General features: G+C 35.5%; 2 long non-coding RNA genes across 2 annotated transcripts; one reads left to right on the top strand and one right to left on the bottom strand.

The window, feature by feature from the left end:
• Positions 1-2,748: 2,748 nt before the first annotated feature.
• On the bottom strand, positions 2,749-9,571 carry LOC107971376 (uncharacterized). Its single transcript, XR_001714327.3, has 3 exons — positions 9,466-9,571; positions 4,268-4,427; positions 2,749-3,734 (listed from the first exon to the last, which is right to left on the bottom strand). It is a non-coding gene; the product is annotated as an uncharacterized LOC107971376 (long non-coding RNA).
• Positions 9,572-13,666: 4,095 nt separating this feature from the next.
• Positions 13,667-38,457, top strand: LOC107971609 (uncharacterized). The gene is made up of 5 exons (XR_001714524.4): positions 13,667-13,961; positions 17,983-18,050; positions 18,273-18,347; positions 34,614-34,642; positions 38,145-38,457. It is a non-coding gene; the product is annotated as an uncharacterized LOC107971609 (long non-coding RNA).
• The last annotated feature ends 33,632 nt before the right edge of the window (positions 38,458-72,089 follow it).

Consider the following 72,089-nt stretch of genomic DNA (forward strand, 5'->3'; position numbering starts at 1 on the left):
ATACCCGAGACTGGGCAATTTACAAAAGAAAGAGGTTTAATGGGACTCACAATTCCACATGGCTGGGGAAGCCTCACAATCATTGTGGAAGGCAAGGAGGAGCAAGTCACATATTAATCACATGGATGGTGGCAGGCAAAGAGATAGCTTGTGCAGGACAACTCTCATTTTTTAAAACCATAAGATCTGGTGAGACCCATTTACTATCGTAAGAACGGCACAAGAAAGACCTACCTCCATAATTTAATCTCCCACTAGGTCGCTCCCACAACATGTGGGAATTATGGGAGTTACAAGATGGGATTTAGGTGGGGACACAGAGCCAAACCATATCAGGTACCAAAAAAGTAACTTTTTCCTTGGGTGCTTTCTAACTTTGTAAATTCATTTCTTCAAAACCACTTTTTTCTCTCTTTACCAATATCAACTCATTGAACTAATACCAAAAGTGAAAACAACAAAGAAACAAAAACAAGTAAACAAACAAAAAAAAAGAAATAGATAAATTGGAACTGCTATGAATTAAATGTCTCCAAATTCAGGAGAGCTTTTAGCTTTTCTTGACAATTCTTGAAATTATTCTGCTCATTGGTTTTTTTCCCCAATATTCTCAATACTTTCTAAAATCTTAGCACTGCACCTCCAATCTGTCTCCATTCACTCTAAATAGACTACTTTCTTACAACTTTGTAGAAAATTGTGGACATTAACAGTGATCATCTATATTGCCCCACCCACATAGAAGAGGATATCCAAAATCAAATGGGAAAAATTAAAAATTTTTGCAGAAAAAAAATGGAGAAGCATCATATTTACCATCTAAAACTCTAATCCTGTCTCTCCACTTGGCCCTTCACCCCATGCCATCTGGGCTCATGAGAGTTCATTTCTTTGTTCCTGCCCATCTCTCATACGCTCAATACTTCCTAAGCCTACTTGAGAGCTTCCTGCCTTCACGGCCAAGGGTTACAAGCTCTATAAAAAGATTGCCCTCAGTTTGTGAAAGGTGGCATGAAAGGCTGGATTCCCAACCTCCCTTTCAGAAATCAACTCAAATGGAAGTAAACATTTTTTCAGATAAAATAATCAAGCAAAGAACTATCTAAAATTTGTCTATTCAACAGAGCAATACAATGTTGCCAGACTGTGTGAAAGAAAACTTGACCCGAGTCTTCAAGGCAGTGGCCAATATTTAGGAAATGTCATATTGTGGAGGGCTTGGGGCTGCAGTGGAGGGCAGAAGGATGGAGAACATTATACCATTTCTTGTGGAAATGACATAGTCACACATATCTTTGCTCTATTTTAGGTCTCTATCTTGATTTTACACCATTTCCTGTGGAAATGACATAATCACACATATCCTTGTTCTATTTCTGCTCTCTATCTTGATTTACTGGTATACCTGATTATTCCTGCTCAAAACTAAGGAGAAAAAATATGTTTTATTTTGTTTTCTTACAGATCTTCTTTCAACTCTTCCTGGAAAATGCACTCACCCTCACCATGTCCTTCTGTGAAATTTTTCCTTACCTTTCTCTAAATGCATTATTTGAATGTGAGTTGTTTTCTTCCTAAATATTCAACACCTCTATAGCCCACAATGAACCACACTTACTAGTTTGAGAAGACATAGCAAAATAGTAGATGAATAAACTTAAGAAAATAAAACAGTATTGTATTTACTAAAAACCTACTAAAATAAATTCCAGATAGCATAAATTTAGCAGGAAATTGTCTCAGATTTCCAAATAAGCAGATAATTCCTTTATTGAAATTGCTGTATGGCAAATAAAAATAAAGATCTGGAATATTTTTACAAAATCGCATTGTATTACATAGGGAACTATAAATAAAACCAGAAAAAGTCATAGAAGTGCTGGCATGCATTACATTAAAATAATAGCAGAATACATTCTTAAAATTATAATCATGAGGCCAGGCGCAGTGACTCACGCCTGTAATCCCAGCACTCTGGGAGGCCGAGGTGGGTGGACCACAAGGTCAAGAGATTGAGACCATCCTGGCTAACATGGTGAAACCCCGTCTCTACTGAAAATGCAAAAACTTAGCCGGGCGTGGTGGCGGGCACCTGTAGTCCCAGCTACTTGGGAGGCTGAGGCAGGAGAATGGTGTGAACCTGGGAGGCAGAGCTTGCAGTGAGCCAAGATTGTGCCACTGCACTCCAGCCTGGGCAACAGAGTGAGACTCCATGTCAGAAAAATAAATAAATAAAAATAAAAATTATAATCATGATGCATTATGTTCAAATCAGGATAACTTTTGATGCTTCATTTTAGGAATTATTTTATTAGAACACATCATATTAAGAGGTAAAAGGAAAAAGGCCTTCTCAACAGATGACATGCTATGATATTACACTCAATAATCTTTTCTCATAAAAATATGTGGTAAAATACAAATGCTGATAAAAAAATTCAACATGGCATAACTCCCATATTTTAAATGTAAATTCCAAGCTGAATGACTCAGAGTCCCACTGGGAGTTTATGTAAATGATGAGGAAGATTGTTGTGGTAATTCTTACATTATAAGTAATACAATGTAACAAGGAGAGGGACAAGAGACACATCAGAGTATTTCCCTTCTAAAGCATTACAAGCCTCATTATATGATGCAATAGGAAGTATGCAGCATCCCCAATAATGTCTTTGCCTACAAAATTGAAAACGAATCTAAATTTACATGTGTCTCCCAGAGGAACAAGTTAAACAACAGAACTGTTTTGAATTACTTGATTTATTGATAGGAATATATGTTGTATTTACAACCAGAGTTGTAAAAGACTCTTAGTACAGAGTCTTTAAAAGAAAATGGTAAATGCCTTCCTGATTGTGCCCATGACCTTGTAGGACCTCCCTGGTCACCGTCTCCATTCTCTCTTCTCTGCAGAAGTGGTTTGCTTTCATGTGTTTTCCCTGGTTACACTCTTGTATCAGGTTTTCCCCCTTATTCTCTTCTGTACCTTTGTATTAAAGCTTAATTTATAAAGTCTTTGCCCCTAGACCTTATATATTAAATTCCACCTGATTTTTTTGCTCCAGTTTTCTGGGCCAGCTCAATCACTTCTTTCTCTAGCCCCAGCATCCTACATCCAAGCCTACTCATATCTGAGACCCTGTCTACCCAGAAAGAGTTCAGGCACTTTTCTCACTTTAGACACCTTTTTTTTCTTTTATTTCTCCTAAAAGACAAACCCACACAAACAAGTTATTTTTTAAAAAATGTCCTCTTGAACACCTGAGTAGCAGTTGCCCTAGCCTTCTCCATCTAAGTCAGACATGGTTGCTTCTGTGCCTCCAGCCTTGCAGCCTTCCACAAGGTCACCTGCTGAAGTTGTCAGGAATGCCAGCACCTTCCAGAGATATTGCATACAGGCAAATCTGCAATTGAAGTGTGATCTGCCCCCTTGTAGGGCAAACTAGAAGTGCCAGAGAGTTAACAGTCAAGACACTTCTCACTCTGGGAGGGTGGGTGTCGGTGGCAGATTTATAGCCTCTCATAATGTGCCAATTTTTGAGGCAGTTCTTCACAGACCCACAGACATAAGGCATTGCCTTTTATACAAAAGAAGTGTCAGTATTCATGACATTCTCTTCTCATTTTCTAGTCTCTCAATCTACTGATGTCTGTCCTCTTCACCTTGTAGAACAGGATTTGATGGACTTATGCCAAGCTTCTTTCAGTGCTCCTGTTGAGCTCACCACTGTGCCCTGGCTCAAACAACACAGTCCTTATCACAGAGTAGGTAGAAATGTATTTCTAAAATTACCTCTGTCTCCATGAATCAGCAATGTTTCCTCTATGTTCTACATAACTGTCACTTATATCTCCCATCTCTCACACACACACCCATGCACACACATACAGGCATGCACATGCATACCCAAAATGCACAAACATTGATCTCACATGCTCTACCAGCCTCTTCCCTATCCCCTGCCCATTTCCTTCTCTTTTAAACTCATTATCCACATATAAATTACAGGGATCTGTCTGAATTACAAATCTGATGTCACCACACTTCTTTGAAAATCCTCTGTTCCCTGCCTAACAGCCTACAGGATGAAGTCTGTCTCCCTCATCTGCCTGTTGAAGATCTTAACACCGTCTTCCTCTCTTGCTCCCTTCTGTCCATTCTTGCTGTACATATCACTTTAGTGTTACCGAAACTTGACATGCTTCCTACTTCCTCCCACCAAGTCTTTCTGATTTGGTCCAATCTGTTTAGAATGAGCTATCTTACCTTTTATCCTTCCTTCCTTATGTTCTTCTTTCTATTACTCTAACTGGCTAAGTTCAGTTCAACCTTTAAAATTTAGCCAGTGATGGGAGGCCGAGGAGGGTGGATCACAAGGTCAGGAGATCGAGACCATCCTGGTTAAGACAGTGAAACCCCGTCTCTACTAAAAATACACACACACAAAAAAAAATTAGCCAGGTATGGTGGCGGGCACCTGTAGTCCCGGCTACTCGGGAGGCTGACGGGGGAGAATGGTGTGAACTCGGGAGGCGGAGCTTGCAGTAAGCAGAGACTGCGCCACTGTACTCCGGCCCGGGTGACAGAGCTAGACTCCATCTCAAAAAATAAAATAAAATAAAATAAAATAAAACAAATTTAGCCAGTTAATCCAGAGTACCTTGTCTACCTCTTTAATGAAAAGTATATTACATTTCATAAGAGTAATCTTTGGGAATTTATCTTTTTCACTATATTTTAAGTTTCTTGTAGACTGAGTTTCTGTTATATACTTTGTACAGCATGTGACAAATAGAGAGGCTTTTAAAATACTGCCAATAAACCAAACAAATAGCTTAATAAATGCATTAGAAATGAATTGATCATTGCAAAAAATTCCTAACATTTCTAAATCATAGCTTCCCCATATCGTAAAAGGTGCTATTAACAACTACTATACATAATTTTTTTAGTGGGATGAATCTTTGGAGAACTAGAATAGTATCTGGCTCATATAAGCAGATAATATTATTAGTTTCCGTGGCAGATTGTATTTTCCAACAATGGCCACTCCAATATATATCTCATCTTTCAAGCCCTCTGTCTTAGTCTGTTTTCTATTGCTTATAACAGAACACCTTAAACTGGGTAATTTATACGAAAAGGAATGTATTTCTTACAGTTAAGGAGACTAGGAATTCCAAAGTTGAGCACATCTAGAGAGAGCTTTTTTTGGTAAAAATTCTCTGCAGCATCTAAGACGGCACATGTCATTACATGGCAAGGGGGATGAGAGTGTTAACATGCTAACTCAGGTCTCTCTTTCTTTTCTTATAAAGCCACCAGTTCCTCTCTCATGATAACCTGTTAATTCACAGACCTGTTAATCATTAATCCATGAATGGATTGATCTATTCATGAGGGTAAAGCCCACACAATTTAAAGATCTCTTAAAGGTCACACCTCTCAATAATGCCTCGTGGACAATTAAGTCTCAACATGAGTTTTGGAGGGGATACTGAAACCATGGGACCTACTAAAACATGATGTTGACACTTGTCCATTAAGAGGTAGAATCTATGCTTGTAGGCAGGACATATGAAATTAGGTTATATAAAACATATGGCTTCTAGTTGTTGCCATACTGGAGAGATCACTTGGAAAGCCTATATAAAGAAAGAGAAAGATGCCCTCAGACTTTAGCTCTTCCGGCCCCGGTAGTTTGTGTATACCAACTGAGGTTACAGATGTTGTAAATCAGGGACATCTTTCCCTGATGTGGATACCTAAACACTTGACCCACAGAATCTGTGAACCTAATGAGTATTTGTTGTATGCTGCTAAGTTCTAGAGTAACTTATGAGCAAAGGTAAGGATCAATCTTACACAAAGTATATTTAAAAGCCATTTATCTGTGTTCTTTATATGCCTTAATAATGTTTGACCATAACATCAGAAAGACAAATCACTAGGACAACAGAGGCAGGATAGATTTATCAACTTATTTAATATTGTTTCCTTTATGCCTGTCAATTTTAGTCAAAAAGAAGCAAACAGAATTCCCAATTGAGATTCTATGGTACATAGTTAGAGCATAGAGCTCTAAAGTTCAAGACAAGTCACTGGTTTCAAACCCAAACTGGATGAGTTCATGCTTACCGTAGAGTCAAGTCACAGTAAGAAAAAAAATAAAGAAAAATATGGTGGTAGTGAAGATTGTTTCAATGTGAAAATTGTGGGAGGAGGCATAAAGTTTTCTTTGCAGAGTGACTTAGGAGTCAAATGTAATAGAAAAGAAAAAAACGGGACCGTGACTGCTTGGGAGAAAAGTAACAAAGAACTAATTAACCTGCACAATAAACACCACGTTTTGCATATAGGTGGACATGCAGATATAAAGAATTCTGTTACTAAATTTAAAATAAGCAATTTGTTTTCAACGTTATATAATCAAAAGTAATGAGCACAAAAAGTTTCCACATTTTTATCCTTAGTCTTCTCATTTTGGCTAAATGTTACTTGCAATATTTTTGAATTCTTTTAATATTTAATTGGAAGAGTGTTCTTTTCATTTTAGTTAAAAGTAGAAGCTAGGAAGGAACAGCAGAAAATTTCATTCCTTTAGTGTTATGAAAAGATATGCTATTATTATCTTCAAATCTGAGATGACATTCTGAGTTAATCCATGTCCTCATTTCATTCAACATTTCCTGACACTTAACGTATCCCAAACATGCTATGCACCAGGAATATTAAGATCACATAGAAAACTCACATTTTAATGTGGGGTAGGGGTGCAGTCAGGTAACCGTAAGGAAAAATGTGGCCAGTGTTAAAGTAAGAATTTATTCTTGCCTTTTTGCAGGAAGTATAAAATCTTCTACATGTTCATCTGTCTCTAACTGGCCTTTTATTTATTTTTTTATCTCAGGACACTTACATAAGGATGATCACAAATATATAATAGTGTCCTTTTGAACATTTATGGAGACAACATCCATTAGCTACTACTTATTTTCCTTTAGTTTCAAACTCACTCTTTTGTGATCTATGGTGCTGTGACTGAACTCTGCAAACTACATTCCCCAGACACCTTTGCCATCTGGCTTCCAGTTAATTTTTGTCAACAGAGGGCATAGAGGACTGGAAGGCAGGCAGGAAGAAGCAACTGTACTTTCTCTTCAGCATAGCATCAGCAGGGAGAGTTTCTCTCACTAGTAGAAGTTTGTTTCAGCCAACTACACTTCACCTAGCAGAGACAGTTGGTTGTAGATGTTAGCCTTTTTAAGAGTTCCTATAAAGAGTCTCATCAACAACCTATCCCTCACCCCCACTACTCCCAGCCAGGTACCAGCAACAGCCTTACAAAGCCCCATCAATAAAGGTTTGAGCCATATTTTACAAAAAAGGATTAGATACCTTATATAAAGTGTCTTCTGTTGAAATGCTTAATGTATTTTTTTGTTTCCCTTACCAAACCTTGGTGAAACTTGACACAAATGTATAGAAACAAACATAAAACTACAATAAATGTGCAAGTCTTTAAATGTAGCTTTTATTCTTTCTTTCCTGATTTTTTTACATCCTTCTACAGAAATTCATGAATTCATCGGTAAGGAGTGTTTTATTTCATGTGAGTGTGAATGTAATAATCAATTATATGAAATATACAAAATAGTTACACAGAATACCTTGCCATATATCTACTCTAATTTTGAGGTTTTTGAGGTTTTGAATCTCCCCCCCCCATTTTTCTCTATTTATGGCAGATAAGAAAATATTATATAGTAATTACTCAGGGATAATTTCCCCTATTATCTTTTAAATTATCTTCAGTAACACCACAAGAATAACATATTAAATGCATTAAATATATATATTTTTGAAAACCTGAGTTTATACTACAGAAGGAGAAAAAAGACATTTGGATGCATGCTGAGATGTAAAACTGAAATATACATATAAATTAAGTTATATTAAAATTGATACGATATAAATTTTATATATTATGTGTAAAATTTGATGCCTTGAAATCTCTAGATAAAGGGAACATATTGGAGGCATTTTCTCATTTTTATAACCTTATTAATTAGAACAGATTTGGAAAAATTTGACTCAAATCATGACAATCATGATTTATAATTTCCAACTATATACCATTTTATTTCTTTTACACACTCAGTTTAATTAACTGCTATCAAGCATTTTATAATTAGAGATTCAGCTGGATCACCTTCAATAACTAGATGAGACCTATTTGAAATTAACAGCATCCATTTTCCATTTAAATAGTGCTAAAATATCCAATCGAAAATTTCCTAAGGAAATTAAAATACTTTCTCATTACCTATCTGCATCATATAATTACATATCAAACCTCTTCTCTGAGATGGTAAGAATAAATTCTTCATCTGGTTCAGTTAAATATCACCAATTACAAAATACAGTTAAGTGACTCTCTAATTTCAATCCACAAAAATCACACTGGGTTGTTTATTAAACACATACATTTTTTGGGTTATTACCCAGCTACTGAATACAAATCTATGGGAGACAGGCAGAAATATCAACATTTTTAAGTAGCATATTAGTTATTTCTTGTACCAATAATCTATAAAACACATTTATACAAATAGTAGGGTAGTTTTGATTCTTTATATCTCTATTACTACAAAAGCAAAAATCGACTGGCTAAGACTAGCTGGGATACTAAAATAGGAACACATTTCTAATAAATTATTTGTAATTCAGTATTTAAAACATTAAAAAAATTAAAAAGCAAATTAAAATTGATATTTTATCACCGATTTTTCTCTTTAGTCTCATCTCTTTCAAAAATCATGTTTTCCAAAATAAGCTCTCTGACACTTCTGATCAAGAAAACACTATTCACAAAAATTGCTGTGGATTCTCACCTCCTTTATCCAGTCTTGGACTAAAACACAATAGGATCTTCTGTGGTTTCAAAAATCTACAATAGGCCTGGCGCGGTGGCTCTCGCCTGTAATCTCAGCACTTTGGGAGGCCGAGGCGGGTAGATAATGAGGTCAGGGGTTCAAGACCAGCCTGGCCAAGATGTTGAAACCTCTTCTCTACTAAAATTACAAAAAAATTAGCCAGGCTTGGTAGCGGGTGCCTAAAATCCCAGCTACTCGGGAGGCTGAGGCAGAGAATTGCTTGAACCCGGGAGGCGGAGGTTGCAGTGAGCCGAAATTGTGCCACTGCACTCCGGCCTGAGTGACAGAGCGAGACTCTGTCTCAAGAAAAAAAAAAAAAAAACTACAATATATTTAAATTTGTCCCCTAAATAAGATTCTATCTTAGAAATGGATTCTGAATTCATGTGAACTACTGAAAAAAATTCTGATTATATAATCCGTGGCTTCCAGAGTTCTAGCCTAAGGCACTACATTTATTAATGTTCTAATTCATTTGTGTGTTTGCTGAGGAGTAGGGTAGGTTTATCAGGGAGACACAGAACTCACAGAGCTGAAGTTTTCCTCCAAATTTCAGTTCTCTTACTGTGTGGTGGTCATTCTTAAATTCAGAGTATGTTGTTGATGATTGCCTGTCTGATCCTGCCTCTCACCTAGCTCCCTATTACTGCTTTGAATAATGTTAAAAATCTTTCTGATGTCATAATACTCTTTTTTGTACCTCTATTAACATACATACACACATTTTTAGCTGCAAGGATACCAGATCTTCCTTCCCAAACTCACTCATGTTGAAAAATAAGAGACTTTCTCACAACTAGAAAGCCAGAAAGGATTGGAATTTTACTCTTATTGTGACATATCTGATGTAGTTTAGCTCTGTGTCCCCACCCAAATCTCATCCAAATTGTAATTCCCATGTGTCAAGGGAAGGACCAGTAATCCCCATGTGTTGAGGGAGGGAGGTGGTTGGATCATGGGTGTGGTTTTCCCCATACTGTTCTCATGAGAGTGAGTAAGTTCTCAGGAGATCTCATGGTTTTATAAATGTTTGGAAGTTCCTCTTTTGCTCTTCTGTCTCCTGTCACCTTGTGAAAAAGCTGACTGCTTCCCCTTCCATTATGATTGTATGTTTCCTGAGGCATCCCCAGCCATGTGAACCTGTGAGTCAATTAAACCTCTTTTCTTTATAAATTACCCAGTCTCAGGTATTTCTTTATAGCAGTGTGAAAACAGACTAATACAACATCCCTCAGGTTATATAAAGGTATTATCAGTATCTCATCATAGACATTAAAATAGATGAAAAAGTAAATTTTTGTACAAAAGCAGTCATTGAAAGCCAATAGCCAGAAAACATCTAGAGCGACATAGTGCAGAAGCAAGAAAGATTGCACAGCTCCACAGGACCTCCATGTCTCACTATGCAGCATGCAACAAAACTGCTGCTGTGATAATAGGTAAGATAAACCTGTTCCTTCATCAAATAAACACAGTTGGTTGCTTCTGTGGTTCAAGATGTCAGACAACTCTTCTTTTCACTTCATAAAGATGTTTATTACCAATGACATTGGCTGATTAGAAGGCTAAGCCTCAGTTACTTGACAAATCTTAAGTGGAATGCAGTATTTTTGAGTAATATTGGATAAATGAAGTATTATTGTCAATTAAGCAACAGTTGTAGCTTATTTAATAGCATTTTCAGTGAATTCTCAAATTATTACTGAGGAAAATGTGACAGTGCTTCAAAGCAGTAGTAATTTATTCTCATTATGCTGCATTTATTATTAAAACCAACAGTGGACAGTGAATGACTAACTGATCCTTTTTTGGGAATATTACTTCCAAATGAACATTAACTTAAAGATTGGAATATGAATACACTATTGCTTTTACACTAGAGAGGTTACTCCTGGCCACTCTTTCAGCAGCAGTTAGCTTCAGGAATTCATGTCAGTGATATTAATCATCATTGGAGACATCTTCCCTTTTCATCAGGATTTCCTGTAGTGGGGGAGAGTGCTAGACTGAAATCTGAAGACAGGCAAAATAGCCTCAAATAGTGTCTCCTGGGGCTCCTAAGTGCTAAGAAGTCTCATTGGACATTGATAGTGCCAAAACAGACATATTTGGGGGGATCATCAAGTCAAAATTTTATATATTTTTATCTGTTTTTTGGAGATAGATGAAATATTTTACTAATTCGGTAGCAACTACGGAAAACAGGTCTTGCTCTGTTAACACCCACTGAGTACTAGTTGCTACTTTAATAATGCTTTTCATGAATGCTCAAATTATTAGTGAGGGAAATATGATAGTGCTTCAACACAGTACTAAAGGTATACCCTACTATACATAGGATATACATTTAGTAAAGAGATGTATAATCATTTTATAATAATATGCTCTAAGTATACTATTATACTTCCTTATACTAAAGAGATGAACAATCATTTTATAATAATATAGCCTGGCCAACATTTGTGAAGAGGCCTGTAACATTATTTCAGATTATTATCTTAAAAAAAAAGATTTCAAAAATGATTTTTTCTTCTGAAAAAACAAAAGCTGCTGTTCTTGGGCAGCGAAGCAGGGGAATCATGGTTATCTCCAGACAATTGTAGACAAGGATTCTTACACATATTTTTAAAAAAATAAGATTTGGAAGTCTTTCCTGATCTATTTATAAGAGAAAATGGAAGACAAATGATGGGGAACTGAGGGGAATGCACAAGAGAAAAACCTATGTTTGAAAGTCTGAGTTTGTCCCTATTCCAAATAAATGCATTGCCAAGAACCTTTAAGGATAATTTGCATCCGCTGCAAAAGAAATGTGATTATAGCTTGTATAATGATGGTTTTGATCACAGGTCCATTGGTCTAAAAATGTGCACTTTTACAAGGGGTCATATTTTCAGGTCTTTCACATGAAATTTGGATAATTATATGCATATAAGTAGCTTTCCTTGTCAAGTAGCCTAAAAAAATTGGTACACGTCCAAAGAATCTCAATACTGTGGCAACATTAACAGTTCTTTGTCTTTGCCCTTTCCAAAAATAGAGCCATTATTTTTAAAGTTTATATTACTTTTAAACTTTCCTTTGCTTATTTTGGGAAAATGTTGAGCAAATCCAACTGGCACTAGAGAACTTGTATATTAGATAACCATGTTTTATTTTTCTAATTTTAAAAATGTTCACATTTTAACCCTCTATAGTTAAGTAGCATCTTTTCCTTGTCTTTCCTTTTGCCTTCTTCTCTACTTCCTTCTTCATTTTGTCTTCCTTTTCTTTCTTATACAATCCCTCTATTCTTTCTTACTTATTTATTTCCCATCTGCATTCTCATGGGATTTTGGAGACTTTAAATAATCCAATGAATATAATATAAAAATCATTCATTGAGTTTATAAAAGGTAAAACAGAAAATTACATTTTATTTCAGAAAAATGAATTTGGGTCATAATATACAATATCACTATTATATTTGGAAAAAATGGTTCCAATACTCCTAATGGTTACAATGAAAATATATATAGTACTGTCTAGAAACATTTTTTCTTTAAATTTATGCAAAACTTTTCAATGAACAAATCTTTACTGAGTAGCTAATATGACCATGCCCAATGTTAGATGATTACTACATGGTGGGAAACAAGATACATATACATACATACATTACATCTCATGCAGCCTACAGTCTAGAAAGACTGGTTGACAATATATAAGTAAAGACACAAAGTTTTATTTATTGTATGATGTGGTCTGAAGGAAATAAGCAGCATGGCGTGAAAGAAAGGAAAAATTCAGAGTTTTTTTCTCTAAAGATGGAATATAAGCTGAAAATGGAAGGCTGAGACAGAGAAACCTCTGTAAACAGTAGCAGGGTTTATATTTCAAACAAAGCAACACACTTGAAGAAGGGAAAACCTGGGAATAGCACAAGAACTGAGAAAAAGCCAGTGTGACTGAAGTGTACTGAACAAGGTAGGCTGTGAGATGAGACGAGATTGCAGAGAAAGGCAAAAGCCAGCTTATGCCGTGCATCATAGGTCTGTAAGAGGTTTTAACTTTATTGTAAGTGATAAGTAAGATAGTAGATGATATTCATTTCGTTTATGTGTTTTAAATATTAATTTGGCCACTTTCTGGGGAATGAAATGAAGCAGAGCAAGAGTAGAAGCAGAAAAACTGATTATGAAACTATTGTTTCGATAGCTTGTTTGTACTTTGCTTGTAGCAGTGAAAGGGTAAAAACTAAAGGGATTTGGGATCTATTTTATAATGATATAAAAATAAATTTGTTGATAGTCTGATTATGAGGCACTAGGAAATGGTGAAAGTAAGGATGGGGCTTGATTACTAAAGTATATGGTGTTGCTTTTGCTTAGATGGAAGTGCATGGGATAAATTAATACAGTGATAGAAAAGAGGGATGGTGAGGAAAAGGGTGAGAAGAAAATAAAGAATTAAGTTGTGTAACTGTTAATTTTGAGAATGTTGTATCCATGTCAAGAATATTAAGGAGATAACTTGATATTTGGATTTGAAGCTAGGAGGGGTCTATGTCAGAGATTCTAATTTGAAATGACCAAAGGTGAAATACATGATGAGAAGAGGGCCTTGTACTGAGTCCTTAAGCACTTCAGCACTTAGACGGTGAATATGGATCTTTGGAAGACAATTGTAAAGATCAGCCAACAGGTGGGGAGAAATCAGGATTCTACAGTGTCATGGAAACAAAGACAGAGAATGTTTCAAGACAGAAGGTGCAACTGACAGTTGAATACAGATGAGAGTTTGAGTCCACTGGAATTGTCCCTAAACATTTGGGTTTTGGTAACACTGATAAGTGGAATTTCATTGAAGTGTAGCCAAATGGCAGTAGATTAAAATGTGAATAAGAGAAAAAAGTGGAGTGAAGTGTATGAAGACACATCTTTTGAGAAGTTTGACTATAAAGAATAGCAGATAAATAGAATGTGACAGCTTAAAAAAGTTCTCTCATCCTCTTTCCAAAAGATATTTGAAAGACTAAATTTTAGGTATGTAAGTACAGTGATATCCAGAGTACATTTTCTTAAGATAGTAACATAATTTTATTATTGCGCAGCTACAGCTAACTTATTTTATTTTTACTGACATATTTATATGCAATAAACATAACCTACACTTAAAATGTAGATAATGTAGAAAACATTCTAGAATCAGGCTTAAATTTTTGTAATTATATAAAATCATCTAGCCACCAACATAATGAAAATATCAAATAGTTTTATCACCCTAAGAAGTTGACTTATGCTTCGTTGCAATCAATCCCTTCTCCAGTATTCAACTACAGACAACCACTAATCTGTTTCTGTCACTGTAGTTTGTCTTGAAAGTCACATAATGGAACCATGTAGCATGTGTCACTTGTGTTTGACTTCTTTCACTTGGCATAATATTTTTGAGTACCATCCATGCTGTTGCATGTATTAATCCTCTCCTCTCCTCTCCTCTCCTCTCTTCTTTTTTGAGATGGAGTCTTGCTCCATTGCCCAGGCTGGAGTGCAATGGTGCGATCTTGGCTCACTGCAACCTCCGCCTCCCGGGTTCAAGCGATTCTCCTGCCTCAGCCTCCCAAGTAGCTGGGATTACAGGTGCCTGCCACCATGCTTGGCTAATTTTTGTATTTTTTAGTAGAGAAGAGGTTTCTCATGTTGGTCAGGCTGGTCTTGAACCCCTGACCTCAGGTGAACCACCTGCCTTGGCCTCCCAAAGTCCTGGGATTACAGGCATGAGCCACCACGCCCGGACCAATATTTTGTTATTTTTCTATTGCTAGTTACCATAGCATTGTATGAGTGTCTCAAAATTTGTTTATTCACTAGATGATGTATATTGGGTTGTTTTAGCTAGTATAAATCACTAACATTCAGTGTACAAGTCTTTCTGTATGCCTTTGTGTTTATTTTTCATGAGTTGGTACTCAAAAATGAAATTTCTGAGTTGTATGATAAGTGCATATAAAACCTCATGAGATAGTGCCATAATGTTTTCCACAGTGGCTGTTCAATTTTTCATTTATTCTAGCAATGTCTCTGAAGTTAGAGTTGCTCCACATACTAACCAAAACTTCGTATGTGGTCTGTCATTTTTTGTTTTAGCTTTTCTTATATGTGTTTAGTGATAATGATTTGCATTTGTTTTACTAGTGAATATTCTTTTGAGAAGTATCAGGTCACATTTTTGCCTATGTGTAACTTTAAAAAATTTTTTATTTTGTCTTATTTTTGATTTACTACAAGGAACCAAGGGGTTCTTGGATAAATGGCTGATTCCACGGCTGGAAAAAGGAAAATATAAGATGGGCCTGAAGCAAATAAAGATGTGCTTTAAAAAACAGAAAGATAAGATAGGGGAATGTTAAAGGCATGTAAGAATCAATTTGGAAGAACTCACAACGGCTAGTCTGGAAAAATTTGAACAAACAAAATTAACAGGACAGTCATAGATTATAACCCAATGTACATAAGAAAAAAATATAAGTTCACAATGATACAAACAATTGAATAAAAAAATTGGAGAAGTAGTAAAGATTATTTGCAGAAATATTTCAGCTACTATGTGTAGATAGTCCCGCAACCAATAATTGAGAAATAGAAAGTCTACATCCAAGCATCATTTTCATTAGTTTATTTAACAAACATATATCGAATAAATGTCTTATATTGTGTACCAAGAAAACAAAGATTAAAAAGGTATAGTCCTTGACTTCATCAGGGAGATGCTTGTTTTTTTTTTATAGATTTTATTTCATATGTGTTGTTCATCTTTATGCCTTCTATTATACATAAAGTAACTAAAGGCTAGGAAAAAATTTCAGTCATTTTTATATGCTATATAAAATTTTAGTGTAAAGTTGTGCATGTTTTCTCAACAAGTATTTGATTATTTTTCACATAAAAATGAGGAATAAACAGAAAACAAGATGATTTATCTCACAACTCTCATCTTATTTTTTATATGATTTAAGAAGCAACATATGAATGCTGAGTCATGGCAGAGTCCTAACATATGCTGTCTTGAATGGGATTTCTGCCAAGCAATGCGATACAAAACTATTCTTATTTAACATTTCCAGTAAGATTTTGAAATATAAAATTTATTACATATCAGCACTCTATAATGACCATAACATTGTAAACATCGATTTATTGCTCTTTAAAAACTTTTCATAAACATGATGTTTCACTGGCATTTGCTCATCACTTTTATCATATACTCAGAAATGACAGAGTCAGATCCAAGACTAGATGTATAATATTCTATTATCTTTAGTTAAAATGTTCTACATTTGACTGAATGCTGGAGCTAAATTTTAATCTTCAATTAGTTTTAACAACTGTAACACATTTGAGGGAGTATTTCACTAAATCTATTATTGATCTCTTCTTGGGAGTTGCTGTGATGGCATTTTAAAGGTTGATTTTCTATTTTTGTCTTTATGCTTAAAATTGATGTGTAAATAATATAATAATCTCTAAAATTCGTCTTTAAAAAGAAAAGATTTCCTAAGCTTTTCTATTAGTACACTTCTGTGTTTAAATTCACTATATTCGGCCAATTATGTAAGTAAACCATTCTGTTGTATTTATATTTTTTATTTCTCATTGCAATTATATTGTTTTAATTCAATATACCAATATTTGTTTTTCCTCTTTTAGGATGGGCGCAGCACCAACTTAGTTTAAAATCTAAATTAATGAAAGACCATACAAATCTATTTATCTTAAACTAGTATAAACTGTATCTCTGATAAGTAGATGATAGCAGAGTATTTCACTTGTGTGTGTGTATGTTACGTGCATGTGTGTGTATTTTTCATATTCTTTAAGAACGTTTCTCATTATGCCTTTTTTAAGACTGTTTTCAGTGTGGAGTTGTAGCTGCAGACAGAAAGCAAAAGCATTTTTATTTACCTGCTGTTTATCCACTTCTAAGAGTACCTCTTTCACCAAGATTTTAAAAAACTTGTTTCTTTTCTTAAAAAATTAAATGTTGCAAGCTTTAAAATGATATTTATTTCAGGAGTGATTGGAAAGCCTTTTATATATTTGATTTTGTTGCCTTAAATTGAAGAATAACCTGCTAATAATTTTGCACTTATATTCTATCAAAAAAATGAGCTGTCATATTGTTTCTAGCATTTGTGTTCTTGCACTCTTATGCCTATAACACTTGGCAACATCTACTTCTTTTTGCATTTTCATCTAATATAAGCAGCATCACCTCTCAGAGAAAGGGAAGAGATTTCATATATTCTGACAGTTGAAAGTTTAAACAAAATTTGACTTCTGAGATTTTAGTTGAGCTTTCTAAAAGCCTGAGTTAACTTGGCTAATTTACATTCTTTGTCAACAACTGAAAAGCTTTTTCTGTTAAGTAGATACATGGCAGAGCATTTTACTTGTTGGCTGTTAGAATAAATATAAATAAATTATTTCTCAAATCACTATTGTAAATACAAGCTTTAAGAGTGTTTTTGCATTTCTCATACATGCAGTTCTTCATTTTTTTATAAGAGCTTGTTCTAACATTATTCATATAATTATTCAATAATTCACATAATTTCATCATTTTTCTTTTATCTGCCCTAATTTTGAATTCTGCCTGCTACTATGAACATTTAAAAGAATTTGGCTACAGGAATAATAGCACTTCTAGAACATACTTAAAAAAAATAAGGTCCCTTATATAGTTTGGAGATGGATTAGTGGAGCAAAAGTACAGTATGACTATTGGTTACTAGAAGACTCCTAATTTTCCACCAGATTTAGTTACTCCTGAGTATGCGAATTCTTTTCCAAAACTTATTTCTCAGCCCCTCTTGTATCTTAGTTTGATCCTCAGCGGAAATAGGCAAGCAACTTCCATCTTACTTGTGTCACTCAGCCAAGAAACAACATAATTTGTTCATGGTATCAAACTGTCTGGATATCTCATGATTCATTTATTTCTGATCATATCTCAAAAGAGCTATGGATCAGCTAAAGATGACCACCTTTTGTCTTCTCATTATAGGAACCAAGTCTAGAGGAGCTGACACTATCTGGGACATGCAATTCTCAAGTGGATGGATGGAATATGAGGTAAGGAATGAATGCAAGCTGAGGCTACATTACATTGACCAAAGAAAGGCACAGGGCTAAATCTAAAGTAAAAGTGGCTGAAGAATACACAACACCTACAGGGAAACATGGAAAGATATAAGAGGCAAGAGGTAACAAATAATCATCATTAAATAAGAAAATCTACCACACTTGCTTAAGCAGAAATTTTTTACTTTATCTTTCTTACTTCCTTGTTGTCAGTGTTTGAATGTGAATATTGCAGCAATCAAGCTTTTGCTATGCAGAGAAGGAATATGAAAAGGAATTAAAGATCAGGTATGACACAACAAAAAATGAAAAGGAACTGGATAACTGAGTAAACTTTTGGATTAGAGCTCTCTGCAAACTGAAATGGCCAAACTTTTAGATGAAATAGAAAACAACAAATTAAATAATTCTGGTAATATATTTGTAATCAAATTAAACTTCCAAATTTTAACACAGTTGTAGATTCACACGCAGTTATAAACAATTATACGGTAAGATTCTGCTTATAATATGAAAATCACGATACTAATACTGACACAGTCAATATACAATGCTCCTGCTCTATCACCAGGAGCATTCTGACTGTTGACCTATTATAGCCACACTGAACTTATTTTCACCATACCACGTACCCCTCAACCCTTAATTCCCAGTACTTAACTCCAGGAAATCACTTAATCCATTCTCTATTTCTATGATTTGTAACTTCAAGAATGTTATGTAAACGCAATAATACATTATGTAGCCTTTTTGGATTTGTTTTTTCACTCAGCATTATTGTTTAGAAACTCACCTACATTGGTACAAATATCAATAGTTTGCTTCTTTTCTTTGTTGCATAGTGTTCCACTATATAGATGTACCTAAGTTATTTTCCTTTGTTTATTTGCTTGCTTGTTTTTGACCATTTATCCTTTGAAGGACATCTGAGTTGTTTCCATTTGGGGAGTATTATGAATTAAACTTCCATAAATTTCCATGTATAAGTTCTTGTGTGATCGTAACTTTTTGTCTACGATAAATGCCCAGTGGTGTAATTGCTTGATTGCATGTTAGCTGCATGTTTAGTGTTTTTTGTTTTTGTTTTTGTTTTAACATTGGAAAACTATTTTTCAAAATAGCTGCAATGCTATATTCCCACTAGCAATTTATGACTGATCTATTATAGTTTCTTCATATATTTGCAAGAATTTGGCATTGTGACTTTTTAAAAAGTTTAGCCTTTACAATAGATATGTAGTAATTTCTTGTGGTTTTAATTTTAATTTCTCTTTTGGCTAATGGTGTTGAATATCTTTTCATGTGTTAATTTGCTCCCTATACAAATCTGTGTATCCGCTCCTGTGAAATATCTGTGTAAGTCTTTTGGAAGTTTTCTTATTGAATTTTTTTGTTGTTGTTTTGTTTCGTGTTACCGTTGAGTTTTGAGAATCCTTTAGGTATTCTAGGTAAAAGTCCTCTGTTGGATATGTGGTTTGCAAATATTTGGCTCAATCTATAGCTTGTCTTTTTATCTCTTAACCAGGTAGTTGGTGAGCTAAAGTTTTAAATTTTGATGAAGTTCAATTTATCAATGTTTCCTTTTATGCTTTTGGTATAAATTCTAACTTCTTGTTTATCCCAAATTCTGAAGATTTTCTCCTATATAATTTCTAAATTTTTCATGAATTTATATCTTACATTCAAGTCATTGTCTTAGTTCATTTTGTGTTGCTGTAACAAAATAACTGAAATTGGGCAATTTACAAACAATAGAAGTTTACTTGGCTCAAAGTTCCTCCCATTGGGATCTACCTCCTAACACTGTTGCACTGGGGAGTAAGTTCCAACACATGAACTTTGGAGGACACATTTAAACCTCAGCAGTCATTGATCCATTTTAAGTTATTTTTTGTATAACACATAACACTTAATATAAGTTTTAAATTTAAAAAGTTTAAGTTTTCTACCTATTGATGGTGAATTGCTCCAGTACTGTTTTGTTGAAAATGCTATTCTTCCTCTCCTGTATTGCTTTTGAACCTTTGTCAAAAATATGTTGGGCATATTTCTGTGATAAATTTTTTGGGCTGATTTCCAGAATACCTATTTTATTCCAATAGATCTATGTGTCTGTCCCTCTTGCACTACCACAGCCTTGATTACTGTAGTACATAATAAAGCTTGAAATTGGTTACACTGGTTTCTCTCTCTTCTTCTCTTTTACAATTATTTGAGCTATTTTAGCCTCTTTGCCTTTCTATATACATTTTAGAATAATCTATATCTGCTTACTGGGAATGTGATTAAATTATGTTAAACCTTTATATTTATTTGAGGACCACTGACATTTTTACTACGTTGAATCTCCCAATCTATAACCACAACATAAGCACAGTTTTTAACATTTTTGTCCACTCATTCAAGTTTGGATCATTAGAAAAATTTATGAATTTCCTATCATATTTTCAGATATTGCTATGGATTTTTATATTTGTTACCTCATATAATCCCTATAAATACTTTTAAATTATTTATTAGTTCTTCTAATTTGCAGATGAGAAAAATTAAGACTAAATGATATCAGTTAACTTGCTCAAGTCATACAGGTGATAAGAAGCAGAAAAAAAATTCAAATGAGGCCTTTTGAATTCCAAATTTCATCCTTTCTCTTCTATGTATCGAAATCTCCCTTGGATAAAACTGGAACTTCTTTTAAGATACCCAGAATGTACCACAGTTATTCTCACTTTTTCTTATTGCCTCTAGCATTCTTTTCCCCTAATATGGAATCATTCTACTTCTCTATCTAGGTGAAACCTAGCAATACATTACTATTGCTTAGAAAGTTTCACCACTCATATTAATCTTTTCATCTACCTTACCCTAGTCATACCGCCACTTTTCTGTAATCCAATTTTGCCTCTAATAAATCATGCAACTTAGAAGTAGTCTCATTTCTATATTTTTCCTCCAAATAGATGCTGAGAATATTGAAGACATGAGCAATTTCCTAATTTTCCTTTTGTGTCTAACCTATTTCACTTGGCACCAGCAACTGATTGTTAAAATGATAAAGTCTCAGCACAAGAATGTTGGTAATAATCCCCATTTCGTCGCTCATTTGTGTTCATCATATTTTTTCCCATCATGTGAGCATAATTTCCTCTGATAGGTGTGTTCGTGAATTCATTTCATATACCTCTTTCGTGTCAACAAGCATAATAAAAAGCTAACCAAAATTTGAGAAATGTTAGATTGTTTTAAGTTAATTAAAGAGAACTAGAGTAAGATATCTGGTATGTGGCAAAACATTAAATTCCTCAGACTCTTGAGAATCTATGTATCACCATAATTTTTGTCATTATTCTCAGTAATGATAGTTGTATATGTCATTGTATGGAACACTGCTTGTTATCACTACTGGTTATTGTCTGTGTTGACTGTGTCAATTTCATACACTCCTTAATGACAAATGCATGAGAGAATTTTTCTTGATTTTTCAATAAAGCACACACATCCATGTTTAAAATTCCATTACTTATGGGTTAAAAATTATGCCATAGCCATTTTTGAAACCATATCACATATATTTTAATTTTTTAAACCATCTTTTATAAAAACATGACTTCTTCCCTCAAGTTAGTATTTTTAATGTAGAAGGAGTGAAAGACCATTTTGGTATATTTTTCACATTTCTAAAGCATGTGCCTTACTCTTCTATTAATGTGCTGAATATTTGACATCTTTATACACATCTTTTTTGTTTCGAACATACTAAGTAAAAGACCAATACCCATACTGAAATAAAATTGTCAAACTAAATTTTATGGCGACTTAGTGCCACAAAATATGTCTGTTAATGTGTATGACCTTGTTGGAGAGAACTGCAAGGAGTAGCAGGCTGCTAATTAACTATTTCCAAAATGATGTATCACCTCCATGTGGCTTTCTATGAAAGTTTTCAGCAAAGGAGAAAGTTAATGACATTCTGACTAGGCATGAGTACTGGCATAGATCAAAAATACCATTTAGCATTCACAAACCACAATGGCATCAAAGGATTATCTGAAATATCACAAAGACTTTAGATTTGGGGGCCTCAAAAAATCAATTCGACCATGTGTTTTACTGACCCCCAAGGAACAGGATCAGACAGTAGCAGAGAAACAGGAAATTATCATTTACTTTGTAAGTATTACCTCCTAGGCTCTCAAGGGAAGAGCAAATGCCAAATGAACATCGTGGCAGTTCTTTAATATAAAAGTGGGAGTAGGAATTAGAAAAGCTGAGAAAACTAGTAAAATCAAGATTACCTTCATCCTAAGTGCAAATTAGACTTTACCTTTTTGGGAGGTTATTTATGGCAAAGTTTTATAGGTTCTTTTGAGATAGCCAAGAGTCAAATAGAAATAAGGAATCATTTGTAAGAGACATATACTCAGTAGTATATAAATTATAAAAAATAAGAAAAAGAAATATACACTTATTTAAAAATAATAATACCTATCTTTTATTATTCTCTAGGACATTAGAGTATACCAAAATGATATAGAAGGAAGGTGATGAGATAAAAATATTAAAGAGAATAAAATGAAAAATGAGGAATGCAATTAAAAGAGGGGATTAAAGAATGGGAAGGAGAGATGACTACATAAGAATGAAAAGGACAATTAGAGAAGATAAATGAAGGTTTGATTATGATGAACCAGTTGTAAACCCTTTGGTTAATTCTCCATTTCCTTAGATATGGGTCACAGTGTATAGCACCTCTTAGCTCCTTGAAAATCTGATTAACTCATCAACCACTTTTCACAGTTCTGCATCTGTTCTTTATCTTTAAACACTTTTGCAGGTCCCACATTGAAGAGTAAAGCTATAACAACTCACCCTTACTCTCCATAACTTGGAGTTTATTAGATTTTCAAAGTTCTGACATTTAACATTAAATAATGGTTATTCCTCTAGAATTTTTTTCACAATCTTTCATGAAAAAGGGCTGCATAATTTTCTGTAAGCCTGTTTTTATCTTCATAAATTCTGAGAGTAAAAGAATATTGATAAAAAGACATAGGACAGCTTGTAAAACATATATGGAAAAAGAACATCTCAGTTGTAGTTTAAAAAATAAATATAATTAATTCCTGTGGGCTTTCATACTAGGGCCATAAAAATATCCAACTATTATTGAGTACTTATTTATATGCTTGACATGATTCTAAGTGCTTTACATATATTAGCTCATCTAATCTACTACAAGCTTATGGGGTAGGTATTGCTTTTGTCATCACTTTATAAAGTAGTACACTAAGACATAAAGAAGGTTTAATAACTTAGCCGAAGCCACACCTAATAAAAAGCAACACTAGACTGAACTATGACTGCCAGTTTTCAGATGCATTGTCCTTGATCATAGAAAATCATTATCATACATTTATCACCATAATCAAACAATCAGCATTTTGTTATTCTGTCTGAATTGTTTTTTGGTTCTATATCCCGTCATTTTCTTCAGGCTCACGAGTTAAATAATTTATTTGTGAAAATGCCAATATAGTGAAAATAGAACTTCGCTAAAGTTGTTGAGACAAAGGTAGCCACAAAACAAACAAAATATGTACACTGTATACACAATATTAGTGTTTGATAATGATATTTTGCCATAAAATCCAGAGATGATTTAATTTCAAAATATAAGAAAAGAGCACATCTGTCTGAGACCTTTAGCGCATAATTAGATTCTCAGCTGTTCTGCTTTGATAAAAGTAACCAGAGCTCTTTTGTATTGAAAAGGGCATTGAGCATAAAGTTAGAAACTCTCACTTTTATTCCCAGGCGTACCAGTATGAACTTGGGCTTATCAAGTAAATCCTTGTCCCTCTGTTCATCTCTAATTTGGGGATAATCCAGCATAGTACCATCTATCCACACTACTGCTCTGTGTTCTTGTACCAAAACTGTAACATAAAAAATGATCCTTTGAAAGGCAGCAGTTGTCTCTTTAAAAAATAATAATAAATCAAACTCTAAATTGAACCTCAAAATGCACAGTGATATGGTTTGGATTTGTGTCCCCGCTCAAATCTCATGTTGAATTGTAATCCCCAATGTTGGAGGAGAGTCCTAGTAGGAGGTGATTACATCACGGAGGGCAAATTTGCTCCTTGCTGTTCTCATAATAGTGAGTGGATTCTCATGAGATCTGGTTGTTTAAAAGTGTGTAGCACCTCCCCTTTGCTCTCTTCCCTCTGCTCTGGCCGTGTAAGATGTGCCTGCTTCCCCTTCTGCCATGATCAAACGTCTTCTGAAACCTCCCCAGCCATTCTTCCTGTACAGCCTACAGAACGGTGAGCCAATTAAACGTATTTTCTTTACGAATTACCCAGTTTCAGGTACTTCTTTGTAGTAGTGTGAGAACAGACTAATACACACAGTAATAGAAAAAATGTATTCTAGAACCAGAGTAACTTGTTTTTAATTCTATCAAAGTGGTAAAATCCATATTTTGTCTTGGTTGGGACCAATTCATTTAAATACCCTAAATCACTCTGATCATGTCATTTAAGAAGGAGCATCTTTATGTAATGGGATGTTATCAATCGTTTTTGGCAACTTCTCAGTAAAAAAGAAAGTTATATGTTCACAGAGGATCACAAGTGGCTTTCAGAAGTTGAGGGATAAAGCTAACATATATGAAAATGAATGATTATAGTCACCTTTGTGATAATGTGAAGTGTTCACACACATCTCATCACTGAACATAGCATAAGTGGCTAATTGGATGCATGTTCATTTTTAGCTTTCCTGTCATCTCTACCTCAGTGCCAAGCCACAGTAGGTACTTCATAAGTACCTACTGCCATTAATGATGACTTATATCCTTAAGTTAGACTTTTTACATGATTTCACTTTCACAAATAATTTTCTATGTTTTAATAGTATGTAAAATGTCTCCTACTTCAGTGATTTTAAAACTAATTGTGAAGCCCACTCACCTGACCTGTGGAGTTTAAACTTAACAACTCATTCATACAGATTGCATTATTGCGCTTTTGTTGACAGAAGATTAGGAGAGTTTTTATGCTTGGTGAACTACATTTTGAATGCATTTAATTACAAGAAAATGAGTTTTAGTTTATCCCAGTGCTAAGGATGCTTGGGAAACCAGGAAAACTGATAGAAGGGGAGGAGGGAAAATGCAAACTCTGTCACACAGTAGCACCTTGGGAAATCAAGGTGAGCCAAAATTAGAAATTGCACAGCGTTTGTGCAAGTACCATGGGTTGGTAACCCTTGATTTGAGAGGCTGCTTTCAAAGTAAATTAGTGAAAATAAAATTTTCATAAGGACTTCTAAAATCAGAGAGGAAGGATAGAAATCATAAACATATGTCATCCCTCTTTCTCTTTTCTGTAATAATTTAGAGAATTCCCTTCTGTTAGAAGTCTATTAGTATTTTTTAATATCTTGGCAATCTGTCAGATTTTGCAATGTATAGTGGTTGAGATGGTGGGAGAAAAGAGGCCCAAATAAGTAAAATAACGTACAAGAAGGAGTGCTGAATTATAGATATGGAGAAAGAAATGTGGAGATACAAAGGACAGGGAAAGATTAATTCCTGCTGGAAGATCAGAGATGTATTCATGACGAGGATATTCGAACAGGGCATGGAAGGTTTGATGGAAATTTTGAGACCGAGATAGATATGTATCAGCTTTGCATGAGACAAGTACAGATCTAGAACAGGATAGGCATAAATTAAATTGGCAGATTAACTGGAATAAAAGCTTAAATTTTTGTCTCATCCTTTCTTTACATCATTTATCAAGTTACATTTCAGCTTCTTAATCAAGAGACGGACTCTGTGCATATGCACCTTGAAGTTGATTTGGATGTGCAACTTGCTTTGGCAGACTGTTAGCATATGTCACATAGCTAACGCAGGCAGAGCTTAATACCTAAGTGACGGGTTGATAGGTGCAGTAAACCACTATGGCACACATTTACCTATGTAAAAGACCTGCATGTACCACACTTGTATCCCAGTAGTTAAAAAATAAAATAAAATATGTTTTTTTAGAAAAGGACTTGCTTTTATGCCTTGAGAATATGATTGGGCCAGCCTGCTGGGGGATGAGAGACACATGGAGTTACCCCAGACATCTTAAGCAAGGCATGTCTGGATCAACCAATAGCCCAGTCAATCCTCAGATATATAACTAAGTGTAGCCAACATTAACAGAGCTGCCTTGCCAATTGCCCCATTTGCATGAGCAATACGTACTTCTAGCTGTCTGAGAATTAGATTTGTGGTTGTTTATCCCACCAGATGTTTATAGCCATTCACAAAATCCATTTCCAGACATGAGAACATAGAAAGAAAAGAAAGATTATGTTTCTTCTATCACTTTTCCAGGAGCTAGAAAACTCTCTCCATAAACTCTCTCTTCTGGAATAATTCAACTCATGATTCATTGACCAGTCCTGCATCATATGCCCATTCTCTAAAAAATCGATGGCAAAATGCAAAGAGCTTAGTCTAATTATCTGGGGCAAAATGGATGTAGAAGAGTCAATCGCCATGACTTTCAATCATACTTAATATAACACTATAAGTGAATATTTACTAGTGCGATAATGATTTTTGTTTTAATTTTTAAACAAATTATTGAGGTATAATTTACAGAAAATAAAATGCACCTGCTTCAATTTGATGACTTTTCACAAATGCATATGCTCATGCAACTACCAACATAATAAAAAATACAATATTGTAATCACCCTACACAGTAACCTTGTGCTGTTTTACAGTTAATTCCCCCTCCCCTTATATATGGCCTCAAGCAACCATGGACCTGCTTTCTCTCCCTATGTGTTAGTTTTGCCTATTCTAAAATGTTATAGAAATGGAATTTTATGGTAAGAATTCTTTTGTGTTTGGTTTCTTTCATTCAATATGTTTTTGAGATATTTTTCAGATTGTTGCATATCACCTCATTGTTCTTTTTTCATGGTTGAGTAGTGGTCACTTTTAGATACATACCATTATGTATTTGTCTATTCACTTGTAAAATTGGTAGACAATTTAGTTGTGTTTCAGTCAGGGTCCAACTAGGAGAAAGAAACAGTAATTTAAACAGAGAAAGTTTTAGTATGAAAAAATATTAACTATAACAAAAAATAGAACTAACATGTGATTGGCTAGCAAGAAGTAGAGAGACCTTGAATGAATATAAGAACCATAAACAGTGGAAAAATCATACTATCCCAAAATAATAGAGTACCCAAGGAAGAGGAATTTTTTCATCAAAAGTTGAGATCCAGACTTCACTGGAGAAGAAATAGAAGTGGTTCACTGGATGATAGAGAAGACAGTGAGGTACCAATGGAACTTGCTGAAAATATACCCTCTCTGGTGCTGGGAGAAGCCATGCCAAGAAAGATGCTATGTTTGGAACTCACTGCAAACCTACTGATGGGGTATAGGTGAAGATGTTCATTGGGGAGGTACTCTATTGATATCAGTCCACCAACCCAGGTAAGAGGTATAGTGGGAGATTTGGGTCCCTGATGGCTGTCAGTCATTATAAGAAGTCATGTCTGGAGAAGCCCTTAACTCTGGGAGCTGGGCACTGGGGGAAATGTATGCAGCAGGGGCTGGACATTGGAAAAGCTAGACTCTCCATGTGCCCAGCACTAGTGAAACTGCAAGTAGAAGGAGCTTGGTAAGAGGGGCATGCTGAAATCAAGAAGTGTCCTTTCACCTTGTACTTTCTTCTGGCACCTTCTGGGATAAATCTTAATATTGTGTTATTATTCAAAAGAGAAATATTTAAAGCACACAGCTCTATTTTCACCGAGCAGCGAATGCACAGTGTATTCATAGTTGAGAGGTAATAAACTGACAAATGGCACAGATTACTTGTAGTTTTTGGCTATTCTAAATAAAGGTAGCATGAATTGGTGTGCAAGTCTTTGTGTAGACATAGATTTTCATATTTCTTGCGTAAATGCACAGCAGAAGAATTGCTGAGTCATGATAAGTGTAGGTATAACCTTATGAGAAACTGATAAAATGTTTTCTAATACTTGGTGTTGCCCATCTTTTTAATTTTAACTATTGTAGTGAATGTCAAGTAGTAGCTCATTGTGATTTTACCTTGAAATTTCTTGCTATTTATTTAGTTGAGAATCTTTGTGTATTTCTTGGCCATCTGTCTATCATCTATTAGAAAACATCTGTTCAAAACGTTTATTATTTACATAATCTGAATATAAGTTGGCTGTCAGAAATATATTGTGTCAATTTGCTTGTTCTTAAATGGTTTTATAAGAAAGGCTTGGTAATATAAGGATAAGACCAGATTAAGTGGGCAAAATAGACTATAGACTCTGTAAACTCTAAAGTTTCTTTTTCCATAAAGATAAGCACATTGGTATAATCATTAGATAGAATATTAAGGTTTTTTTCATAACTTCAATTTGAAAAGCTATGTGATTTCCATGTCAATGTAGATCCAGTCTGTGGCTTGCCTTTTTATTTTCTTACCATATCTGTTAATCAGCATACTTCTTAATTTTGATAAATTTTAATTAATCAAACTTTTACAGTATGTCATCTATCTTTTATGGTGTATACTCTAAGAAATATTTGCCTATCCAGAAGATATGTAGATTTTCTTTTGCATCTTCCTACAGAGCTTTAGAGCTATGATTCATTTTGAATTATTTTTAAAAACAATCTTCCTTTTCCCTCCTGCTTATGTTTAATAAATAGAGTCTTGCTCAGTACTACAAACCTAACAAACCTAGCATAAAAAACTGTATTTCTACCTGATAAGGTAAAGGCAAGAGCCTTTCCCTTACTCTTTTTTTCTCTCTCTCCCTCCTTCCTACCTCTTACTTCTTATAGTTACAAGCTAAATATCACTAGTAAGAACCAGCCAAATATAGGATAAGATAATTTAATAGAAGAGGTTGATAATAAGAGCACAATAAAGGTTAGCTAGATGAATAGTGACACAGAAATTGCATGACATTTCAAATTGAAAGTAGGAAAAAGTCTTACCACCTTACCAATGATTATACCTATGTTCTTATCTTTACTGCTAGTTGTGGCCTCAGATCCAATAGAAATTAGATTACTGAGAAAATAACCTTTTCTAGATAATTTTTTTAATGAAGAAAGAAACTGGACTTTATGTAGTATAATTCTATTTTGCTCATTTAATCTGGTCTTATCTTTACATTGCCACCCCTTTCTTACAAAACCTTCAGAAGCAAGCAGACGACTGTTTTGATTAATTATATTTTAGATTTACATTTATTTATCTATTCTTGTGTTTGGCTTGTTTGCATTTTCAGTAAGAATGAGAGGTATGCACACAAATTTGTATGTTAATTTATTCAAAATTGGCAAACACCCACTTTGGTCAAGGCACTATTCTAGTTGCTTCAGACACATCAATGAGCAAAGTCAAGCCCCCATCTCCCTTTTACAAGAAATTTTACAATATTACACCTTTCTGTGTAAGAAATTTGCCTCTGAATGGTTATTATCTTGTTACAAAGAGAGGGAAAAACCTATTTAAGACAACCAGAGACACAAATGAATGTAAAGAATCTAGAGAGTCTTTGTTCTCTTGCTATCTGAAGTCCATTTTTTGGTCTATAAATTTAATATGGAATAGAGCTGTACTGCTCCAACTTTAACATGCATACAAATTGGGGGTGTCTTGGGTGGAGCATCAGATTTTACATTTCTGGCACTCTCTTAGGTGATGGCCATGCATGACTGAGATGGGGTGATTTTTTAGCCTTTTGAGTGTTTTTATTTAAAAGCAACAAAAAAATGTAACTGCAGAATTAAATGTATGCAACAGAACTATTCACTTCTCACTTTGTTAGAGGTCTTTGGACTTATTTTCAAGATTCGAAGAGTTTTTAAACAAGTGTTTCAATGTTGGTGATTACCTGTTAAAAAAAAAAAAAAGAAAAAAAATGAAGCAGGACCTGGATGACCACTTTATAACCAAAGATTGTTAGGTGTTATCAATGCCCACATTTTCTACAACACCACAATTTATATTTGAAGCCTAGATTATTTCAATAGCCTTCCTGCCTCAGCTTTTTGCCTACATTAATTTATTTTCATGGGAAGAAGCCTGAAATACCCTCATAAAATATAACTCAGGGCTGGGTGCGGTGGCTCATGCCTGTAATCCCAGCAGTTTGGGAGGCCGAGGAGGGTAGATCATGAGGTCAGGAGTTCAAGACCAGCCTGGCCAATATGGTGAAACCTTGTCTTTACTAAAAATACGAAAAAAATTAGCCGGGTGCGGTGGTGGGCGCCTGTAACCCCAGCTACTCAGGAGGCTGAGGCAGAGAATTGCTTGAACCTGGGAGGTGGAGGTTGCAATGAGCGGAGATCACACCACTGCACTCCAGCCCAGGCGACAGAGTGAGACTCTGTCTCAAAAAAAAAGAAAAAATATATATATATAAATGACATATCAGAATATGTCGTTTTTCAGCTCAAAACTTTCCAAGGTCTTACCATGTCACTTCACTTACTATTACCTACAGAGCATTGCATCATCTGGCCTCATCTATCTCTTTTCCTTTATCTCCTGCTACTCTCCACTTGCTCACTGTAACCTAGAGGTTCTGTTATAACTCAAAAATGCTAGGCACATGCTGCCTTCTTATCTACTGTTTCCTCTTCCTCATGTAGATCTCTCCCTTAACTCCTTTGGATCCTGGCTCAAAGGTCTCTTTTCAACAAAGCCTCCCCTAACCACCCAATATTAAGTTAAAACCATCCTATTCCAACACTTCCTATCCCTCATCTCTGCCTTATTTTTCTCCAAGGTAGTGGTCACCTTATAATATTGTATAGTTTATTTAAAGTTGATGTTTAATATCTGTTATTTCAGTAGAAAATAAGCCCTACAAAAGCTGGGATTTTCGTTCATTTTTGTTCATTTTTTTCCCTCGGTTCCTACAATACTACCTAACATATCAAGGTTTTCAAAAAATTGACATATACATACGCATACATACATACCTATATATAATATACACACATATATTCATATATATTAATTATATTGATACAAATGAATAAATAAAAGACTGCTCTCTAAAACAAAAGAACAAAAACAAAAACTATTTAACTTGAAGCCAAAATATGCCATTGATTTTTTTTTTTTGAGACGGAGTCTTGCTCTGTCTCCCAGGCTGGAGTGTAGTGGCGCGATCTCGGCTCACTGCAACCTCCGCCTCCCGGGTTCAGCTGATTCTCTCCTCCTGAGTAGCTGGGACTACAGGCTCCTACCACCACATCCAGTTAATTTTTGTATTTTTAGTAGAGATGAGGCTTCATCATGTTGGCCAGGAAGGTCTCAATCTCTTGACCTCGTGATCTGCCCGCCTCGGCCTCCCAAAGTGCTGGGGTTATAGGCATGAGCCACTGTGCCCGGCCGATCTTTGTATTTTTTAAACATAGTTAAAATTTTGGTATTGCCTTAATTTTCTTTAGTATCTTTGCACCTTTGTGCTAAGTAATATAATGATATTAGCTATCTTTAAGAGAGAGTTCTGGTAATCTTATGACTGGATCTGTGCCTGCTACCAGAAAGGCATTATTGGATTTAACTTCAATGTTCTTTTTTTCTTAATTTGTTATCAAATAATTTGAGAGAGAGCTAAATTGTTTAACGTTTACAATTTTTTTTTCTCACGCTATTTTTTCTTTTCTTGTTTTAAAACTTTCTACCTTCTGTGGAGCTGGCAATTAATCATCTCAGGTTTGCTGGCAGGGGACTGACTATTTGGCTCCTTTATAGAACATACCTTATGTTTTTTCTTTATTCTTCTTCACTGATTTGGGATTTATTTTTTCTTCTGTGTCTATGTGTATGAGTTTCTTTAAAGGGACAACAGATTGTTCTAAGTCATTGGAGTGAGCCAAAGTGAAAAGAATCAGTTTTGGTGGCTTCTCCTAGCTATAGTCTATCCTAGCTCATTAAAAATTTTTATTTAGAGGAAAAAAATATTCATTTATTTTACTGGATAATGGAAACAAGGAGTTTGTGTGTTGTGCAGTGGGGTAGATGGTGGGGCAGGGGGTGGACAGCGGAGGGTGCTGGTGATTAACCAGAGAAAAATTGTTTTCAGTAGGAAGCTTGTTCCCAGAACAAACATTAATAGGAAGCTGTTTCTCCTTAAGTCCGCAGTGAATTTCTAATGTAGTTTCCAAAACGAATTGAGTTGATGAGATCTGATTATTTTTCAAGATGTGCCAGATTTCTGGTCCTTACCATCTGCTCAGCCTATTGGTAGCAAGTAAAAATATAGTTGGGAAGATGAGTACTAATACCAATTAATTAACCTCCAGGCAAGTGCCGTGGGACCTTATGACTTTGTCCTATTCTTAGATCCAAACCCATAGCCCTTTTGTACATGGGTGTCATCAGAGAACTCTTCACTCATGAATGAATTCTTTACTCTTCCCTTCTCCAAAAAGGGCCTAACAGAGCTGCAATGGAAAGGCTAACTGAAGGTTAAGAGTCCCACCTCATCTAACAAAAGAATCTAGAAAATAATTTAGTTTTATATTTTTATCATCCCAAGTTCACTACTTTGGATGATAAGAAAATTGTTTTTATTCTACAAAGAATTGGCATTTCTTTCTTTCGTTCATCTTTTCCTTCATTAGCACAACAATTATGTAACAGGAAAAACTGAAGATGTAATGAAAATACACTGACCCTGTTTAATATCGAGTGCATTTAGTCATTTATTTATTTACTTATTGTCTGGGGAATGGCAAACTAATTAATCATAAGCAATGCACAATGGTGACCAAATGTGCACAATGTGATAAAGGGCAGAGATATTTCATTTACCCCTATTTTGTAAAACAGGTCAGCTCAGTGTGTTTGCTTAACTTAATGTCTATCACAGTGTGGTAGAATGTCTCTTAGCACACACTCACTGCTACTTATATTGGGATATAATATATCTCCTTGATCTCCTACAACTTTTGTTTATCAGGCTTACTGCAACTTTCATTCTGATTATTTCTCTCTTTTGTTAGTCTTTCCCTGTCTCTGTCTCTGTTCCTGTGTGTGTGTGTGTGTGTGTGTGTGTGTGTGTGTGTGTGTGTCCATCTCAATTGTAGAAACCAGGTGTATACTACCTAAAATTCAATCCACTCACAGAACACCTAGTAAATATTTTTTCAGTTGAAACTCATTTAGGATTTGTCACATAGATTTGTTTTCATAGTTACTCTTCTATGAATCCCTAGAATCACGGAATAGCCAAACCATAAGGTATTTTGCATAATTTAGTCCAAAATACCCAGAGGCATTTGAATTCAGAGAATTTAAGTATTTGCCAAAAGTAATGGAACTCTTGTTATTTAAAATAGTATGAAATCAAGTTAAAAATATTACAATAAAAATTCTTAGTATAAATAAGCTGTCTTATTGAAAGACTTTGTTTATTCTCAAATGGTCACTTGGGAATTGAGTTCTAACCCAAGAAAAGAGGGAATGTGTGAGGCATGATCAACTTAATTCTCTTCTCCCCCTGATACTCATCATCATTTAGGGCATCATCATCTCCTACCTGACCTGCTGCAATGTTTTCCACATGGCTGCCCTGCCCCCAAGCTTTCCCCTTTCTGATACATCCTTTATGATGCTTTGCTGATTTCCTTCCTTAATCCTGGGTTACTTTACTGGGCCTCCCATCCCCAGAATAAAACCTGATTTCTTTGACCTCTGTTAAACACTGGTGCTTAACTGTCATGGTCCTTTTCAGGTGTGTTTTCTACAACTACTCTCCACCACTTCACCCCTAGTACAAAATCTATCCCTTCACTCTGCTTTTATTGTGCTTTGTACATGTTTTCATCCAGAATTTGCTCAAGTTGATTAACTTATCCCTTTGTATCAAGCTAAAACATGAGGTATTCAGAGAAAGTAGGTCATGATTTATTCATCTTTTGATACCTAGCACTTAAATAAGATTAGTCATTGTAAATTTGCTGGACAGACAGGTGCATGGATGAATAAATGAAAGATTGATAGCCAGTTCCTGCTTACTAAAATAGTGATTGCATTAGTGTTGGGGTACATTTGAGAAACATGAGCTCAAACTGTCTCAATTCTTAACTATAAATAAATTGTATCATGTAATACAAATTGTAAAATACAAAGCAAAGAGCTTATCTAAGTTTAGAAGACTGATCTGATATCATTGAATGCTGGACATTATCACAAGAAGGAGAAGCTGCTTGATTAGAAGATACTTCTTACTTAAATACTTTTCACTTTTTTTAGTGGACAAAGAATGCACGTTGTAACTAAAGACCAAACACATATTTAGGTATTTCAGAAGCTGTATGAAGTGTCTTAAATTAGGAGAGGATTATACGCTTTATCAAATTATAGTGTTTTATATTTTGAAAGGATTTAGTAAGTCATCTAATCCAATTCTCACATCTTGAAGTAAAGAGGTGACACAGGATAATCACTAAGCACATTGATTTGGTTCAATTTGCAGCTTCACCACTAAACATCTGAACAACACTGGTAAGTTCTTTTACTTTTCTGTGTCTAAGTTCTTTTTTTATCCGTAAAACTATGCTATTAATAGAGCCTGCCTCATCAGGCTGTTGTGAGATTTATGATGTTAAGTTTTAGGTACCACATATTTGCAATTCATATTACTTATGAACAAACTGATGTTTACAAATATTGAGTGAATTGTTCAAAATAATACAATAAGTCAGTGGCCTTGTAGGAGCACAATCATTTCTTGAGTTTTTGTTCTGTAGTGCTTTAATATAGATGCTCATAGTTTTTCCCCTTTGTCTTAGGTATGCATCTGAAAATTTCATTTTTAAGCTATGGAACCATAAATTGCTATTAACAGGTGGATTCACAGATAAGATATAATTAGATCCTCAAATCAGACTTCTTCATAGCAATTTGTTCTCATGCCCATTTTATAGATGTAAGAAACACATACCATGAGTAACTAAATAAGGTTAGATGCAAAGCACTTTGGTATTGCTATTTCAAGGAGAATCCATATCAAGATAATAATTTCTTATGAATCTTATTTATGATAATTTTTTGTTAACAATACTTTCTCCCTCTGAACCTTGAATATATCATTTATCACAGAAGAATGCATGCATGTCCGCATACACACAGAATTCCAAGAACTTTGAAATTATTGTATCCAAAATTTGACGACTACTGAAAATACAATAGAAGAAAATATGTCAGTTTGAAGACAACTAGAATTTTTAATGTGCCTATTATCCAACCAAATAACTCATATAAAATAAATTTAAATCAAATCATATGGGAAGAAATCCAAACCTCCAAGTCATCCAAGCCAGGAGGAAAACCCCTAGATATACTGTATTCTTATTAGTTTCAAAGGACACTTATCTGGATAGGTTGATTTAATTAAATTCTGTGTATTTCTTAGTTTCTACTGGCTTATTTTCTGCCAGACTAGCAGCTGTAACTCTTTTTTTTTTTTTTTTTGAGACGGAGTTTCGTTCTCATTGCCCAGGCTGGAGTGCGATGGTGTGATTTGAGCTCACCGCAACCTCCGCCTCCCAGGTTCAAACGATTCCCCTGCCTCAGCCTCCCAAATAGCTGGGATTACAGGCATGGGCCACCACACCCAGCTAATTTTTTGTATTGTCAGTAGAGACAGGCTTTCTCCATGTTGGTCAGGCTGGTCTCGAACTCCTGACCTCAGGTGATCTGCCCGCCTCGGCCTCCCAAAGTGCTGGGATTACAGCTGTAACTTGTTTTGGAAATTCTACATATGCAATAACATTTGAAAATTGACATTTATGGTATGGTGAAAAGGTATAAAGTTAAAAGTAGTTCTATGTGAGGGTACATAAGAGATATGACACATTTTTCACTTTTCTTTGAAGAGCTTAAAGTGTTCATAGTACAGTGTTATGAAACTATAGAATGAGATTTGAAATTAAATGACATGGGCTTAAACACATTTCCTACTATGTAACAGCTATATGAATGTAAACATGTCTCAGTCTCATTTCATCTCCTAAATAATGAGGAAAATGATGTGAAACCCACATACACAGGAGATTTGCTAATAGATTCAAGAATTAAGTGCTTTGAGAAACCAGGTGCAGTGTGAGCTATTAGTTTTATCACCTTTTCACTCAACATACTTGGCATTACAGAGTTAGAAAAGAAATAGAAGGTCTCTCAGAAATATACAGTTCATGAATATAACCTGAATGTATCACAGTTCAATGAGAATAAGATTCATATTCTCCATGGTTCTCCCATAAGCTCCCACAATTCTTTATGGAATCTCCCTGAGGTGGTGTCTCATGTTTCAGAAACAAGTCTGCACACGATTTTCCACGTTTCCTCCTCTTCCTGGTGCCTCATCGCTGCCTCTACTGCCAAAACTCTCTATGTCAATGCCAATGAGATTATTCTCCCCAGTTGCTTTAAAGCCAACAGTACTTGAGGTGCCCAAGCATTAATGAATTTTCCACAAGAATGTGGAAAATGCTCCTCTCCCTAACCTTGTCCTATATTTTGTCATCTTATTCTGAAAACACCATGGACATTAGTCTGAATCAAAAAGTAGCTCATAAACTAGTGCCTTCTTCCAGAAGCTGAAGTCTTTTTGGGTTCCAAGTCAGTCCAAAAGCGTAGGTAGGGAGAGTTAACATCCCATGCTCTCTAGGATTCTCTCTGTTTTCTTGCACTTCAATTGCGTCTGCCCTAAAATAAATGTATACTCACATATGTATCAGAAGATATTCTTGAAATGAAGATTAATATGTAAAATATTTATCAGGCAAGGGTTCTAAACTGATAATTATAAAAATGTCAGGGAAACAAGAGAAGGAAGAGGAAGAAACCAAGCAAGGGTTCAATTTTAGTCACCCTCATCATGCTTCCACAGGGGAGCTCTAGGGTATAAATTTTGCCTCGGTGTTTTTCCCTGCTAAGGCTAAACAAGGGGAGTTTTCACATTTCTGCAGCTGTCTGTCATTGGCTAAGAGTTGTGTACGTGTGATGTGAACTTCTGAGGATATGAGCAAAATGGCTCGAGTATTTGTAATGTTCCTCAGGTGTATGATGTTAGAAGCAAAAACACACAGAAGCTATGGAGGGGGCACTTGTAGATTCACTGCATCTCCCTCTCGTTGTCCAAGAAAATTAACTTGGACTAAAAATGTTCCCATGTATGCAACTCATTTAAATACATATTTGGGAAAAAAATGTACTTCACAACCCCACTTTCCAGATGCATTGAAGCCACAGCTTTGCTCCAGACAGACACTTTGTTAAACAAGATGTGAGCAGCCTAACTAAGCATTGACTCATGGTAAATTTCTATAGGCATTACTAGATATTTAAAATGCTTCTATTGGCCAATAAAAGCTTCCTAGGAGAGATTTTTACCCAAGTTATTATAGTAAATGTCATGGGTGACACATGCATCTATCTAATTTTCCTTATCTGAGTTTCCTTCTATATTTGCTTACTACATAAATAAATGTACCAATGCTTTATTAAAAATACATATTTCTACTTATGACACTCACAGTGACTATTATGTGGATGTATTTGATGTTTCACCATTTATTTTCTGTGAAAACAAATGATAGTATCTCAGAATATTTAATGGTAAATAGTCTGGCATTTACTTCAATTCTTGAGGATTACTCAGGCATTAGTAAAGAAAACTATTGAATGGCTAATAGGGTATGTGTTGACCTTGGATGATCAATTTTCAGTCACTTAAGAACTGCTCCATATGTTGACATAAGGTAAAATAAATGATCATAACTTTTCAACACAGATACTTAATAGAATGAGAATTTTTTTGGTGTAAGTTATAGAGTGTTTCTTGATTGCTTAAATCAGCCTTTTGTACCTTAAATACTTATCAGTGGCTCAAATTTGTGATTTAAATGATCTCTTTAAGTATTCGTGATCTTTATGTAAAACTCCCCATTTAAAAATGAAATCAGTTTAATTATCTGTTGATTTTTACTCCTTTTTCTTACAGGGTTGTAAGCTCTAGTTCAGAGTGGAGAAGATCCTCCTGCATCCAGTGATTCCATGCCTAGGCCTTAGATACATAACCCAAGATTCAACAAGCAACACCCGTTCACATTAGATGATATTCTAGGCACTAGAGGAACTCTGAGGGTACCATCAGGGTCAGGAAATAGTGTAGTGGAGGACAGCAGAGCTGGGGAGGACATCGCTAATTTAAACAGAATGGCACTCCTTTAAATCCATTATACTCTTTGTTAGAGAATGTAACTGCGCATTCTTGTCATAAAACACCAATAAAAGATAAATTTTGTGGACCACAGAAATAATGTTAGCTTCTAATAGATTTTTCTTAAAATCTATAGAATAGTCATTTAGAAATATCCAGTTGGAAGATGTTAGAAAAATGAACCCGAAGGATAGAAGAAAATTAACCATAGAAACAGACATTTAGAAATGACTGTCAGATAAAATCATAGTATACAAAATTCAAAGGAAAGAGTGGGAGAAGAGAAATACCTTTGGGCAAACATCTTCGGGAAACCAGATACTAAGAGGTAGAAAGAAAAGAGAAGCAATGCATATATATATGTACAGTCAAAATATACATATACATATATATGTGTGTATATATATATACATATATCTGTGTGTGTATATATATACACATATATATGTGCATATATATATATATATATATATATACACACACATACATATATACAGTCAAAATTCTATCGGTGAAGCCCGATTTTTTCAGTGCTTTTGGAAAAATGCTGAATAGCATTAGTTGCTATAGCTTTCTTTTGCTTTCTCTCTCTCTCTCTCTCTCTCTCTCTCTCTCTCTCTCTCTTTCTCTGTCTGTCTCTGTCTCTCTTGGGATCAAAGTTGCAGGTGATTCATTATGTCTACTAGTGTTGTTGCCCCCCTTATCCCACTGACCCACTTCCCCTCTCCTCTCATAATAAGGTATGGTCAATGTTCATAATGAAAAGTTATTGTAATTGGGAAAACCAGGATGTTATATAAAGGGAAAAAATGTCATGAGAATAATAAAATATCCCATTTGAACACAATATGATAAAAATTAATGCAAAAATATATTACTAGACTGTCACTATGTGTGAGAAACTATTTTGACATTGGAGATACAGTGATAAAGAAGATATTTTAAATATAACTTGGATATAAAGAGATTATTATAAACTGGGTGAGTAAATGAGGAAAATGGGATGATTGTCATGAACCTAGCCTTTTTTTTCCCCAGGATCCCAAAAGCTTCAGCTACAAAATCAGGGGTTATATCCTGACACCTAGGCATAGATCAAAACTAAGAAAAATATTATCACCTCGTAAGTATGCCTTAGTGATAAAAGGGGATGGTTGATAATCTAAAATGGAGAAATAGATCCCCCTAAAGGACAGAACTGAAGTATCAAATTATCCCCTCTCTAAAGTGGCTTGGAGCTGCCAGGAAGACTGGAAAACCCCCCCAAAAAAGCTTGAGTGTGGAGATCTATAAACATAACAATAAACAAGACTACAAGGCATTATTAACACGGGGCATAATTCAAAGCAGTGCATTCTACTCCCACATTTTGGTGGTTTGTGAGAACAGTTACTTCTTTTCAAAAACAGTATTGGGGATAATAGAAGTAGGTTGGATAGCATTTTTTCTCTGAAGCTTAGCTTTTCATTTTTGTATATCTTTTGGCTTATAGATTTGCTTTTGCAGGTTTTTAGACTTATATTTTGATAATATGACAGACATTTTGAGAATTAGAAATCAACACTTTCAGAAAAAAATATTATTTCAGATAAAATATATTTTAATGTGTATATAGTAAAACTACAATAATACAAAATGCAACAAAAATTTATAAATTTCTTTTTATACAGATTACTTTTTTCTTATTAAAAGTCAATTTTGTAAAGTTCAATAGTGCAGACTTACAGCATCTTCATACATTATGCAGTTTCTTTTTACGTCTAATGTTATCTCCAGATTGTCCTTTTTTTTAATTAAATTTCTATATTTTGTACATGGTATATAGCTAAATGTATAGCACTTTATTATCTCTTAACTTTATCTGACTAAAATGTAACAATATTTATATTTCAAACCTCATCTAAAGATGCATGAAAAATATGATCAACAGCCAGCCGAGAAAGGCAGTGTCCATGAAATAATTTAATTACATTGTGCATGAGTGTTTTAATAATCACTTCATATTAAATACAAGATTTTCAGATTAAATAAATAAAATAATTATTTCACCTAAATATTTGAATTTAGTATAGCTTACCAGTCAGGTACTATCTAAGAGTACCACTTATTTGAAAGATATTTTCAGAAAGCAGCTTGGAGATCCAGGATATAGATAGTCTTTTCTGATTTGATAGCCAACCCAATTGCCCTTGTTAATCCAGCCCTGTTTTTTAAAATAGTTATCTGAGTTTATAAGCACGAAAGGCAGATATTTAAGAGAGGATAAGTTTTAAATAATCAGAAAAGGTAGTTGGAAATTGAGAGTAATTCTTGCTACTGTATGTCTTTTATGTGTGTCAGAAATGTCCATTCTTACCATGGCTAGTAAGACTCTATGATCCGGTTTCTGCCATCTTCTTGATGGCATCTTCTACTATATTCCTCATAACTTACTTCTCCACCAACATAGGCTTTCTTCTTGGTCCTTAAATACACTTCACAGCATTTGTAAATGCTGCATAATTTTTCCGGAATCCTTTTTCTCCAGATAGCCACATGGCTTGCTCAGTCATTTTCTTTATCTCTGCACATATATCACCTTAGTCTTCCTATGTAAATACAAAACCTCTTCTCTTTGTGCTATTTTGAAGTTCATTATTCTTGTTCTTTTTAGTGGCATCCAATATGTTTGTTTAATTTTTCTGCAGTACCACTCAAGCCCACTGCCATAAAAGCTCTGTGAAAGAAGGAACTTTTTTGTTGTTTTCTGTTTGTTTGTTTTGCCTGTTGATGTGTATCTTACATCAAAAACACTGTTTGGGCCCATTGTGAAGGCTCAATATTTGGTTAGAACTGAGTATGAAGACTATTACAAAGTCACTTCAGAACAATGTGAAATATCCCAAATAGATTTGAAGTCTTTTGATGTCAGTGATATCTCTGTACTTGTAAACAATTCTATTGTCTCCCACTTTTAAGTCAGATAGTCATTATGTTATATATCGCTGAATCTTCCAGTGACATTCCCATTTCATAAGATTTTTTCAGTCAACATCATTATATTTAAGTCACTAATATGTCTGAATTTTTAAGAAGTGCCTGTTTGCAGTAATAGTTGAGAAAACAGGAATCACTTGCCATATATCATTGGATATCAGCAGCTTTTCTAAGTGTCAGGGAGTTAGGGCAATGAACTGTGATATCTGAGTGAAGGTGCAAACTATAAGCTGGGAAAAATAGGGCAAAGAATAGATCACTATTGGTGAAGAAAAGAGATGGCTCTTACAATAGATCAACAAATATACTGATAAGTATGTGATGAGGAATTAACTGTATTTATCTCGTATAACACAAACCAAATCCAGATGAAAAATAAAAATTCAAACGTGGCAGAAGCTGATAGTTTTCATTAATATGGATTACTAACTACTTCCTTAATATTTAAGTTAAGAATTTTAGCTGCACTGCTTAAAACTAAACTAACTGTTCCAACCTGCTTTTAAGTGTGGACATGTGACTAGTTTTGACCAATGGGACAAAAACAGAAGGGTTACATGTGAATTCCAGGATTTATAATTAAACAAAGGGTTAACCTTATTTTTCTGCTTTCTTCCTTTCTGTTGTCTTGAAAAAGATCACAATGATTTAGGTGAAGTTGCAACTTTGGGTAATAGGGTGTGCTGGTTACCAATACATTGCCTCTTAGTTCCAAATTCACCCTTATTTCCCTATTCTTTGAAAATTGGCTGGTTCCTTTTAAGTATTTTCATTTTTTTCAGCTGACACAATGTTAAGCTTTCTTAATGGAGTGCTGAAGAGAGATTGCAAAAGGAAAGGGTTTGCTTCTTGTACTAGGATACTTTTGCAGGCTCCTAGTTTCCCTAGCACTGGGCTCCTGTGAGGTGATCAACAATTCCAGCCTTTAAGCCCTAAGAAGTGCTTGCCACTTCTCCAGTGCCTGACTACAGCAGGGTAGCCAGCACTACCCACCTGCCATCCAGTTCCCCAGGATCCTTGTTCAGGTAGTTTTGTAGCCGAGTGGTCTCTGATGAGATACTTTTCTGTGAACAACTTTCTCTGGCACCCAGGAAGGGTGATTTTCTGTAAGTTTCAGAGAGTATACTTCCAGAGATTTCTGCCAGAGCAGCATCACAGTGACTTTCCTTCCATTTTGTGGGCTATAGCCTTGCTCTCTCCAACAAGATCTGGATCACATCCTTGTTTGGGGGAGGTTGTGGCAGAGGGTCTTCCTTCAATGCTCAGCCTAGTGCAGTGGCCATGTCATATGGTAACATGTCTTAGGACATTGTATTATCTCTGCTATTCCTATATTATTATGTTGAGGCATCTTTATTTCTTACTAGCTCATATATTGTTATTCCCATCCAGTTATAATGAATAGTTTCCTATATTAAGCTTTCCCAGTTTTGATCACCATGTGACTTCTTGCTCAATGTGGCTGCAGACTGATACATAGGGTAAATAACATGTGCCAAGGAAGGCATAGCAGCAGCTTTCATGTGAAGAGAAACAAATAACTTATGTAAATTACAATGACTTTTGTTTTTGCAGCATCTGACTAACATTTAAAGTTGTATAAGCAGCTAAATTAATCATATTTTCCCATACAACACCAAATATTCTGTTTGAAGTTCTCTGAATAATAGAGGCACAGTTCCTGCCATCTAGTATTTGCTTTGCAAATACTTGCTAAATAAATGAGCAACACAGTTCACAATAAAAATACAAATTGTTAGCAAGCTCAATGGAATAAATATCATACATGAAATAAGTCCAATATTACGCAGAAAATATCAAATTATAGAATGGAATAAAATGCCATCCTTGAATATGAAAGAAAATGATACACAAATTTTAAGGGAAATGTCTAATTGAACAATTAGAGACCTATATTCCTTAAATCTCCTTGAAAATGTTTAGTATTAACAAGGTTCATATGGATGTGAAGAGAGAAACCTGAAACATACAACATCCCACCTTCCTCTTACTAGCCCAATTTTTAAGTATATTAGTTCTACTAATGTTATAACTGTCAGCTTTTCTTAAGAATAAATATTACAGACTGATTTATGGTAAGCATAGATACTTCCATTTTAAAAATATTTTTCTGTGGAAACATGTTGCTTTGGAATCTACAGAGATAATTAAGGCATGACCACTACTCCTCAGGAATTCCTGGTATAAGGCAGAAGCTGCATATTAAAATGACTTTTGCATAAAGGAATGAAAAAAGCACCATAATACAGAAAGTAAGTTGTATGTAACCTACTTTCATACCATAATACAGCACCATAATACAGAAAGCACCATAATACAGAATGAAAGTAGGTTGTAGGTAAATTAGAGACATAAATAAATAGTGTATAACTGATATGGTTTCACTGTGTCCCCACCCAACTCTAATCTTGAAATGTAGCTCCCACAATCCCTACATGTGGTAGGACGGTCCCAGCAGGAGGTAACGGAATCATGGAGGTGGGTTTTCCCGTGCTGTTCTCACGATAGTGAATAAGTCTCACAAGATCTGATGTTTTTGTAAAGGGCAGTTCTCTTCCACACGCTCTCTTGCCTGCTGCCATGTAAGATATGCCATCCCCACTCCTTTGCTTTGCATCATGATTGTAAGGCCTCCCCAACCATGTGGAACTGTGAGTCCATCAAACCTCTTTTTCTTTATAAACTACCCAACCTCAGGTAAGTCTTTATATGCAGCATGAGAATAAACTAATATAGTACATTGGTAATGGGAGTGGGGAACTGCTGTAAAGATACTGAAAATTTGGAAGTGACTTTGGAACTGGAAAACAGGCAGTGGTTGGAGCGGCTTGGAGGGCTCAGAAGAAGACAGAAAAATGTGGGAAAGTTTGGAACTTCCTAGAGACTTGGAGGGCTCAGAAGATAGGAAGATGTGGGAAAGTTTGTAACTTCTAGAGTTGTTAAATGGCTTTGACTAAAATGCTGATAGTGATATGGACAATAAAGTCAAAGCTGAGGTGCTCTCAGATGGAGATGAGGAAATTCTTGTCAGTTGGAGAAAAGGTGACTCTTGTGATGCTTTAGCAATGACACTGGTGGCATTCTGCTCCTGCCCCAGAGATTAGTGGAACTTTGAACTTGAGAGAGATGATTTAGGGTATCTACCAGAATAAATTTCTAAGTAGCAAAGTGTTCAAGAAAAAGCAGAGCAATAGAAAGAAAAGCCCATTTCTAGGGAGAAATTCAAGCCAGCTGCAAAAATTTGCATAAGTAATGAGAAGCCAAATGTTAATCACCAAAACAATGGGGAAAATGTCTCCAGGACATGTCAGAGACCTTCATGGCAGCCCCTTTCATCACAGGCCCAGAGGCCTAGGAAAGAAAAATGGTTTCTTGGGCTGGGTCCAGGGCCCACTTGCTGTGTGCACCCTCAGGACTTGGAGCCCTGAGTCTCAGCTGCTACAGACATGGCTAAAATGGGTGAAGGTACAGAGCTAGCTGTTGCTTCAGAGGGTGCAAGCCCCAAGCCTTGGTAGATTCCATGTGATGTTGGTCCTGTGGGTATGCAAAAGACAAAAACTGAGGTTTGGAAACCTCCACCTACATTTCAGAGGACGTATGAAAACACCTGAATGTCCAGGCAGAAGTCTGCTGCAGGGGTGGAGCCCACATGGAGAATCTCTGCTAGGGCATTGCAGAAGGGAAATGTGGGGTGGGAATCCCCACACAGAGACCCACTTGGGCACTGCCTAGTGGAGCTTTCAGAAGAGGCCCAATGTCCTCCAGACCCCAGAATGGTAGATCCACCAACAGCTTAAGCTGTGCACCTGGAAAAGCTGCAGACACTCAATGTCAGCTTGTGAAAGCAGCTAGGACTAGGAGGTACCCTGCAAAGCCACAGGGGTGGAGCTGTCCAAGACCATGGGTACCCACCTCTTGCATCAGCATGATCTGGATGTGACACATGAAGTCAACATAGATCATTTTGGAGCTTTCAGGTTTAATGACTGCCCTATCAGATTGTGGACTTGCACAGGGCCTGTATCCCCTTCATTTGGCCAATTTCTCCCATTTGGAATGGGTGTATTTACCCAATGCCTTTACTCCATTATATCTAGGAATTAACTAATTTGCTTTTGATTTTACAGGCTCATAGGTGAAATGGACTTGCCTTGTCTCAGATGAGATTTCGAACTGGACTTCTGAGTTAATGCTGAAATTCCTTAAGACTCTGTTGGGAGGGCATGATTGGTTGTGAAATATGAGGCCATGAAATCTTGGAGCTGCCAGGGGCAAAATGATATGGTTTGGCTGTGTCCCTGTCTAAATCTTATCTTGAATTGTAGCTTTTACAATCCCCATGTGTTCTGGGAGGGACCAGTGAGAGGTAATTGAATCACGGAGGTGGGGGGGTTTCCCAACTATTCTTGTGATAGTGAATGTCTCATGAGATCCAATGGTTTTATAAAGGGCAGTTCCCCTGCATATGCTCACTTGCCTGCTGCCATGTAAGATGTGCCTTTTGTTCCTCCTTCACCTTCTCCTGTGATGGTGAGGCCTCCCCAGCCATGTGGTACTGTGAGTCCATTAAACATTTTTTCCTTATAAATTACCCAGCCTCATGTATGTCTTTATTTGCAGTGTGAGAATAGGCTAATACAACAACTGGGGGTATTGCGGGATTTTTTTCATAAGTTATAGGATTTAAGGTAAATCGTAACTGTCAGAAGGGTTTGAAAAGACAGAGAGAACGAAATAAAGCATTCCAGGTGACGCCACTAAGCTAAACAAATCCACACAGTGCTCAGACTATTCAAGAACTTTTCAGAGAAAAGTAAAAAGCAGTTGATGCTTACAGTTGTCTGGATGGGACCTTAGAAATAAAGCTATAATTATAAGTCATAGCAAACTGAATGACATTTTAAGTGCCAGTTGGTGAAGAGATAAGAAAAATTTTTGAGCACAGGTGAGAAAAGAGTGAAAAAGAAAACTATTTCAAGAAGGTTATTCAGAAAGGAATGTGTAGGAGAGATTGGAGATATGAAAGACTAGAAGGAAAGAGACCAATCATTGAAGTTGCTGTAGTCATCAAGGCCTGATATAGTTTGACTCTGTTCTTACCCAAATCTCATCTTGAATTGTAGTTCCCATAATTCCCATATGTCACTGGAAGGACCGTGTGGGAGATAAGTGAATCATGGGGGCAGGTATTCTCCAAATTGTTTTCGTGATAGTGAATAAGTCTCAGAATATCTAATGGTTTTATAAAGAGGAATTCCTCTACACAGGCTCTCTCTCATCTACGGCCATGTAATATATCCCTTGCTCTTCTGCCATGATTTTGAGGCCTCCCCAGTCACGTGGAACTGTGAGTCAATTAAACCTCTTTTCTTATAAATTACCCAGTCTCAGGTATGTCTTTACTAGCAGCATGAGAACAGACTAATACAAGGCTTGAGTGTGTATGCTATGGATTTACAAGTTAGAAACCAAAGAAGTGAAAAATTTAATAGTAGAAAACAAATAATCTGATTTTAAAATGGGCAGAAGAACTGAACAGACATTTTTCCAAAGAGGAAATACAAATGGCCAACGGTTATATTTTTAAAATGTTAAACATAGTTTGTCAGAGAAATGCAAATTAAAACCACGATGACATATCTTCTCACTTCTGTTAGAATGACTACTATCAAAAAGACAAAAGACAACAAATGTTGGGAAGGACATGGAAGAAAGGTAATTCTTGCATACTATTGTAATGTAAATGAGTACAGTCATTATAAAAAAACAGTAGGGAGGTTTCTCAGAAAATTAAAAATGGAACTATCATATGATCCAGCAACTCCGCTTTCAGATATGTATTCAAATAAAGTAAAATCAGTCTGTCAAAGAGGTTTCTGCACTCTCATGTTCATTACAGCACTAGTCATAATAGCCAAGATATGGAATCAACCTAAGTGTCCATCAATAGATAAATGGATAAAGAAAATGTGTTATAAATGTACAATGGAATGCTATTCAGCCTAAAGAAGAAGGAAAACTGCCATTTTGAACAACATGGGTTAACCTGGAGGACAATATGGTAAGTGACCTATGCTAGGACAAAAAAGACAAATATCACATGATTTCACTTAAATATTTTGCGGAGCGATTGTACAGCATGATACTATGGTTAACAATCTATTATGTACTTGATAATTACTAAGAGAGTAGTTTGAAATGTTCTCAACACAAAACAATGCTAAGTATGTGAGAGCACTAAAATGTTAATTAGCTTGATTTAATTATTTGATGATGCATACATATATCAAAACATCACATTACATGCAATAAATATATACAATTTTTGTCAATTAAAAATGATGTTTCAAATTTTTAAAAAGTTAGCAGAAAATGTTTTGCAACAACACAAATAGAATTTTATAGCTGATAGATTTCCAGTTGCTAGGTAAAAGAGATTTTGAAATTCTAAGATTTTAAATTTATTCAGAATGTTTGCATATACATACAAATTTGCACACATATCATGACAGTTTGGTCTTTATCTAATTTTGGTATGGATTAACTCAAATTCTTTTAATTTTTGTTATGCTTTGAAATAAATGTTGTAAGAATTGTTTTTATTTATAGACTGGTAGGTTTAACCTACAAAATTATTTGAGATAGGTGCATAGATAGGAGGGTGAAAATTTAATTTCCACTACTCTTAGTGGAATTAATGTTTCTATTTACTAAGAATAATTATGAATTTCATTAAGAACTCCAAGTTTACTTGTTGAAAACTGTGTATAACATTCAGTTATATTGTGTATTTTATCATGTGTAGCTATTATTTTGTTTTCTTTTTTCTTAGACTTATTGTATATGTACCTTTCTGTATGGTATTGATCTTTTACATAATCAGGTTTTCTGTGGCTTTTATTAAAATAATTTAATAAAAAGACACCCTTTAGTAGTTATTATGTTTTTATTTTACTGCATTGTCATCAAGAAAAACAGTTTATACATTTCTTATTTTGTAAATGTATCTTTTCTTTCCATGGATTTATGTGAATATTTTATGAGTAATTAAAATACGAGATGTATTCTCTATTTTATGGTTATAGATTGCTACAGTTTAAGTATTTGTTCTCTCTTAACTCATATAAATATGTAGTTGCAATTGTTAACAGTATTATGAGATGAGACGTTTAAGAGGTGTTTAGGTCATGAGGGCTCCACCCTCATAAATGGACTATCGGTATTATCCCAGTAGTAGATTGCTTATCAGAGAAGTGGATTTTTGCCCTCTCACTGTCTATCTAACCCTCTATCTGCCCTTCTGAAAGCAGGCCTTTGACAAATGCCAGCTCCTTGTGGACTTCTCAGCCTACAAAACCATGAGACAATGAATTTCTGTTTATTATAAATTACCCAATCTGTGACATTTTGTTAGAGCAGAAAAAAAAATGATTTTTACTTAACCAACATTTTTGTTGAACAGCTACTTCAAAAGCTTGGTGAATTAGTCTGTTCTCACACTACTAATAAAGACATACCATAGACTGGGTAATTTATAAAGGAAAGAGGTTTAGTTGACTCACTGTTCAGCATGGCTAGGAAGGCCTCAGAAAATGTCCAATCATGGCAGAAGGGGAAGCAAACATGTCCTTATTCACATGGTGGCAGGAAGGAGAAGTGTAAAGTGAAGTGGGGGAAAAGCCCCCTTGTAAAACCATCAGATCCCATGAAAACTGACTCACTAGAACTCATGAGAACATCATGGAGGTAGCTTTCCCCATGATTCAATTACCTCCCACTGGGTCCCATCCATGACATGTGGGGATTATTGGAACTACAACTTAAGATGAGATTATCATCCCTGTCATCACCCAATGGGCCCATGAACAAAGTGGCCATCACGGCAGGGATGGAGGTTACACATGGACTCAGCAACATGGACTTTCACTCACCAGATCTGACCTGGACATGGCCACCCCTGAGTGCCCAATTTGCCAGCAGCAGAGACCAACACAGACCTCAATATGGCACCATTCCTCAGGGTGATTATCCAATTACTTGTTGGCAGGTTGATTATACTGGACCTCTTCCATCATGGAAAGGGCAATGGTTTGTCCTCACTGGATTAGACGCTTACTCTGGATATGGGTTGGCCAATTAGCATGCAATGCTTCTGCCAAGACTCACAGAATGCCTTATGCACTGTCATGATATTCCACATAGCATTGCCCCTGACCAAGCCACTCACTTTTATGTCTAAAGAAGTGTGGCAGTGGGCTCATGCTCACGGAATTCACTGGTCTTACCATGTTCCCCATAATACTGCAGCAGCTGGATTCACAGAATGGCAGAATGGCTTTTTGTAGTCACAATTACAACACAAACTAGGTGACAATACTTTGCAGGGGTGGGGCAAAGTTCTCCAGAAGGCTATGTATGCTCTGAATTAGCATCCAATAAATGGCACTGTTTCTCGCATAGCCAGGATTCACGGGTCCATGAATCAAGGGGTGGAAGTGGAAGTGGCAGCATCCACCATCACCTGTAGTGACCAACAAGCAAAATTATTGCTTCCTATTCCTTCAACATTACATTCTATGGACCTAATGGTCTTAGTTCCAGAGGGAGGAATGCTACCACCAGAAGACACAAGAATGATTCCACTAAACTGGTAGTTAAGATTGCCACCTGGCCACTTTGGGCTGGCTCCTCCTACCTCTAAATCAACAGGCTAAGACGGGAGTTATTGTGTTGGCTGGGGTGATTGACCCAGACTTTAAAGATGAATTCAGTCTACTACTCCACAATGGAGGTAAGGAAGAGTATGTGTGGAATACAGGAGATCCATTACAGCATCTTTTAGTATTACCGTGTTCTGTGATTAAGGTCAATGGGAAACTACAACAGCCCAATCAAGACAGGACTACAAATGGCCCAGACCCTTCAGGAATGAAGGTTTGGACCACTCCACCGGGTAAAAAACGATGACCTGCTGAGGTGCTTGCTGAAGGCAAAGGGAATACAGAATAGGTTGTAGAAGAAGGTAGTCATTAATACCAGCTACAACCATGTGACCAGTTGCAGAAACAAGAACTGTAATTTTCATGAGTATTTCCTCCTTATTTTGTTATGAACATGTTTATTCCTGTATATATGTGTACTAAGAAAATATCTTCATTTTGTTTTCTTTTTTTTCCTTTATCATGTGATGTAAGATTTATTGACTTCGTATCAGCAGTTAAGTGTCGTTAACTCTATGTAATAACATTTAGGTTAAGAAATAGTGTGCTTCCAGTTGTATGAAGGATAGCTGTATTATGTTAGGTGTAATTACAACCATATTATTGTCTTTATTTAAAGATTATTTATGATTTTAACAGATGTGCATGGGTTCAAATTGACAAGGGGTGGACTTGTCATGGTTAATATCCAGTATCAACTGATTGAATTGAAGGATGCAAAGTGTTGTTCCTGTGTGGGTCTATGAGGGTGTCGCCAAAGGAGACTAACATTTGAGTCATTGGATTGGGAGAGGCAGACTCACCCTTTATCTGGGTGGGCACCATCTAATCCTCTGTCAGTGTGGCTAGAATAAAGCAGGAAGAAGAAAGTGGAAGGACTTGACTTGCTGAGTCTTCCAGCCTTCATCTTTTTCCCACGCTGGATGCTTCCTGCCCTCGAACATCAGACTGCGAGTTCTTCAGCTTCTGGACTCTTGGACTTACTTCAGTGGTTTTCCCGGAGCTCTAGGGCCTTTGGACACAGACTGAAGGCTGCACTGTCAGCTTCCCTACTTTTGAGGTTTTGAGACTCAGGTTGATCCACCACTGGCTTCCTTGCATCTCAACTTGCAGATGGCGTATCTTGGAAATTTACCTTGTGATTGTGTGAGTCAATTTTCATTAATAAACTCCCTTTCTTATATACAAAGATCCTATTTGTTCTGCCCCTCTTGAGAACCCTAATACACTATCATTATTCAAGTTTTTGTTCTTACATATATAAATGGTATCATAAAAGTGTTGTATATAAATATTGCTACAAAAATAAAACAATGTTACTTTCATACTACTGGTTACTTCTACATCTTTATATGTGTAAACTATTATTTCTGGATTTATAATCTATAATAATACCTTTAGTACTCAATGATATATAATGAGAAGAACAGCATCCTTATGTTTCTCCCATGTTTCTCCTTCTTCCTCTCAATTTTTGTTAATAGACAGCTACATTACCAAAATTTGTAACATTTACATTTTTCTATATTCTTAATAGCTCTATTATCAATATTTGTAACTTTTACATTTTTCTGTATTCCTAACTTCCAATTATTAACCTTATTTATATATCTAAAAAGATTCAATGTTTGTTATGACTTCTCTGTATTTTGGTTTGTAGAATTTCAACACCCAATAGCTTATTTTAAAAATTTCAAAGGTATATTTTCTCTACAGTATTTTTAAATTTTTTTAAATTGATAAAATTGTATATATTTATAATACATAATATGATGCTTTGAAATGAATATACATTGTGAAATGGCTAAATCCAGCTAAGTAACATATGCATTACCTTACATAGTGGTCATTATTGTAGTGAGAACAATAAATATCTATCCACTCTGAATTTTTCAAGAATAAAATATATTGTTATTGACTATAGTCACCATGTTGTACCACAGATCTCTTAAAGTTACTCATTCTATCTAACTAAAATTTTATTGCCTTTGACTTACATCTCCCCAACCCCTTCTCACCAACACCCTATTTCTGAAAACCACCATTCTACTCTCTACTTCTAAGAGATCACTTTTTTTAGATTCCACATATAAGTGACATTGTACAGTGTTTGTATTTCTGTGGCTGGCTTATTTCACTTAGTATAATGTTTTAAGTTTGTTTGACTTGTTAAATTTACCAACTTGATTGGTTACACAGTTACTAGCTTTAATAGATTGGTTTTACCTGAGGATCTCATAAACTTTCCCATCATTTTTTAACCATTAAATATAGCTATGAGAAATGTAAGTATTACTTGATTTTTTTCCCTTATATGTAATAAATAGCTTTGTTTTGTTTTTTGATTGGCCTTTCTTTTCCAAACAAGTAAGCAATATAAATGACCTAATTTATATTTTCCCAGAAAACATTTTATTTCACCACATTTTTTTAAAGAGAAAAATGTCAGCTGTACTTCCTCAACTATTTTCCTATTAATAAATGTGACTGGATATGTAAATTAATAGGATGTAAATTAGTAGTCTAGATAGAAGCTCACATGAACTATTGAAAATAAAATCAAAATAATAAATTAGTATAATTATCACATTAATTTTGCAGTTCTTAAATTTTATTTTTCTTTAATTCCATTGTTGAAAAGACATCTCATGTTGTATCAGTTTGTTCTCACTTCTCTATAAAGAACTGCCTGAGACTGGGTAATTTATAAAGGAAAGGGGTTTAATTGACTCACAATTTCACATGGCTGGGAGGGACCAGATGCTTATTAAACCATCAGATCTCATGAAACTTACTCATTATCATGAGTAAGAAGAGCATGAGGAAAACTACCCCCATGATTCAGTTACCTCCACCTGGTCCCACCCTTGACAAGTAGAGATTATGGGGATTACAATTCAAGGTGAGATTTGGGTGGGGACGCAGAGCCAAACCATGTAATTCTGCCCCTGACTCCTCCCAAATCTCATGTCTTCACATTTCAAAACACAATCATGCCTACCCAAAAATCCCCCAAATTCTTAACTCATTTCATCATTAATCCAAAAGTCTAAGTCCAAAGTCTCCCTTCCACCTACAGCCTGCAAAACCAAAAGCTAGTCAGTTACTTTCGAGATACAATGAGAGTACAGGCATTGGGTAAATATACCTGTTCCAAATGAGAGAAATTGGCCAAAATGAAGGGGCTACCGACCCTATGCAAGTCTGAAATCCAATAGGGGAGCCATTAAACCTTGAAGTTCCAAAATGATCTCCTTTGACTCCATGTCTCACATCCAGGTCATACTGATGCAAGAGGTGGCTTCCTATGATCTTGGGCAGCTCTTTTCTGTGGACTTGGAGGGTACAGCTGGCCTGCTGACTGATTTCACATTCTGTCATTGAGTGTCTGTGGCTTTTCCAGGTGCATGGTGTAACATGTCAGTGGATCTACCATTCTAGGGTCTGGAGGACTGTGGGCCTCTTCTCAAAGCTCCACAAGGCAGTGTCCCAGTTTAGACTCTTTGTGGGGGCACCTACATGTACCTTCTGCACTGCCCTAGCAGAAGTTCTCCATGAGGGTTCTGCCACTGCAGCCAACTTCTGCCTGGATATCCAGGCATTTCCATACATCCTCTGAAATGCAGCTGGAGGTTCCCAAACCTCAGTTCTTTTCATTTGTGCACCTACAGGGTTAACACCACATGGAAGCTTCCAAGGCTTGGGGCTTGCACCCTCTGAAGTAGCGACCAGAGCTGTACCTGGGCCCCTTTTAGCCATGGCTGAAGCTGAAGCAGCTGGGATACAGGGCACCATGTCCCGGGGTTTTACATCTCAGGGGTGCCTGGGCCTGGACCGCAAAACCATTATTCCCTCCTAGGCCTCCAGGCCTGTGAATGGAGGGTCGGCTGTGAAGGTCTCTGACATGACCTGGAAACATTTCACCATTGTCTTAGTAATTAACATTCAGCTCCTCATTACTTATGCATATGTCTGCAGCTGGCTTGGATTTCTCCCCAGACAGTGGGGAGAATTTTCTTTTCAATTGCATCATCAGGCCGTAAATTTTCCAAACTTTTATGCTGCTTTCTCTTGAACACTTCACGGCTTAGAAATTTCTTCCACCAGACACCTTAAATTATCTCTCTCAAGTTCAAAGTTTTACAGATCTATAGGGCAAGGGCAAAGTGTCACCAGTCTCTTTGCTAAAGCATAACAAGAGTCACCTTTGCTCCAGTTCACAAGAATTTCCTCATCTCTATTTGAGACCACCTTAGCCTGGACTTTATTGTCCATATCACTATCAGCATTTTGGTCAAAACCATTCAACAAATCTCTAGGAAGATCCAAACTTTCCTACATCTTTCTATCTTCTCTCAGTCCTCCAAGCTGTTCCAACCTCTGCCTGTTACCCAGTTCCAAAGTCACTTCCTTACATCTGGGTATCTTTACAGCAGCATTTCCCTACCTCAGTACCAATTTACTGTATTAGTCTGTTCCCAGGCTGCTATAAATGACTGCCTGACACTGGGTAATTTTTAAAGAAAAGAGGTTTAATTGACTCACAGTTTCTCATGGCTGGGGAAGCCTCAGGAAACTTACAATCGTGACAGAATGAGAAGCAAACACATTCTTCTTCAAATGGTGGCAGGAGAGAGAAATGCAGAGCAAAGTGGGGAAAAACCCCTCATAGAATCATCAGATTTCATGAGAACTCACTCACTATCATGAGAACAGCTTGGGGAAACTGCCCCCATGATCTAATCACTTCTGATGATGTCCCTCTCCCAACCAATGCGGATTACAATTTGGATTACAATTCAAGATGAGATTTTGGGTGGGGACACAGCCAAACCATATCACACGGCATTCTAGAGGCAGGATTAATACGTGCTACACATAAATTAATGCTGTCAAAGACATCCCAGAGAATAATAATTTAAGATGAGATTGGCACTTTCCTATCATTCTGATTTTTAAATCCTGCAATCATGGAAAATATTTATTTAAATATCTGATATTAAGACAGACTAGGTTATCCACAGTAACACACAATTTTGTGTCACTAATTTCCCCTTCCTAAATGGATTTTTGAATTGCTCTTGATGATTGAGCAACCTTTTTTTCATCTTTAAGATCCCAATTTAAGTGTTAACCCTGTTGGGGCCTTTGCTGGTAAATCCTGCCCAATTCAGCTCCTCCTTTTCAGAATTCATATAATATTACATGTCATACTTATATTTTTAGTACCTCACAGGTTAAACTGTTCTTAGTTATTTCCTGTGTGTTTGTAATATTTCTCCAGTTATCCAAGGGCATGAACCATGTTTTCCCCTAACAACTGGTATGGATACAGATATTATATAAGTGCAGAATAAGTCCCAGTTACTATATTCGTATATTGTGCAAAAGAGTACTTACCACATTCTATACACTTTTCAAAATCTTGAAGGTCAAAGATAAAACATTCATCAGTGCTTGGCATAGACAAGTTCCTTAGTAAATGTTATTTAAATAAATGAATGACTACATGTATGTTTTAAGAACCCAAAGTGAGGGAATCTAAGTAATTATAAAATACAAACAAACTAGCCCTGGTAGAACTACATGATAGGCAGAAGCAGAGAATTCTTTATTGTAACTGAAGTTGGGTGCATAACTCTGGATGTGGTCATGCTAGTGGCCTGCTCTGGCTCTTGATCTCTTTTCGGTAATTGTAATTAATTAAAGGGGAAATTGGGCTCCATTGTTCATCATCATTGGTAGAATCCCTAAAACTCTGTTCTCAGGACAAAGGGCAAACTCTTTAGTCTAGAATGGGAGACTATTTACATTTGGCTTCAAACCCCTCTAATATCACTCACTATTTTATCCATACATGACTTGTTTTCTACAATTGGAAGGCTATTCATTCTTATAAAATAATCCTGGTTTTTATTATCCTTGTCCTATTGCTTATGTTATTTTTTTCACCTGGAATGCCATCATCTTTCTCTGTGTAATTAAATACTTCCAGTTTTTATAGGTCTATGTAATCCCCAGTTCTCCGTTAAGTCTCCACTATCTCAAAATTTAGTAACGGTGTATTTAAGCAGGACTCTAGCCAAAACCATGCTCATAAAACCTTACAAAATGTTACAACATGCAGTGAGCCTCTCTATTTTCTACATAATAAAAAGATATACTAATGGCTTGCTTGAATAGTCATTATGACATCTAAATTAGATGATATATGTGTTATAGGTAGAATTTGAAAATGGCCCCCAAAATCCCTACCTCTGATATACACACAACTTTTCCCAGTTATTTTATGAAACACAAATCTATGTTCTTAACCATCACATTCTAAGGGCCAACACCAACAACTACACCATTTTACAGCCTCAATGTTGTTTCCAACTTCCATTTGCATAGCCAAAATACATTTGGAATGATTATAGACCACATTAATGAATTTATTATTTTTTGTTTTTTTCAATAAATGCAATTTGTTAAATATCTAACAGCTATCAAGAATCCTTGACCAATTCTCCACTTACGGTACTTAAAGAGCTTCCTAATACTCATCATACAGTGAATATATTAGGTTGGTGCAAAAGTAACTGCGTTTTTTTACCATTACTTTTAATTACCACAATTACTTTGCACCAACCTAATACTTTTAAAAAACATATTCATGAAAATAAAACCCTTTTTTCTCTTTAAAGTAACCCTTCTAAAATCTGTATAACTCTTCCAAGAGAGCAAATTATGAGTATTGTCTAAAGAGAAGAAAAATATGTTTTCAAATTTAGTGTGGAAAATTATTTTTGTACAAAATTTATCCTCACCTCATCTATAATGTTTCCATGAGATAACAGAGTCACATAGTTTCTAGTAAGCGGAAGAGATCAAAGGTTGTGAAGGGATATCATTCTCGTATATACTTTGCATAGTATAAGAGAATCACGACTGAATGTTCCAATGGGGTAGCCATGAAAGGATTCACATCCTTGTAGCATAAGTTCAGTCACACTTTGAGAACTTGGCTATGAGCTCTTAGCCTCTGCCTTTTTGTAGGAGTGAGTACAGTGGCTTGGGGTCCTGGATTGTCACACATTTTAAAGAATACTGTGTTGTTGGGACTGTCTTGGAAAACCAAAAACTAGACAGGAGAAAACCTTTGATTGGTATTCTCTTAGTTCTTGAAAATTGCATATCTTTGCAGTTAAAGGGTTCAAAGTATGATACTGAAGAAAAGCCACCCCACATTTTGGCAAGGTTCTAAAACATTGCTTAAAGATTTTTCATTAATGTTTTTGTAAAACAACTAAAGAAAAGAAAATTGACTTTTTATGTACATGAACATTTTTGATTTAGAAAATAAAATAACTATATATATATATTAGAAGACCAATGATACTTTTCATTGAAATTGGTGTGATCTATATCACTAATGGCATACTCGTATTCTAAGTGCTAGACCTATGAAAATTATCTTATGTGAGCAATAACATATCGTGATTCTTTTTAATTTTGTTTCCTAAATTACTTGCTTCTTCCTATCTTAGAATATTTGATGGCTGCTTAAACAATAATTGATTAGTCACTGGTGTTCTCTTTTAATTCAAGAATCTGACAGTAGCCTTGGAAAATCTGGGTGGGTTAACTACTGACAGATGATAGCAATTAAGAGTGATTCTACTCTAGTTAACTATTTGACCCACTGAATGATGAGAAAACCAGTGAGAGAATCAATTGTGTATTTCAGCATTGGCTTAAAACAAAATCCTATTAGAATACTAAAATGCATTAGCTTTTAATGATTATGACAGAAATAAATCTAATTGACAAATAATATTAAAATTGAGTAATAGAAAATGTTATGCATTTTTGTTAATATTGATTTAGGATATAAATTATATGAAATATATTTAATTTCTAAAAATAACAAGTAAATTTAACTGGATTTCAATTAATAGTTTAAGTGTTAATTGATGTAAATTTAATATTCATCTAGCTATACCTGGAGTTTTAAAATAAAACAGCAGATGAATTTTGTGTCCTTATGAAAATAGACTAGATCAATTTAGAAGTGAAGAGTATTATAAATATACAAATACTTTAAATCAATTGTTTAAAATAAAATGAGAATGTCCCATTAATTTATCTTCATAGATTTAGGAATCAAAAGAAATATAAACAAAGTGAAAATTACTGGCACCCCATTACCCAAAATAAATTGCTATTAATATTTTGCATATATTTATCAATAGTTTTCTATATCACCACCTATATTCACATACTTATATCTTAGACATAGGAAAAAATGCTGTCTTTTTTCCTTACTTTTCTCACAGTGTTATATAGGGAATTATTTTTATTATAAATCTCTTTCCACATCTGAAAGCTATCTATGGTAAAACATTGGGGTTCCTGTACATATTGGTATACATCATCAAAACAATGTATTAATTTGCTATTATAAAAGTAATATATGCCTGAAGATAAAAAATCAAATAATTATAAAAGTAGTAAAATGTAAATGCACCTATCTTGGTCACTAGCAATCACATTCAACAGAGATAACTGTTATTACCAGATTTATTGTAGGCTTTCAGGTATTTTCTGTAAATATAAAGACCATGAACATTTAAAATATATATATTTTGTACATTGTGTTATGCTATATATGCCAGTCAGTAACATTTTTACAAAAAATGAATAGTTATTATAAATCTATATCAGAATACAATCTGTTATTTTTGTAGTAACTCTAAACTTTTCAGAGTTATGAATGTATCATTATCCATTTCTCCAATATACCCTTATTCGGAACTTAGGTTATTTCTGATTTGTTCCTATTATAGACAATTATGCACTGGAATCCTTGTATCTACACCTTTGCATACGTGTTCAATTATGTCTAATTTCCATAAATGGAATAAGTAATTCAAAGGATATGCATTTTTTCACTTTTGATTAATATTTCCAGATTGCCCTTTGGAATAACCATGTAAGAAAGAAGGGTTTTCTCACAAACTCACTAAAACCTGTTTCATTTTAAGTTTTGCCAACTTTCTAAAAGCCAACATTATCTTGTTGCCATTTCAAAGTTTTTATTTTATAACTAGGAAGACATAGCAGTGGCCTTGAAAAATACAAAGTTGGTATGAATAAATGAATTTGTGCATTTGTATATCTGCAGGTCTTCCAAGCCTTACTCTGTATATTTGGAAAGAGTCTAGGCAAAAAGATATCACTTACTTTTCTTGTTCTATTGATTGTACGAATTCCCTGAACAAGTATGTTTGAATAGACAGCATATGCTAGTATTTAGAGAAATACTAGTAAACCTGAGAGACATGACATTCCCTCTACAACTTGCATGGAATTTTGAGCTTAGTTCCATGGTTCAAAACTTATGCTCGTTAAAAAAATTACTTGAGGGGATTGTTTAAAATAGGATTTTCTGAAATTATTCCCAGCACATCTAATTCATGTACACTGGTTTGTGAAGCAGAAATCTGTAATTTAGTATGCAACTTAGATGACTGTGATATAGGTAGGCTGAAAACCTGTATCGTATAATTCAATAAGCAATGTCAGTCTTGAGGAAATGCATCATTTTTGCCTAAGACTAAGGACATGACCTATTACATCTACCACAGGAATACTAGCTGTATTTCTATTTTGTTCAACATCTAATACTAAACAAAATTGTCAATAAATGGCATAAAAGAGCTCATAATAAATTTGCTCATATTCTATAGGACTACAGTTTCTATTAACATCATGACCTTGACACAAAATCTTATCCCATCTCCTTAATATTCCTTAATAAAGTTCTCATATTTTGATTTGAAAAACCTAAAAATGAATATATTATTTATATATCATCTGAAGAATCTCTGTTACCTGGAATATATTACAGCTAATATGAAATTCTTGGAGATTCTGAAGAACTTTCTGGTCCAAATCAGGCACGTGTTTCCCCTGGCCATAGTGATTTGCAGGTGCAATCAAGACCACAGTTACAAACTAGAATTTCTTTGACTAGATCTCAGCTTTCTCATAGGGATCTATCTGTGATAACTACTTCCCAGAGTCCCCAAATCACACTTCCCTTGTTCTGTTGAGCATACTCCCATCAATTGCCATGTGGTATCTAACATATTCCACTTCTCTCCCTCCATGTTGGGATATTTCCTCTTAGGCTCATAATCTTGAAAAGGATTATGACAACCTATCGATGCCAGTGCCAGTGATGCTGAGTCTGCTAATTCTATATGTGCCTAGTTTAGTTTTTTGTTTCACGTTTCATATCATAATCCCTCTCTTTGGAATTCAGGCATCAACAATTAGGGTAACTGTGAACACGTTCTATTAAAAATTGTCTGTCCATTCTGGTTGTTGAAATTAGTACTTGGAATTCCTTCCTTCCTTAGTGTTCCTTCTCACTATACCACAGCAGATACTCTGATTATATATGCAAATTAGCTGTTATTGTATGACTACCCAGAATATCTGCATGTTTACTGATATATATATATATATGTCCCAAGTGACAGATTTGCACAAGCTATGACCCTGCCGCATGCATCTTACCTCATATCTTACCATTACCCCAGAAAAACCATCTGTTCTAGCCAGAGTCAACTAACATTTTCCCAAGTTTAAGAATGTAATTAACTCTCTCAAACCTCCAAACATTTGCACTTTTTTCTTTCTTTTTCTAGACCACGGGTTTTCTATTTCCCTCATCCAAATTACTACTTAACTTTCTTGACTAAATTAAAATACCATCTTCTCTATGAAGCGTTTTTGGTTTCTTCTCTGTCTGGGGCTTCCACCAAGACTAGTGCAGGTATGTCCTAAAATCTGGCCCACATTTCTTTTGCTACACAAGCACTGAACCTGATGAGTGGTGGGATATGATCTCAGAAAAGTTTTTTTTTCTGTTTTGCATAAGTGAGCTACCTACTTTGAAGCTTATTACAGAAGGGAGTACTGTCTCACTGAAAGTTGATGTCCTCATAGGATACCGACAGGCCTGTATAACTCCATTTCTTTTTTAACCACCTCTGCCAGGCATCATGAAGAGATGAGAAAAACCTGGATTTATACTGTATGGGATCATTTCCAAAGAATACTGTTATAAATATCATTTCTTGAGAAATTAAAGGAATTAAAATCACATGGACTAGGTTTAATGTATACAGTGAGGATGTTTTGGTGTACAATAAATCTGAGATAGCTTGATGGGACAGCAAAAGATAGCCTCAAGAATATTCAGTAATACGAATTAACTCCTTGTCCTGTCTAAACAATCATTAAACTCCTACTACTGCTGATTGTATATTGGTGGAACCAACTCTGAAAGATAATCCTCTGACTAGCTGATGGAATAATTTGCAGAAGAATGAACTAGTTAGAAGTAGGTTTGCTTCTGCTGAGCCGCAGTGAAAGGATTAGCCTTTTCTTGTGGGTGGGCATTCTGAGGGTGCTCATGTGGTCCTTTAAGATACATCTCTATCTCCAAGACTATTTCCTATGAGAACAGTCTAGGCTCCTAAAACGTAGCATTCAGCAGCTGAGTCATGAATGAAGATGAATAGTTAACACCATATTAATCACCAATTATACTCAACCTGAGAGGAAAATCTCAGATTTTTGAGGATGTGTGACATTGAAAAGGAGACTTGGGAGATGGAATGATGAGCCAATTTCATATTTCTATGTAATTTTTATAATACAAATGAAGGAAGATTGTTTTCTCTTTTAAAATACTTAATCCCTTGAGTGTTCAATTTCATTGAATGATGTAGGTTGTTAAAGAGCTTCTCAAGCTAATCTGCAAGCCTTTCTGCAACCCTGGTTAATTTTTCCATCTTTTTCTGTTGAAGTTTAAGATTCTTGAGGATAATGACCATGACTTTCCATTTTTTCCCCCAATTCTCTACTTACCACTTGATACGTCATAGATTCTCAGAAAATGTTCTTAAATAAAGTGGCAAATAAGAACAATAAACTGTACTCATGGCACTGAGGAAGAAATCTACAGAATACATTCTCATTTCTTCAGCTGGCTTTTGTCATTGCCTACTATATTTTCTGATATGCAAAGTATATGCCCAGGGCATATGATGTTAATTAGCTTGAAATACTTAAAATATTGCTTGCTTGTTAGGAAAAAAGTAAAAGACAAAAGAAAATAGAGTATACTACCTAGATTACTTTATACTGCTGCACACCACTATAAACATAGAAAGTAAAAGCAACATACATTTATTATCTTACAGTCTCCATGAATTAGGAATTCAGACATATCTTAGTTGGAAACAACTCTTTCTGTCTCAGAACTCTCAAGGCTGTAATCAATATTTTAGCTAGCTGGGGATACAATTTTCATCTGAGGCCCTGCGTCCTCGTTCAGGTTCATTTAGTTCCTTGTGGTTGTATGACTGAGGTCCTTGTTTTATTACTAGCCCTCAGCTGGAGACTTCACTCAGAAACTAGAGGCCACCTTTCTGTGTAGGTTGTTTGCAATATGACTGTTTGCTTTTCTCTTCTGAGTTTAGCTGGACAAACAAACAGAAACAAAAACAACCCATCTGCTTAAAAGGCTTATGTGATTAGGTCAGAATCACCCTTTTTATTGATTCCCAAATCAACTGATTTGTTACATTGATTACATCTGCAAATATATAATCCTGACAGTGATAACACAGCATTTTCACAGGTTCTGTCCACATTTCACGAGAGCAGAGTATAAAAGGGTGAGGGCGATTAGTGGCCATTTTAAAATTCTACCCATCATACTGTTTTTCTATTGTATATTGATCACATTATTTTTTTTAATCTATAGCAATATTTTCCTTGCCAAGTTATCCCAGTATTCTCATCCAGGTGACAAAGTGAAAACCTGCCTATCAAAAAGAAAATCAAAATTGAAAATAGGAGCCAAAATATTGATTTTTTACAAATCACTTTTTTTCTCAGATATTTAATCTCCCTTCGTATAATCAGTGATATTGTTTATTATATGTTTCTTTCAACTCTTCTTTTTGAAAATTGATGGAGAAAACCCAAGCAAAATTTGTTGCTAACCTGAAAAATTATTTCCTAATTCTTCTGTGTAATACACTTACTATTTTTTAAAACTATAATTGAATTAATAAACATTTCAGATTTGGCATATGAGACAAAAGTCAAGATATATTTTAAATACAGTCATGCATCACTTAATGCATGCATCAATATTTTGAGAATGCATCATTAGGCAATTTTGTCATTGTGCAAACATCATAGAGTTGACTTATACAAACCTAGATGGTGTAGCCTACTACACACCTGCGCTGTATGGTGCAGCCCATTGCTCCTAGGCTGCAAACCTGCGCAACATCTTACGTATTGAATACTATAGGAAATTGTAACACAATAGTAAGCATTTGTGTATCTAAACATATTTAAACATAAAAAGGGCACAGTGAAACTATGATGTTATAATCTTGAGACCACCAGTGTATATGTGGTCCATTATTGACTGAAACATCATTATGTGGTACATAACTTTGCATGTATGTTTCACAAACTCATCTAAGATACATAAATCTTTCTTGCTTTAATGAATTTGGAAAGAAAAGCTTTATTTTCTAATTAAGAAATGATAAAACCAGTAGAGTAACATCCCTTTGGGCCCTATTATTGAAGCATTAACAGACCTTTAAACAGACACTTTCTCCAAGTTATGCCACAGTTCTTACAGAGGTCTATTTTCTTGTGCTTTTTTACTACATAACACTTCAAGCACCATTTTCATTAAATAATTTGTCAAGTCACATCACTTTTAAAATATGAAGAAGACATTTTTAGTTTTTAGTTTTATTTTTGAGTTATTTACTCACTTGTTCACTTATTAAATATTCATGGAATGTATACTACTTGTTAGACTTTGGTAAACACTGGGTTTACTACTGAAAAAGGAAAAAAGATATTATATCTTCCTCCATAGAGTTTACAGTTGGGTGAGTTCGGTACCAGAAATTAAACAGATAAATACTTGCATCACAGATTATTTATTTAGAATTAGATGGAGATTTGTGAATGATATGTACAGAATAATATGAGAGTATATCAAGGAAATTTTATCTAGACATAGAGGATAAAGGAAACCCTCAACAAGTGAAATTTAAGCTGAGACCTGAAGAATGAATATAAATTATAGCGGTAGGAAGGTTAAAGTCGGGTAAGCAGTGTACAGAAATTGCTATAAAGCTTCTGGGGTTTGAAAGAACTTGAAATACTAAAAAAAAAAGAAAAGAAGCCCGGGAGCGATGGCTCACGCCTCTAATCCCTGCACGTTGGGAGGCCGAGACGGGCAGACCATGAGGTAAGGAGATCGAAACAATCCTGGCTAACACGGTGAAACCCCATCTCTACTAAAGATACAAAAAAATTATCCGGGCGTGGTGGCGGGTGCCTGTAGTCCCAGCTACTCCGGAGGCTGAGGTCGGAGAATGGCGTGAACCGGGGAGGCGGAGCTTGCAGTGAGCCTAGATCATGCCACGGCACTCCAGCCTGGGCGACAGAGTGAGACGCAGTCTCAAAAAAAAAAAAAAAAAAAAAAAGAAAAAGAAAGAAAGAAAGAAAGAAAAAAGAAAAAATCAGAGTACACAGAACTTTAAGAACAAGGAGAAGGGTGACTCAAAATGAGTAGCAGATGCCAGGCATTACATGACTACAGAGTCACGTGAAAGATCCCAGTGTTTGTGCTCATTAAAATAAGAAACAATTAAATGTTTCAATGGTCAGTGTATTAATAGTCTGAATTTCTTAGAGCCTGAAATAATCTTACTTACCAATTTTTTTGGGGGGATTATAATCTAAAAGAAGCAAGAGGGAAGGAAAATCATAAGTAAGGAAGGAAAATAGATAAAGCCAATTTAAAGTGTCTGTAAGTGAGCTGGCTCTGGTTATATAATAAAACACTTCTACTTCCCTGGTCACTTAAGACTTTCCCAAGAAGTCACTGAGTCTGCAGTGCTCTCTGGAATAAGAGTAGGAATCAATTTATCTACTGGATCTGAGTGACCTCCTGTCTCTCATTTGTTAACATTTGTTCCACATGTCAGTGACTCTCATCTTCCTGGTCTCTCCAGGAAGCCTCTGAGAAATAGAAAACTTTCATGATTTGTTTAATCATGTCACTTTCTTGCTTTCTTGTAGTCCAAACAATTTTTTTTTCTTTTTCATGTTTCTTTTCTATTAGGATATTAGGTCTATCTTTTCCACTATTTTTCATAGTATGTGCTTTTTAAATTTGCACATGTAGATCTTCAACTTTTGTGGCATAAACAATTTCAGGAGTCAATAAGAATTTTAGAAATACAGAACTAGAACTTAAAGGACAGACCAGAATTGAAAAGGCAGATTCACAAAACTATTATATCGTAGCATCCCAATTTCAGGAATGTAAAAACCAAGATGCATAGAAGTCAGTGTGTTCAAGGTCACACAATCATCGAGACAGTAAACCCAAGAATGCCTGATCTTAGAATCTAAATCTCAATCATTATGGCCATTAAGCTTTGCTGACAAAGATTTAAGTATCATCTGAACGACTGAATACACTGTTATTGCTCTTATCTGTTCTTAACATTAAAAACATTTTAAAAATGTCTACAATCCTTGTCACCATTATGTCTCTCCTGTACTATTGCAGTAAGCTCCTAAAAGGTCTTTCTGCTTCTGATTTTACTTTCTACACTCTACAGTCTGTTCTCAATGCTGCAGCAAGAGTGAACCTTTAAAAATATAAGTCAGGTAGGTCATGTAACTACTGTGTTCAAATCCACGCATTTCCTACACGTAATGGCCAAATTTTTTACAATGGCTTATTGGACCCTACATGATGTGAACTTTCATAATTTCTCTGGATTCTTTTCCCACTACTCTCCATTAGCTTACTCACTCCAGCCATACTGGCTTCCTTGCTAATGCTCCAAGGAGCTAAATGCCTCACCCCATCACCTTGCATTGTGGCATAAATACCTGCATTTCTAATTGTCTCAACTTCTCCATATATTTTCTAAAGCAATGCATTTTCTCAAGAAAAATATTTTCTCATTTTGCCAATAAAGCATACTCTCATTTTATTAGGCTGGTGCAAAATTAATTGTGGTTCTTGTCATTGAAAGCAATGACAAAAACCGCAATTGCATTTGCACCAACCTAATCAATTGTACATATTCTTTACCCTATAGCAGTTCTTGCATAGAATTTATCATCTCTTTATATAATATACAAGTTACATATATATGTTTCTTTACATACTATATATACATACTATACAATTATGTGTATTATACATATATAATTTATATTATTTGTTAGTTTTATAGTTTATTCTTTGTTATTCCTTCCTAAAACATAAACTCCATAAAAGCAACTACTACATTTTCAACACATATTTGTTATTGAATAAATTATAAGTCAAGGAAATCCTTGAGAAGCAATTTGAAACATGAGTAGGCAGGCTTAAGAGTTATAAGAATATTTCAGTAGAGGACAAATATATCACTATTCTCTGATACTTAGACAAAGTCACTGACTTCTATGGGGCTAAGTTTTCTCTGAAAAATAAGAGGAACTAATTTGAGTATCTCCAAATGGAATTTTAGCTCTGAAATATGAAAAATGAATGAAAGGGTAGAGTAAACATGTATTTTTTTTATGAAGCCCATAATATTAGAGGGGACCTCCTAGAATTTAAAGCAGTGGTTTTGTAACTCTATAGAGTAACCACGTATTTTTCACTGTAGGTAGTAAACACATGGAACTTATATTCACAAGACCTGTTCTGACTCAAAATTCCAACAGATTGAGAGTTTTAAATAATCATTTCCGCTTTTGATCTTTTGAATCACCATTCTAAATGGCAACTTTTCTGCCCCACATTCTGCTAGTGATATTATTAGAAAAGCTAAATCTTGATCTAACCCAGTGAGGCAGTTTCTTATGCACCATTTCATATTTGTGGCCTGGGAAGCAAAATGTCCATTTACACATGTGGACTTGAATCTTCAAAAAACCAGAAGTAGGTGAGATTATTCTAATGCTTTAACTTAATGGCTCATCTTGGAATGACTTTACTTTCATTAGTCTATTTTCTGAATTGAGTTTAAGGACTGTTGATTTAGGAATTCATTGTCATTTGTGACAGGGCAAATGGCTTTCTGCTACGAATTCTGCCGCAAGTCAATTTATTAGCTGTGACATAATTCTAGGAAAAAAAGATTGCAAAAACATTAGGATACAGTAAAAGATGAGTTCCTATAAAATTCTAGCTATAACATTAATTTATATTCTTGACAATGTCAATTTGTACTCAAAAATACTAAATTTTACCTTTATTATGCACATTTGAAAAAATGAGAATTGTATTGACAAAACGGATGTTATCATTTGAAAAAATTATAAAGCTAACCTGTTCTAAGCTCTACTACGTATTGCTATTTGACCTTAACCATACAGCCTAGTCTGTGTACCCCTGATTTCATGTGAAAACAAACACACTTAACTAATACAAAGAAACCGAAGTATAACAAAGGACTCATATGAATATATGCAACTTTCTAAGATCCTTGGAAGAAAAATAACAAAGTGATTATAGGAAATTTTCTTTAGCGGAAGTCAAATTTGAAAACATTTTAGAAGGCTGTTCATAGGTCTGTGTTGTACAATATATGCTAAAAAAGAGATTTGTCAATAAATACTAATAATGCATATAATTACCTTGGAAATACTTAAGCTTCTCAACTTCCCAAGAAAAATCTTGAACGCTTGTTCAAACAGTTTTATAATGACGTGACCGATAAACAAAATTTAACATCTAATTATTATAGTTTGATGTTAACACTTCTTTCATAGAGAAATAAAAAAATTATAAAACACTTAACACATATAGAATTTCATTAAGACTAGTTATGAATCCTTTGTTATAATGCAAGCTGAGATATCTTAGACCAGATAGTTTTAGAATAAGCATACTAAAGATTGCTGGTATTGGTTTGAAATACTAGTGAAGTTAGTAGTGGTGATCTCTGGTGATGACAACTTCTCTAAATACAAAAGCCCAGCAAACCTTGAATCTAGAACAGGGATCTAATAATGTTTTCTTGAAAGGTAAGAAACATATTTCAGGCTTTGTAGACCATAAGTTCTCTGTCAAGATTTTTTAACTCTGCCCTTGTAGTGCCAAAGCAGACATATTTAAACAAATGGGTGTGGATATATGCCAACAAAATTTTACTTAGAAATACAGACAGCTGGTGTGTGGGCTATAGTTGGCAAAACCTTGGTCTAAAGGTTTAGAAGCATAAAGAAAAAAGAGGTTTAGCTGAAAGTTAATCACATCTTTAAAAAAATTGGGTTGGACCAGGTAATATTTCCATTTAATTTCTAAATTCCTAAAGTCCTTAACTCTATTCTCAAGTTCTGCCAATTCAAAAGAACTATTTAACATCTTAGTTACAAGGTTGTTTTAAACATCATATTTTTGTACTATATTTATTCTTTAAAACACGTCTTCTCATTGATTCTTTAAAATGGAGTCATAATTCTTCCTCCTAATTGAATTGACATTGAGAAATGTAGAATATAATAAAAAGGGATTGAAGTGTTAAGGGAGAGTTCCCTAGCCATTTGTTTTTTTGTAATGTTCTTCATCAACAAGGTGCAAAATGTAACTTTAAAAATAGCCCTTTGTGGTTGGGCATGGTGGCTCACACCTGTAATCCCAGCACTTTGGGAGGCCGAGGGGGGTGGTCACTTGAGGTCAGGGGTTCAAGACTAGCCTGCCAACATAGGGAGAACTTGTCTCTACTAAAAATACAAAAATTAGCTGGCCGTGATGGCATGTGCCTATAATTCCAGCTACTTGGGAGGCTGAGGCAGGAGAATCGCTTGAACCTGGGAGGTAGAGGTTGAGGTGAGCCAGGATCATGCCACTGCACTCCAGCCTGGGTGACAGAGCAAGACTCCGTCTCAAAAAAATAAATAAAATAAAATAAAATAAAATAAACAAATAAATAAATAAATAAAAAATAATAGCACTTTGTTTGTCTACTCTCCTTGGGCCTGGGTAATACAGGATGAGAGAAAACGAGGCGTGTGTGGGCAAGATGGCGATGGCGGAAGGAAGGCAGCAAAAGGCAGCAGAAGGCGGCTGTGGACCTGGACTGGATAGGAAGACACTCTGTGGCAAAAGAACAGCTGAAGGCCCTAGAGAAAACCAGGTACAGAGACAAGGAAAATGGGGAGCCAAAGACCAAGCAGCTCAGAGAAGAGGAGGAGGAAAGCAAGAAGCTCAGGGAATTCAGGCTGCAGAACCGTGTCCCAGAGGATGAGGACCTGAAAAGGAGGAGGGTTTCCAGGCCAAACCAGTTGCAGTGGAGGAGAAGATGAAGGAGAAGCTGTAGGCAGCCAAGGCACAGCCTGTCATTGAGGAGATGGACCTGGCCGACCTTGTACTCTAGAAGCCTGATTGGGACCTAAGAGAGATGCGGGCAAGAACCTGGAGAAACTAAACAAAAAGACTTGGAGGGCCATTGCCGAGCTGATCTGTGGGAGGCTAAAAGGCCCAAATGACAGCCTAGTCTCTACAGGGGAAGCCACCACTGAACAAGAGGCCTGTGACAACTGAAGTGTGCCCTGTCTCTGTCTTGCTCCCATTAGGAATGTCCTGTAGGTGGATGGTCTTGGGCAGAGATGGGGGCTGGGTTGCTGTCACCTCCAGTTTGGCTTCTGAGCAGTGACTCCCTGCTCCCTAATGTCTGAAATTTCCAGTGAAGTCACCTTCTTGTCTCCTGAGTGGTCTCTGCTGTTCTTGGGGAGGGGCAGTGAGGAGAGCCAGCAACAACTCTCTGAATGTGCCTTTGTCTGTACATATGTATTTGAACTTTTTTTAATCTCTAGAAATAAACACAAGTAAACTCCCCCGTCTGGCAGAAATCTGTAAAATATTTCCTAGGTCAAGCAGTGCTGTGGGTTTGGGCTCCAAGACAGGGTGGCTTCAGAGGTGGTGCTTACTACGAATAATCCCTGTTTAGGGCTTGCCATGTTGAAGCTGGAGGGGTGGGGAAGACACAGGGCTGACCTTCTGGGTCCAAGTTCTGGTCCAGTCCATGGTCACTGGTGGTCATCTCAAAACCCTTGGGTGATAGAGACAGGGTATGAGAGTTCTTTTAAGACTTCCCCCAGGTCTAGGCTTTTCAGTAGTCTGAAGGACAGCTGAAGAGGCTCCCATCCTGGTTCTGTGTGGACTCGTACACAGTATAAGAAAAAGAAGGAACACTGGGCCTTGCCAAGCCCCAATTTGAGGCCACTTAAGATTTGAGGCCCCTGGCACTGCTTTTCCTCACTCTGCCTAGCCCCAGGCAGCCCCTCCCTCTATTGCACCAGTCAGAGCTTCATTGAGCACTGAGCAGTGAGACAAGGCTGGGACTCTGACTCCCACAATGGACTGGAAGCAAACATGCCCAGAGTTGTCAGGACTGGAGCCAGGCTCCCTCTGCACAGTTGGCAGGACTGGAGCTGGGCTTCCTTTCCTAGGAATAAAGGATGAAAAGGCTCTTTGCATCTCCTGAGATTGCTGCTAGAGGCAGAATGTTTGTCTGTGGCATTGGATGAACTTATTCATCTTAGTTTTCAAATAATTCTCACTGATAAGATTTCAAGAAAAATGAGTAGCTTAGGACCTACTCAATGACCCAGGATTAATGAAGGCCCTGGAAGGTCATTTCCAAACATGACCTGGGCCAGTCTATGCTGTGCTTCCTAACCACCAATGAATACAAGGAGCATAGCACCTACTCCTCCCACCAGTGCAACTAGGACCCCGACCCTATGTAGGAGGATGGCATTGTGGGAAATGAGCAACAAAAGAACAAAAGAAGAGGGCAATAAATTATGAGTCAAGAGCTTCAAATTATGAAAGGAAAAATGGAAAACTTTCCAGACAGGAAGGAATAAAGCATCAAGAACAAAGGACATAAAAAATAACATGGTAGAATCAGACTTGCGAAGACTTCAGACATCAGAATTATCAGTCATATATTTCAAATATTTTAAAATGATTTAAGAACTAAGATGTGGAAATAGAAGCAGATTTACAAAAGAACCAAAGTGATGTTCTGGAAATGTAAAATGCAGAGTCTCCCCTTATCCACAGTTTCACTTTCTGTGGTTTCAGTTACCTGCAGTCAACTGCAGTCTGAAAATATTATATACAATATGATATTTTGAGAGAGAGACCACATTCAAATAACTCTTATTTTGGTATATGTTAATAATTGTTTCATTTTATCAGTAGTCATTATTGTTTATTACTTTGCCTAATTTATAAATTAAACTTTATCATAGTTCTGTATGCATGGGAGAAAACATTTTATATGCAGGAGTCACTACTACTCACAGTTTCAGGCATCCACTGGGGGTCTTGGAACATATCCCTCATGGATAAGGAGTGACTACAGTATTATAGCAATGAAAAGCCTTGTATATGTGAATTAGACAAAGCTGCAGAGACAATTAATAAATAGGAAGCTAGGTCTGAAGAAGTTTTCCAAAATGCAGCCTAGCGAGATTAACAGATCAATAATATAAAGCAAGAGGCTGAGGGATATGGAGCATAGAATGAGAAGATTCAACATAACCCATGATTGAAGTTCTAGGAGAAAAAAAAGAGAGTAAAAATGGAGCAGAGACAATATTAAAAGACAATGTCTGAGAATCTTCCAGAACTTTTGAAAATCAATCCACAGATTCAAGAAGGCAAGCAAATCTCAAGCAGGTTACTAAAAAGAAAGAAATATATATCCAGTTGTTCTGTTTCTTGATCTGGGTGGTGATCAATTAGATATTTTTACTTTATGAATATTTATTGAACTGTATACATATTTTATTAGTCCATTTTGTGTTGCCATAAAGGAATAGATGAGACTGGGTAATTTATAAAGAAAAGAGGTTTATTTGGCTTATGGTTCTTCAC

This window comes from Pan troglodytes, chromosome 12, assembly GCF_028858775.2.
Source record: "Pan troglodytes isolate AG18354 chromosome 12, NHGRI_mPanTro3-v2.0_pri, whole genome shotgun sequence".
Lineage (NCBI taxonomy): Eukaryota > Metazoa > Chordata > Mammalia > Primates > Hominidae > Pan > Pan troglodytes.